We start from the raw sequence: 71,034 nt of genomic DNA on the forward strand, positions 1-71,034 counted from the left end.
ACAGAAGATTAAGATTGTTGCAATAGAGGAACCCGAATGAAAATTGGGTGTGGGTATAAAAACTAATTATATTCATAAACTCCTACCTTTTGAAATTCATCCATTTATAAATTGATTAGTTAATTAATTAATGATTTTAAAGTTACTAAAAACCTTTGAATGAAGGAATGAATGAGTTTGAATGAAACCGTATGAATTAACTTTGTCATTGATTTTGAAGGCCGAAGGAAGTTAGAGAGATAATGGAGGTGAAACATTTTCCATAAATCTTTGTAGCATCATAAAGTTTTTATTATATTTTTATATAAAAAAAAGGAATGGAGGATGCCACATGTCATAAGTGAATTTTAAAAATAAAAAGAGGAACCAATAGAGGAGATGCCAAATGTCACCAAATCATGAGTGATTTAGGTTTTTAAATACTAGGTATTGAGTGACTCAAAGTTACGGAGTATTCATTTACAACCAAGTTTTATTCATTTACGTCCAAATTTATTCATTTAAACTCAAATTTTATTAATTTTATACTCAGATATTATTCATTTACTTCAACTTTATTTTTTCTCTTTTTTATTTTTATCTTTGCTTACCCATTTATTTACGTAAATGTCATGTGATTTGTATTCATGAAGAATAATTTATAAGGGGGGGTTCTGTTCACCTTTAAAAATTAAGTTTCAGTTCCAATAAGTTCAGATAAGTTCCAATAAGATTCAATAATAATAATAATAATAATAATAATAATATATAATAATAATAATAATAATAATAATATATAATAATAATAATAATAATAATAATAATAAATAATAATAATAATAAATAAATAATAATAAAAATAATAATTAAATATTTAAATAATTATTCTTATATTATTATTCTTCTTCTTCTTAATATTCTTCTTCTTCTTATTATTATTATTCTTATTCTTATTATTATTAGTGATATATTACTATTATGATTATAAATAACCCGGCACGATATTAACCCAAACCGATAAGAACCCAAATTCGGCGAACATTGACCCATTACATTCAAACCCGATTTACCCGATCTGACATGAAGATGACCAATATGATTCTCAAATCCGTTTAAACCCAACCCCTTTTAAACTCGTTCCCGTTTAAACCCGTACCCGTTAATACCCAAAACCGTTTCAACCCGTTCCCGTTTAATCCTAAACCCGTTAAAATTCGAACTCGTTTCAACCCATACCCGTTGAATCCTAAACCCGTTAAAATCCGAACTCGTTTCAACTTGTACCCATTAAAACCCGAACACGTTAAAATCCGAACCCGTTTCAACCCATACCCGTAAAAATCAGAAAACGTTATTTATTATTATTTATTATATATATATTATTGATTAATTATTATTATTATTATTATTATTATTATTATTAATTATTAATTATTATTAATTATTAATTATTTTTTATTTTTTATTATTATTATTAATTTTTATTATTATGATTTATTTTAATAATAATTTATTATTATTATTATTAAAAGTTTCAATAAGTTCAGATAAGTTCAGATAAGTTCAGATAAATTCAGGTCAAATAAGTTGAACATAACGCACCCTGATTGATCTAAGTCATCATTCAAAAATTATGACTTCTCACAAAATATCAAAAAGCTACAGGGCCTTGACCCCCCCCAACACTCAAACACAGCTCTGACGGAGAAATTTCTTCCCAAAGTTTTTTTTTATGGGAAATCATCAATACAAACATATTCGGAATTACCACCGGTATCCATCCCACCTTGCAATAATTGAGCTACTTTACACATAATGTACATCAAACTCACATTCGATTTGGTATGACAAAATCACTTATCTTGGGCATCTATGGTGAACACAAACTCTTAGGTACATCCGTTACACAATATATATTATAAGACAAATTTAAAATTAATAAAAAAATGATAAAAAGTTACCTTGATACTAACACATAGTATAATGTAAAAAGTTATTTATTTTTAGTAAATAATTTTCTTTAATATTATTCTTTCAAAATCACTCATAATGTATAAAGTCATATCACCCTTTACCATGTTTATCCATAAAAACTACTTCATAATATAAAAATATTAAAACATATTAAAAGTTACAAAAAAGTTGGATAAAATTACTACAATATACAATAAATTAATTGTACACCGGGAGCGTACAAGACCTATTATGAACACGAATCGTCGAGACTATAACTCTACGAGATTATGAGGCGGAGAAAGTTAAAATTACGCAAAAAAAAAGAAGTTACTTGTTTATCCAACAAAATTAAGTAGGTTCTCACCCGTACCCCTATATTATTGGGTATTGTTTTTAAAAGCTACACATTGTACCCCTTAATTACATCAATTGAACCAATGATACCCTATGATTCAATAATAACGGATCTATTTCTTTGAAGTTCATCCTAGCACCGGTATGACGGCTTGGAAATACGCCACCATGACACTCCATTATCATTGTGTGACAATAAAGAGAAGATGATGATGTAACAAACACAATTACTACCAATTGAGGTTGACATGAGTGATTAAGGGCCTCTTGCTCCTTAACCAAGGTCTCGGGTTTGAGCCTTGGGTATGGAAAAAATCTCAACTGGGAGGGATGTTGCCCATCGAGGTACCCATGCAAACTCCCTCGGGAAATTAGTCCACTTGCCAAAGGCGGTAAGAACTCCTCGTAGTAGAACCAAAAAAACAAACACAATTACTAAAAGTTAAGTTGACGAAAAGGTTATAGTGCAAAAAATAATTGCACCCAAGGGATACCACGAGTAACTTTTCATAACAATGTACTATTTATTTTAACGTATATTATTGAACTTATTTAAGCTTATTTTATTTGAAAAAAAACTTATTTTATTTGAACATAAACGTGTATATATATATATATATATATATATATATATATATATTATATATATATATATATATATATATATATATATATTTTATTTTTTTGGTACAAATCTGTATATGTAAACATATGGAACACTTATTTTTCTAAACTATCCAAATTTACTTTATCTGAAATTAGTCAAACAAATGGAATAAAACAGAGCCAAAAAAAACTCAAAAACACAGGACACACTGTAGAAAAACCCAAATTAAATTAACAAATCAAACTTACGCTCTAAATACGAAAAAATGAGAAGGGAAAAGAGGAATTGTGGTGGTGTTAACAGTTGAGATCAGCCATTAAGTGGTGGCAGGAGGTGGCGAATCGTCAAGCGATGGCAATCGGAGAACCTTCGCGGTGGTTCGCAATAGAGGATTGACATCAAGACGGTGGACCGGTGGTTGTTGTGGTGGCTAGCGTTTTGGCAGTCGGAGAAAGGCGGACATCTTCCTGCCCCCTGGTAAGATCACAATTTGTTATTTTGTGATCTTAAACACTTCAATGTACTATTTATATAGTTGTTGTGTCCATTTCAACAGAGTATATGTTAATTTTGTTTAATTAATAGAGCATTTGATTTATGGATGCTTAAATTTCCCAATTTTATTCCAAAATTGATTTATGAAATCAATAAAAGCACTCCCAAGTCCCAATTGATGGTTTAGGAAAGTAGCCAATGTTCTAGCAAGAAGAAATCTTCAAGAAACAGTTAATTTCATACATTATAAACAAGTTTATCCTTGATCTGAGCTTAGCTTCTCTGCCTGTGTTGTTGACTTGTTGCCCGCTTCTTCTCCTTCTTCTCTGCGTTATATTATCTTCCTTACGCAGGGTTTTCATGACAACCCTATGAAGATGATTGCAGTACCATTCTCTATATCTCTTGATGTAAATAATAGGCCTTACAAAGATGGTGATCCCTACCTGAAACCCGACTCCAGCACCCTTGAACATCCCTTCTATCTCGCTCTTTGAACTCCAATCTGATCCCTGTGAAGAGGTTGTTGGATTTGCTCCTGGATTATGTTCTGTCAACGGTGGGCCGTATAGTCTTTGGTTGCCTTTGTATGAAGATGCGTCGAATAATTTAAGTTGAGAGCCTATTGGGACCTTTCCTGACAGCTTGTTGAAGTATAGGTTCAAGTAGCTAAGGAAATCCAAGTTTGCAAGCTGTGTAGGTATCTTCCCACTGAAGGCGTTACAGGAGAGATCCAACGATTCAATCTGGTTCAGATTCCCGAATGATGATGGGATATGGCTGGAGAAGGAATTGTAGCTCTCCATTAAGATTTCCCAACTCTCTTGGTAGCTCTCCATTAAAAGCATTGTTGGAGAAGTCAATGCTAGTGAAGACTGTTAGGATGTATTGCAGCTCATATGTATTACCTTTGTAGGTGAGTGAAACAGAATTTTGATAGTAAACTCCAGAAAGTTCTATAACAGTTTGCACATAGCTTGGTTTTGATAGCACCTTTGTTGTTCCAACCATCATCGATAGACGTCCACTTGACAAGTATTTGTGCTTTTAGTTCACCATTGAAGCAATTGGAAGCTAGGTCTACTATTTGAAGCCGTGGCCAATTTGAGTGGCTATCTGGGCAGACCATGGTTCCATGGAACTTGTTGGATCTAAGGATGAGAACTTGCAAGTTGGACAAGTTTTTCAAGTGACAACGAAAGGTGTCATTCAACTGATTATTCTCAAGATCTAATACCTTTAATTCTTTGTAGTTGGCAAGTGATTGTGGAACCCTTCCTTGCAGAAAATTCTTATTTAAGTCAAGAGTTTGTAAGCTGCAAGCTATTGTGAACTTAGCAGGGATACCACCAAATATATTTCCTTTCAAATTCAATACACGGGGTCGAGGCATGGAAGCAAAACAATCAGGGATTTTGCCACCCAAATGATTGTGGTTTAGTTCAAGAAGCTTTAGATATGTGGCGTTGCATAGTATTGTAGGGATGCTCCCAAATAAGTTATTTCTTGAAAACGACATATAGCGAGCCTCTGAGAGATAGTTTCCAATGTCAGGGTCGATGGAAGTGACATTATTGGAATGGAGGTCTATTTACTGGGGTAAGTTTGAGATTGTCAAAGGTAGTTCTAGTTCCATTAGGTGGTTGGACGAAAGGTTGAATGACTCTGGTGATGCCGCTCAAATCCAGGCCAATGACTCGGCCGTTGGAGTTCTCGCATGTGACACCGCTCCAGTGACAACAGTCTATGCTTTGATTCCACCCTTGAAGGTTGTCTGATGCCTCATATTCAAACGTAAGATTGTTTTTCAATTCGAGGAGTAAAAACATCTGATCATCAAGACATTGGCTAGAAACAAAATGTGTACAGAGGCAGCTGTATTGCCAAACAAAAAATATGAGAGAAGGCCACGATGAACAAACGAGTGGGATTTTCTTCATTTCAAGGAGGGGCCGAAGATGGGTTTGGAAAAATTTATTGTATATTTGTATTTCCTTAGTGTGGAACAGGAAGTTTGCTGAGAATTAGCCATGAATTACCGCCCATTACAATTGAAGGGGACATGAATATTTGGAGGAATTCTATAAGTATTGACCAACTTCTGATATTTGTTAGTGTTGTCTTAGAATTTTGTGGCATAATCAACTATATACGACATAGCGGACCCTTCTTTGGGGTTTTTTCTTCTTCTTTAAGTGTAGAAGAAAAATAGGGAGTAATTGGTACTTCTAGCAGACAATGAATGAGTCACCAGTTGCAAGCACGTAGTTGTATGAAAGATCAAGAGTGTGGAGCAACTTCAGGCCGTGTTTGAAAACAAATCTAAAGTCTTAAGTTCTCTTAATCAGTTTCAGACTTTAACACTGTGCCACTCCTTGCAGGTTATTGCAGCTTAACTGCTAAAGTCAAAGCTGTACTGATCTTAAGTTTCTTCTTGTATATATGTGATGATGGGATACACCACAAATATATGCAATTGTAGTTTTGGTGGGTCTTATGATTGATTGATTGGTACTTTGAAATCTATATTAAGCCCAAATTTTTTAGCAAAATCAACTAATCATCTCCAAGTTGACTTTGAAATTTGTGGGATGAATTTGAAGCTGATCTCTTTGGAAAAATTATGGTTCTCATGGAATGATATAACTTAGACATCTTAAAACTAAAAGTAAAATTTGGAGCATCCCATCATTACGAGTTTATGACTGTAAATATCATACTATGTATGTTCTTACGCAATTTTGTGGATGACAATCATGACATGGTTTTGTTCATAACTTTTCTGAATATCCTTGTACCTGGAAAGCATAATAATTTTGGTCCTAGCCCTTCTTTTGTATAAGAACGAATGATTATCTTGCGAGTGTAAATCTAGTATTCCCTTGTCAAAATAAGATCACAAGTGAATGAAGAACTTCAGTACCTCATACCGGTAAATCTGTCACCCCAAGTAGTAGCTGCTCCTATTTCACTGGCATTCTTTAACTGTAGTGTTTCAGGTTCGGTTTAGTTGGATATGATTTCATATGAAATTATCGACCTTTGACCTTTGTAGTGATTAAACATTTATATATTGGTTTCTATAGGAGTTTGGACTCATAGCGACTTGTCTAGAGAATCAGTTTATTGCTTTTCCATGTTTGTGATCCTTCACAAGTTTACAGTACTGACATATCAAATTTCCATTTGGTTTTCTATATTCAGGTGGAACAAGACTTTGATTCCAGCTGAGATAAGTCGTGGAAGTGGAGTGATGAAGATAAGTGCTTAAGAGTTACTAGGACATAAAATCTGGCATAGAATTGCCCAGTTTTGTCCCTAGAAGAACCCTTGACATTGTACAGAAAGGTGAAACTTTGGATCTTTATTTAATTACTCGTATGATTAAATTAGTTTGACTAATTTCTAAATGCCTTTTCCTTAGCAGATGGGTTTCCGTTCTTGATCCATCGTTGAACCTGGGTGAATAGACTGAAGAAGATGATTTGAAGTTAAAAGCAGCCATAGCTGAACATGGATACTGCTGCTCCAAAGTTGCTACTTGTGTGTTCTTTTCATACTTGTGAAAACCATTTCATAATCTCTGTTTCTGAGTTTTCACTTTTCTCACTGGTCATCACCATCTATACCTTGTCATTTGATATCATTTGCATTTAAGTCCTTAGGGGAGTAGTTCTCTGAGTTTCCTGAGATGAAAACTAGGAACAAAATACTTGCTGATGCAAAACTATCTTAATTGGGAAATTGGAAGCAGTTTAGGGAATTGAATTTATGAGAGGGTGAGTCATTCATAAATGGTGGGAAGTCGTTGGTGATGGAGCCCATTACGGAATGTTGGATGGTAAATGTAACGAAACATAAAGGGGTAGTGCTATTATTATTTGTTCACAGATGGTCTCATGGCTCGTACTCACTAAAAGATTGAATGCGATGCTTCATTTTGCCTATGTATGTCTTCAATTCTGTGAATTATATTCCTGAATTTTATAAACGATGTTGTTGCTTGAAGGTCACATGATATAAGAGGATTCTCAAGTTTGGAAGCATCACCAATCTGGCCGATGTATCTTGTCCTAACTTGGACAAAGACCAGTAGTAAGTACTGTGAGGCCTGGAAGTTGCTTGAGGTAGATGATTAGACCACTTGATCAATGGCCTCATCTTCGATATTTCGAGGCAATAGAAGTTAAAGATCCACTGTATTTAGTCTTTTAATTAATGCCTTCTGTTGCAATGCTGTCATTTATATGTCACTGCCAGTTTTCTGGGGTTCTGTCACAATTTTAAGATCTTATATTTCCTCTCTTTTTTATTCCATTCTGTTGGCCGTTGTCTGCCATAAAAGGGTGATTTGATTATTTATTCATGTAGTCATGACTGCCAATGAAATGTACCTAGTAAATGAAAGAATTCCTCTGAAATTTATGTCTGTTTGATTTCCAGGACATTCAACCTCTTGCATAAACTTAAATTGTGGAACATGAACGATTTTACAAAAGGAAACTACAGCAGTTACTTCAATGCACGAAGTTGGTGGTTCTCCTTGACAATGGTGATCGAAATTAGTATAATCATCTATTCTTTAGACAGCCAAGATGCGTCCTTGACTCGCTATTTGGATTAAGGAAGGCCAATCCTTTCGTGTACCACTCAATCACTTTCTCCTGCAATCAGGTATCAGCATATTCATCAGTAATTACAGTACTATAACTTTGATAGTGCAATATAGTGAGTTCATTGACTAGAGGCGTTAGTGGTAGAAACAACGAAAAATAGTTGATTGGACGTGTTTTAGATTCGTGTACCTCTTGGCAAGTTACGCTTATGTTTGGGACTGAGAAGGATGTTTCTAGCTTTTTGCAGCTCACTTATTGCTTCACTTATCTTCATCCGATCACGTGGTAAATGACTTGAGCAAGCAACTCCAATCTTTATCACCGACACCATGCACTCCTCTGTTTTTCGAAGCATTTCATGGGGTTTTGGTCCCCTTTTGTCAGGTTCGTCACTTTCATCCTCCATTAGTGTAGAGTCAACAATATGTAGCACTTGGTGAGGCAATGCTGCCTTTGCAAACATATGGAGGTTGAAATCTTCCTTGAACATATTATCGGTTGGTCTCCTTTTTGTCATTAGCTCAAGCAGTAAGATTCCGTAACTGTATAGATCAGCTTCAGGGGATGCTTCACCTCCCAAGCCGTACTCTAGGACAAATAAAATTATATCCAAAGTTAAAACTCAAATACCTATACTTGCTTATAATTTGTTAGTTTCTGTATCCTCAGTCCTTGATTAGTTTATCAATTTTCTTTTGATATTTGATTTCACAAAGCAAGGAGTTAATTATGATTAAATAAATTTCTTTGATGACAAAAAAGCTTCATGTTATATCCTAGAATTAGGGGAAAAAAAAAGTTTAGGTACAAAAAGAGGATAATATATGCTTTTGGTTATCTAATGAGCCAATTAAGATAAAGTTATTAAGATGTCATGAACTGAAGAAAAAATATACCCTTTAAGCAAAATAATTACCTGGAGCGGCATAGCCAACAGTCCCCCTGACTCCAATTGAACTGCTTTGGTTTGGGTGGAGGGGTTGACCAAGAACCTTTGCTAACCCGAAATCTCCGACATGGGCAACCATGTCATTATCAAGCAATATGTTGTTTGGTTTAAGGTCGCAGTGCACTATCGGGGTTTCACACTCACATTGGAGATAGTTGAGTGCATGAGCCACGTCAATGGCTATATTCACCCTTTGGAGAAGGCTCAGGTAACCACTTTTATATAACCATTTATCAAGACTTCCATTGGGCATGAACTCATAGACAAGAGCTTTGAAATCATTTCTTTTGAAGTCTATACTTGAGCAAGCTGTTAGTATCCCAACCAGATTACGGTGACGAATATACCTTAATGCCTCACACTCTGCCATGAAACTCTTAGACCCACCTCGTTGTTGCAAGTTGAGTACTTTTACTGCCACTGTCTTTCCATCAAGAATCCCTTTGAAAACAGATCCAAAAGTACCCGAACCGAGTAGATTTTCTTGAGAAAATCCATCTGTTGCTTTGAGTAGCATGTCATATGATACTTTCAAGAACCTCTCCTTTACTAGTGCGTCTGATGAAGAAGTAGATTTTCTTTTTTTGCTCTGACCTTTCAAGTATAGCCATATGCATATCGCCATGACCAACACCCCAACAAATGCACTAGCCGTTATAATTGTCAGCTTGAGAGCACGAGACATTCTCCTTTTCTTCCTTTCATTCTCCACACATCTTGGTAGGTGTAGCTTAGAACTTCCTCCACAAAGGTTTTTGTTACCAACAAAAGATGTTGCACTTGAATTTGCAAAAACTCCTTTTGTTGGAACTCTTCCCTCGAAATTGTTGTGAGATAAGTTTAAGACTATCAACGGAAAAGTAGCAAAATATTCTGGAACGGGTCCAGAAAGATTGTTCTGAGAAAGATCAAGTTTCAAAAGGCTTTTTAAAGAGGCAAATGATGGAGGAATAAGACCATGGAAGAAATTATCTTCCATGTATAATTCTTGTAGAGCAGGTAAACTGCTAAAGACATCCGGAATACTCCCAAAAAATTTATTATTTGACATTGAAAACACTTCTAAATTTATTTGCTTGCTAATCTCCATAGTTAGAGGCCCTTGAAAATGATTTTGATCTAACCATAATTGAATGAAGTTTGTAGTTTTTGCAAACAGCTCAATGGGTAAGGAACCATTGAATTGATTATATGATAAATACAAGTATAACAAGTTTGCACAATTACCAAGGCTTGAAGGTACTCTGCCTTGCAACTTATTTTCATAAAAATTGAGATTGCTCAAATGCGATAAATTTCCGAATGAACTGGGAATTTCACCTGTTAGTCTATTGAAACTTAGATCTAGAATCTCTAGATTTTGAAGCTCCCCAAGATCTCGAGGAACGGTTCCTGTTAGGCCACTTGATTTCATGGATAAAATCCTAAGATTGTTTAGATTACCAAGACCTACAGGGATTCCTCCAGTGACTTGATTTCCTTCAATCCAAATCTCAATTAAATTGGTTGAAAGATTAGCCAGAACTTTTGGAACTAATCCTGTGAATTGGTTGTTCCCCACATCCAGGCTTTCCAATTTGCTACAGTTAACTAGTTTAGTAATAAAGTTGATGTCTCCTGATAAATTATTATTACTAATGACTAGCCTTTGCAGGTTATAGAGGTGGCCAAAATGTAGATTGGAAATGGTGCCTTTGAAGTAGTTGTTTGATAACTCAATGGATCGAAGACTTGTGAGGTTATGTATGGAGATTGGTAATGGCCCCGAAAAATAGTTATAAGCAAGTTGTAGATATTGTAATTGAGGAAGTGTTAAGGCTATATGTGGCGGAATACTTCCTCGCAATTGGTTGTAAGCCAAGTACAATATCTGAAGAGAGGAGAGATTGAAGATGGACGGGGGAATTATACCTGACAGTTGATTCATAGACAAGTCTAATATTTGAAGCGAGGAGAGGTTAGAGATGGACGGGGGAATTATACCTGAGAGTTGATTTGTTGAGAGCTCCAAACTAGTTAAGTTGGTCAACTTAGGAATGTTGTCCGGAATAGGACCTGTAAATGCATTTGTGTGGCCCTTAATACGTACCAAAGATGTAAGATTCAGTATCAGTTTAAAGATAGGCCCAGAGAGTTTATTTTTGTGAAGCCAAAGCCATTTGAGGTTGGACAACGCTCCTAATTCCATCGGAAGTTCACCTTCTAGATTGTTGATAGCAAGAGAAAGATTTTGTAAGTTGATGCAACTTGATAAACTGGCTGGAATTCCTCCACTGAGGGTGTTGTTAGGAAGATATAGTGATTGTAGCCTCAAAAGACGGCCGATTTCAGGGGGAATTGAGCCATGTAGGCTATTACTGTCAAGCCAAATGATATTTAGAAAACTAAGGTTCCCTATGAAGGGTGATATGGTTCCTGACAAACCTCTACCAAACAGCTTTAGGCCAGTTACTCTTTTATGTTTGCGGCCGCAAATGACACCCTCCCATAAACAATGGTGAAGAGAGTGATTCCATGAGCTTAAAACTCCGTTGGGATGAAGATCGATTAATTGACTCTTGATTGCTAGCAATGCCATATAGTCTGTTTCGTTACTAATGGCATTAGCTACTCTAAGTGGATGTGGCTGCATTGCAATTACAACAACCAAGAGGATAACAGCTGCTTGTGTGTATAACAGAGGTTGTGGCTTCATTTTCTCTTCTTTTGTATTATTTGGTGATTTTTAGCTTCCTTTCTTACTCTATATATAGATATTTAAGCAATATAGTACTCCATTAAATTTGTCGTCAACTTCTTTCTGTTGTTTAACATCAAGAGTATACAAATAATGCAGTCGTCGTTTACTTTCGAATTTGAAAATGATATTCCATTTGTGTGGTTGTTTACTTGTATGGAAAAACATCTTAATGTGAAATACTCTTTCTGAGTTTGAAATAAGTTCTCATTTCTCTAACATACAAATTTTAGGAGAGAGTATATAGTACAATTTCATTGACTTTGGCGAGTAAAGGAGGTTAGGCTCTACAATTTCATTGACTTTGGTGAGTAAAGGACGTTAGGCTTTCTTTGTAACATAAAGAGATCGAAAAAGAGACGAAACTGATAAGTTAGTTGAAATTGAAAAGATAGTACTCCCTCCGTATTTTTTCAAGAGATACACTTGTCTTTTTCGGCCGTATTTATTTAAGAGATACACTTGCCATTTTTAGTAACTTATCAACCCCACCATCTAATTAAATAATACATCTAATATACCCTATCACCCACCATCCTATGAAACAAATATTTTCATAAACCCACCCCACCCTCCACCTACCAAAATGACATGGTCCCACATATTTAATTATTAAAATATCTATCCAACCCCACTTGCTTTATTATTTTATTTCATTCAATTATTCTTCTTAATACCCGTACCCGACCAAGTGTATCTCTTAAAAAAAATACGGAGGGAGTAGTTGAACTGATAAGGTGTTCACCTGACAATGAATTTGAAGGTTGTACGAAGTATGAAACAAGTAAAAATATACATGAATTAAACGCTTGTAGATTGATAGAATTTTGTTTCGTAATTTAATTCAATAAGTATACGTTATATTTAGATTTCTTTACGTCATCTGATTTTTTACCAGCTTTTTTTTTTTTTTTTGAGGGAGATTTTTACCAGTCAGTCATGATAGAAAAAGTACTATAACACGTTAGCATACTCAAAATTCTATTATTTCTCATATTAAAAAATAAAATAGTTTAAATGAAAAAGGCAAAAGAATTTGAAGTTACAAGTGTTGCGAACTTGCAACCATTTATTGAGATGAAATTAAGTGAGTTTGAATTATGATGCAGTGTCTTAGGAGTATTATTGAAGTCTAATATGGCGGCGTTGGCGAGCCTTGTTTTGGGCCCGGATACAGGAACAATGAAGGAGACGTTATTTAACTTTTCCGGATAAAGTTGACTACTGTACTTAATAAATACTTCCTCCGTCTTTTAATACTCGCAACGTTTGTTAGTTTTACGCATGTCAATGCACAACTTTGATTATTTATATCTTAAATTTTTTTATGCAAAAATTATAAAAAGTTGATATTTTGAAAATACATATCGAGACGAATCTAACAAGATCCCACATGACTATGTTTTATCTTATATAAAAAATACTACGAATAGTCAAAGTAGATTATATGAATAGTGGTAAAAGTCCAAACGTTGCGAGTATTAAAAGACGGAGGAAGTACGAAGTATCTTAATAAATTAAGTCAATGTATTTAGTCTTCAAATCTTCACCTCTCATTATGCGAAACATCTATCATGCACAGATTAAGTACACACAAATGAACTTTTTTGGTAACGGGTTGCTAGTTTGGAAGATTGGATAGGTGGTCTTTAGTACATTTTTTCCCTCTGTCCTTAAAAGAAGATTATCCCAAATAATATTTTTCATTTTATTAAAAGAAAAAAAAAGGCGAAAGGAAAGCAAGTGGGTTGGTAGTTTTATTATTTTGCTAATTTAAATAATTAAATGTGAGAGGAAACATGTGAGGATTACATACTATAAATGACATGGGACAAACTCAAAAAGACATACTAAAAAGAAAATTAGGAGAATTTTTTATAGGGATGGAGGAAGTATCTTTATTTGTATTTGTAAAATTTTAATGTGTATTTTTAGACTTTCAATCAAGCTTCTATTTCTCCTACGTTTTTAAGTATTAGCAATTCAGTGTCTCTAGTCCTTTAAGTCACTGCAGTGCATTCTTTTTATCTCATTAATCTAAATCTTTCATATTAGTCGTCAACAAATCAACAATGATAGTTCCCAATACATTATCAACATGAAAACTATACTAGTCTTTCTTAAATAATTTTACTAGGGGGGGGAGTAAAAGTCTTGATATAGTAACCAGTCAAAGGAGAAATCACATTACGATGGTACGTAAAATAGTTAGCATTTAGTCAGTTTAATTTATACTCGCACGTAGGATGTTGAGTGTGGAGTTATACCCGTTCTTCCAAGAGGTTAACTTGGAGCATATACCAAGACAATGGAACAAGACGACGGATTGTATGGCTAAGAAGGCAAGGACCCTTGAAGACGAAGTCAATATAACTATACATTTTCCCATTCCTCCTAGTTATTGTATTCAACTTTATTTGTATAACTGTAATAGGCTAAAGGCCATGACTTGATTTAATCTATTCAAGGTTTCCGTTTTCAACCAAAATGAAAAACTAAATAGCATCACATCATTGAATTAATTAATTTCTTCAGTGAATTAAATCGTAGACATCCATTTCATGATTTCAGTTCCATATTGTTATAAATTAAGGACCTTTTAGGCTTGAATGTTGATTTGTATGACAATTTGATGTTTGAATAATGAGAAAAAATAATTAAAGAAATTAAAACACACACAAAGATTTAAGGTGGTTCACTCTTCAATGAGCTACATCCACCATGGGGGAGAGTTTGGAGCTTGTATTACTCTTCAATGGAGAAAGGATTACAAAGAGGAATTCTCAAAGGTGAAGAAGATAGAATTCTATGTATGCTTAGATCTAGGGTTTCAACCTCACTTGTGTTTCTCTCTCTTAATTCTGAAAAACTCATTACATTTGGTATTTATAGTGTTAGACATCAAACCAATCTAAGGGACAAGAAAAGGCCACGTCGATTGAAACTTGCGGAGAAGAAAACAGTTTACCCGCAGAGTTCGGTCGAACCTTTAAAGGGTTCGGCTAAACCAAGGTCAGGTTCGACCGAACTTACCCAAAAAGTTCGGGCGAACCTCCAAAATCATAGCTACTGATCTCTTCAGGTTCGGCCGAACATTCTAAGAGTTCGGCCGAACTTCCAGTAGGTTCGGCCGTACCTCCAGCAGGTTCGGCCGAACTTCCCTTGTTGCGTGACAGCTTCTCGTAAAATGGTCATAACTCCCTCATTTCTCATCTAAAATGAGCTTATGACCAGGCGTTGGAAAGCTATTGAGCCAAGCTTTCACCTCCAACTTGAATCAACTCAATCTAATGAGTAGATCATGAGATATGTCCATTTGAAGTCAGACCTTCCACTATAACACCTTAACATCCTTCAAGGAAGATTCGAGGCACACATAACACATACTTCATAACTTACTACATTTGGGAATTGATATTGATTACAAACAACCTCATAACTCATAAGCATTATAGCGGATCTCACTATTGGCAATTACCATTGATCAGATGCTTTAGATGCTTACATCTTGGAGAATTCGCTCACTCTTATCTGATTTGAGTATAAATAATGTTACATTGCATATGCATGCAGAAGAACTACAGTAGTACACACATTGACAGGATTCGATCCCTCTCATAGTCTCATTTAGCCATGTCAAATATGTGTATATAGTGGCGGATGTTCTACATGGCTCGGGTGGACCCGGTCCCCCGTCTTCAAAATTTTGTTGCATATTTTTAGTTACGGCCCCCCTAAAATTTATGTATACTCCGTAATAGTATAAATTACATACTATATTGCTCGATTTTTCTATTGCCTCCACCTTGTAAAAGTGTCCAAGATCCGTCGATGTGTATATTGATCTAGTTGTAACTTGTAAGACATTGCGTCAAACATTTATTATCAGTAATAGGTCACTTTTGACATATTTCAATTTTCATGATGTTGTGTTGCTATGAAATTTACGACATTTCTAACATCTTTTGTTAATGAATTTATATTACGTAATTTAGTGTGTTGTTCGATTATTTTGAGTAACACTTGTGAATTGTGATTTACTCTGTAAATTGATCGAAATAAAATTAATTACTGTTCCGGCGGCGGACTCGGAACAGGAAAAGGATGACTGACTCCCGACTGAGGTTGCTGACTGGATCCTGCACAGTGAAGCCGTTAACTAGCCTCGGGGGTGATCCGAGAATTACCCCTCCGATGCTTAAGTCAGATTATGCTGGTAGCTCTGTAATAAATGCTCATAAGAATGATTGGATTGGAATTGCGTACCTTTGGCATTGATGGGGGTCCGTATATATAGACGGGTTATTTGTACGGAGGACCCGGGTTATTACCCGTTGGTTCCGGATCCTCCCTTTCGGCTCTGATAGGCAGATGATGTCAGAGAACTGCCGACTGGGTTTGTAAACCCTGGATGCCGACTGCACCTTTGGTGCTTCTTGTGAGTATATGTCTATGTTACAGCTGTTATGGGTTGTCCTACCGGCATACCGGTAGGGCTACCCGTACAACTAGCCCCCTCAGAGTGACTACAGCTGGTTTTTACGGTCTGTAGTTGCTCTGATAAAAAGAAAAAAGCGAAAGCTGGGGTAAGCCCCCTATACAACTAGCCCCCTCGGGGACGATCAACACCCCACGGGTGTGATTGTTCTGTAGATGGTTGTTTTACAGTGCGGTTTTTAGCTCAATACTTGTTCTGATGTCACGACTAGCCCCCATTAGGACAAGGATTGATTGCTTTAAGTGGAAGGTTTTTTGTATGCCGGCTGCCCATGTTTGTGTTTGATTCTCTTGGCTGACTGTTATCCTTGATTTCTTTGAATGACTAGTCCCCTTGAGTTTCTAGGCTGACTAGCCCCCTTGACTTTTTAGGCTGACTAGCCCTCTTGACTTTATTAGGCTGACTAGCCCCCTTGACTTTTTAGGCTGACTAGCCCCCTTGACTTTTTAGGCTGACTAGCCCCCTTGACTTTATTAGGCTGACTAGCCCCCTTGACTTTATTAGGCTGACTAGCCCCCTTGACTTTATTAGGCTGACTAGCCCCCTTGACTGACACGTGGTGACGGTTCATTTTTCTTTATGCGCGTGGCGGGAGATTTTGAAAAGTGTTTTGGACACGTGTCGGCCATCCGACAAGTGTGGGGAGTTGTGATATTTTCAACCGCCCATATCTGCTTCTTGTCGTTTCAACTTCCTTTCGTTCTTTTAAATAACCGTTTCTTCTTTTTTTTTTCTTCATTTCCGCTCTTTCTTATTTTCCTTTGCCAATTTTCGCGCTGCCAATTTGCTCTCTTTCTCTCTCTTGTTTTTCCTCTTAATTTTTGTCCGTTTCTTCCTGCCGTACTTTTCCGTTGGGGTTTGGTTGTCTCTCTTGGTAAGTTTTGAACTTAGTCTGGTTTTTTTTTTTAGGTTGTCTGCTGTTTTGTTAAGGTTTGGCTGTCTGATTTTCTCGTGTTGCTCTTTCAGTTGGGTTGTTTGAGGGACTTTGCAGCTGTTTGAGAGTGAATTTCCAGAATTAGGTACGGTTTCTGGTCTTACTTTCTCTTTTTGTCGGGTGTTTATGTTCTTTGCTTGCATGCGTTTTGAGTGGGGGTAGCCAAAACATGACTGGTAGGGTTGGGGTTAGTAACGTGATAGATCTGTCAGACACAAGTAGCGATTCTGGTATAGAACTAAATATGGACGGGAATACGGCCGGTAGTAATGCTAAGAATGCTGGGTGGGGGGTAAAATCGAACACGCCACCTCCTTTTGCGGAGTTTATGGGTGGGAATCCTGTTACCGGCCCTTTTATACCCATGACTGCGGCTCAGTTTACTCGCTCACAACAGCTACATGGCCTGCGGGCACGAATGGAGAGAGAGCTTAGGCCGAATGAGCATAACGTGCCGGCTGGGGAGCCGATATTAGACGTAGATCCGATTTCGGTTAGGTACCATTTGCGGGATTATCGGGAATTTACTCAGCCTGGCGGCTCTGGTCTTGGGGAGTACGGTACTAACATCGGCAATATATATGTTTCTAGGGTCATGCCGTCAGACGCCGAACCGTCTACAAGTAATCGACGGGCCGGGAAGGATCCTGCCGTCCATGATGCGGGTGAGGTTGATGCCGCCGTTAGTGGTGATGTGCCTTCCACCCCTGGCGACTCCATACTGGAGTCTTCTGAGTCTGGGTCTCCCGGGCTAAGGGCGCCGCCCATTGCCGACTCTGATGAAGATGAGGAGGATGCTGCGATTTTGCAGCAAGTGTTTGAAGAAGAGGCCTTGGACGCCGATGTGAATTTCAAAGGTGAGGCTGCCGCGTTCTTGGTTCCGGCCCCTCCTCCTAATGATTCTGCTGCCCTCACCACTGAGATAGATAGTGACTTTGTAAAAGAGGCCGCTGCCAACCGGCATTCTGAGGTTGGTGGTCGCTTTTTGGGTTTACCTGAGGGCTACAAGTTGACTGTGCCGAAAGAAGAGCAAACGGTGGCCGACTGTCCCGTAGGTCATGTTGTTGTATACACGAAGATGTTCGACTATGGGTTGCGCTTTCCCTTGCACCCGTTCATTGAGAAGGTTCTGCGGGCCTGGAATGTCGGCCTCGTTCAATTATCGCCCATAGTTATTCGCAATCTGGTTGCGTACACTTGGTTATTTTCATTCAAACAGTGGCCCTTGACCCTCAACCTTTTCAAAAAACTGCACTGGCTGAAGCGTGATGGGAAAGATACCGGCTGGTGGACGATCTTTACCAAGAGTCAGCGTCAGACTGTGAGCCCCCGGCTCTCCAGCTGCAAGGACTGGAAGGACCACTTCTATTTCATGGCTGTTCCCGAAGATTACCCCCTTCGGCGTACATTCTACCAGCCTAAACCTAGGATGGAACAATTTGACCAAGCCGACCTTGGGCCCCGAGAGCAACGTGCGTACGACAGGCTGCTGGTTGACTATGTTGACGTTGGGCTGTCTAAGCCTAAAACCTTGCCGGCTTTTTGGCTTCCTCCTGCCGGTTATATTCTTAGTCCTGCCGCTTTGGGCGCAGTCGGTCTTGCACCTACACATCCCCTTGGTAAATGCAGTTGTTTGCCTGCACTCGTTATCTGCTGTATTTGTTTATATTTCTTGGATCTCTGTTGTGTCGTGTTGCGTTTGTTAAAAAAAAAATTCTGACTTCCTCGTTCATTTATTTATTTATTTATATTATTTTTCTTAGGGCACCATCTTTTAAACAAGGCTTCACTCGGCCTTGACAAGAATTGGAGGGTTGCTGAACAGTGTCCGGCGGGTCCTGCTGAGAAATATTACACTGTTTCTACTTTCTGCGCGAAAGCTTGTCGTGGTCGGTCAGCCAGCTTTGTGACTCCTTCTGCCGTTGTGGACCGAGGTGTTGTTCCTCGCGTTGTTCGAACAAAGGTTCCGGCAGCTGACCAGGCTACATCCTCAGCCCAAGACGAAATGACTACTGGCAGGTTTGCTTCTCTTCCTACCGGTCGGGGGGGACATGCTACTCGGAAGAGGTCTTCCAGCCAGGCGAAGGCCAGTTCTCCCAAACGGTCAAAAAATGACGCTGCGAAGACAGCGCAAGAGAAGGTGAAAGACGTCTACGCCAGCGTCGACAAGCCCTTGCAGACATCTGGCGCTGGAAAGAAGATTGCTGAACAGCCTGCTCAGTCGGTTGAGATTTTGGATGCTGACCTTTTGTCCAAATTGAACCGGAAGCAGGTGTTGAGCGATTTGATTAGCGACCCGATCCATCCTGCGCCTGTGTCGAGGCATAGCCCTTCCATGAACCGGTCTGCCAGCTCGGCCTCTAAGTATGGGGTTATAGTTCGTTCTGGGGGGGTTCATCGAGGACAAAACTGTTGTGCTATCTCCGGATATTCTTGCCGGTCTAGCCGCTGCTCCCGGTCATGCTGAAGAGCACTGGCAGCCGCAGAATGATGTTCTGAGGGGTGAGTCTATCCTTTTTGACCGTCCTAAAGACGGAGGTACACTGGGCTACCGGTCTCTGCGCCAAGTTGTTACACCCGCCGACGGTACGCCCCAGGAGATTGAGACGCCGGCTGCACAGTTGATGCATGACCTGTACTCGGTATTTTACTTCCCTCTTTGACTTGCTTGTTTTTTATACTTGCTTTTATTTTCGGCTCTGAGCGATTTTACTTTCCTCAGGTGACGCAATCTGCTACCGAGCTTGTGGCGTGCTATCGGAGCTATCAGCGTCGTTTAAAACGATCGCAAGCTGAGAAAGAGAAGCTTCAGACGGACCTTGCTGAATCGGTCAGGACTGAAGGTGACTGCCGGAAGGAGATTGCGAGACTTGAGCTGGATGTTATTGCCGCAGGCAATAGGAAGGCTGAACTAGAGCTTCTTCCAGCCAAGTTGACGGCCGAAGAGCAGAAGACGGCTGAGCTGCAGATCAAGCTGGATGCGGCGCTGCAGGCGGCCCAAGATGCTGAGAAAGCTGCTAAGGATGATCGCAAGGCTGTGGCGCTGAAGGCTGTGCAGAAATTCATGAAGTCTGACTTCTACTGCGAGGAGATGAAGGGGCGCTACAATGGTGGGTGGACTGCAGCTCATCGTTGTGCCGTCAAAGCCTTGACGCTGACTGAGGATGCCTGGGGTAAGGTGGAGGGATCCTATGAAGAGGGTGGCCATATTGATCCGACTGGCATGGAGACCCAGACCTTCCCAGACATCGTCATTCAGAATGCTGACCCTCGCCTTCTGCCCGACAGGGAGATTCCCGAGTCTGCTTACTGGAGTGATGCAGACTACTCAGCTTGACGGTCTTGGCAGTCATCACCAGGCTCTTCTTGTGGTTCTTCCAACAGTTTTTTCCGGCCTCATACTTGTTAATGTCTGTTGGTAGCTTTTGAATATCATTTAGCGGATGTAACTTATAAACAATTTCCTTTTTTGGTACCTTTTAGCTGTTTGTGGCACTTTGTCTTTTGCCGTGTGTTAACTGTTTCAAGAACGTTATTGTCGTCTTGGCTGCGCCGTCTGAGGCGTATGTTTGTGCCTTTTAGCAGCTACTCACTCCGCATTTAGTTATTTTTGGGTGGTGGCTGTCGTCCCTGTATTTGTTTAAAACCTATGTGATGCACTTGATGGATTATCCGTTTGTTTTTATTCAATTTGTCACGTAATGGCGTCGTTTTGCCTTTGATTTTATTATATATTGCATCTTGCCTCTTGTCGACTGGGCCAATGTGTTCAACCCTTGCATATGCTTATGTCGTATTTTGCCTCGTTGCTGACTGAGCCAATGTGCTCAACCTTTTATTTCGTTTTGTCGTATCTTGCAACATTGCTGACTGAGCCAATGTGCTCAACCTTTTATTTCGCTTTGTCGTATCTTGCAACATTGCTGACTGAGCCAATGTGCTCAACCTTTTATTTCGTTTTGTCGTATCTTGCAACATTGCTGACTGAGCCAATGTGCTCAACCTTTTATTTCGTTTTGTCGTATCTTGCAACATTGCTGACTGAGCCAATGTGCTCAACCTTTTACTTCGTTTTGTTTATGCCGTATAGTTTCCCTGGAATATAGTTGTAGCTCATATATTAGATTTCAAAATATGGCACTGTCGGCCCTACTACATCATGTTTTCATACAACTTCACACATGGAATTTTCTTAAAGTATCTGCGTTCCATGAGTTCTTCAGCGGTGTTCCATTCATCTCCATTAGTCTGTATGATCCAGCTACCACTTCTTCCCATATCTGGTAGGGCCCTTCCCAATTTGCAGTCAGTTTTCCTTGTTTTTGAGCTTTGCCGGTTGCTGCCGTCCGGCGGAGTACAAGGTCGCCTACCTCCAGCTTCCTATGTTTTACTCGCTTGTTGTAGGCCCTGCTCATTCTGTTTTTGTATGCGGCCGACCTAATTTCCGCCTGCAGTCTGACCTCTGGTAGGAAATCAAGCTGGTGTCTGAGTAAGCTGTCGTTTCCCTGTTCTTCATAATGCTGGATGCGAAAGGTGGGTAGTGCTACTTCAGCCGGTATGACTGCTTCTGATCCGAAACACAGTTTGAAAGGACTCTCTCCTGTTGCTTCTTTAACCGTCGTTCTGTTACCCCATAGAACCTCTGGGACTGTGTCTGCCCACTTGCCCTTGAACTCATCCAACTTTTTCTTAAGGGCTACGAGTATTTGTTTGTTTGCAGCCTCGGCTTGCCCGTTGCTCTGCGGGTGGCAGACTGAGGCATATGCGAATTTGATCCGGTAGTCTGCCAAGAATGCTCGTATAGGTTCGCAGTCGAACTGGCATCCGTGGTCGAATACTATTGCTGTCGGTATTCCAAATCTTGTTATGATGTTTTTCCAGATGAACTTCCGTACCTGGTTGGCTGTTATTTTTGCTACCGGCTCGGCCTCAATCCATTTTGTGAAGTAATCGACGGCAACAATCAAGAACTTCCTGCCTCCTGAGGCTGTTGTGAAGGGTCCCACGATATCCATTCCCCACTGGGCGAATGGGATTGGATTCAAAATGGGCATCAAGTCGTTTGCTGGCATACGTATTACTGGGGCAAATAGCTGGCATTTTTCGCATTTCTTGACGTAGCTCTGTGCGTCCTCCAGCATGGTTGGCCAGTAGTAACCTTGTCTTTGGCAGATCAAAGCAAGTGTTTTTCCTCCTACATGGTTTCCGCATATTCCTTCATGCATTTCTTCGATTAACCTTGCGGATTCGTATGCCGTCAAACACCGCAGCAGGGGGAGGCTGAAGGCTCTTTTATAGATTTGCCCCTGATATATGACGTACCAGCAGATGTCTTTTTTGATTTTCTTTGCCTCCCTGATATCGGCCGGGAGAACTCCAGTCGTCTTGTACGCCCAGATATCATCGTACCACTCTTTGTTTGCCGTGATGGCCATTATTTCCTTTCCTTTTTCCTCCGTACTCCTTCTGTGCATGATTTCTATCATTACTGATCGACTGAGCTCGATTGTTTTCGAACTGGCCAGTTTTGCTAGGCTGTCTGCGGCAGTGTTCAACGCTCTGGGGACCAATTCGATGTCAAAAGCTTCTAACTTCGCTGTCAGCGTCTTCAGTTTTTCTTGATACCGCCGCATTGACGGCTCTTTTGTTTCATACTCTCCCGAAAACTGATTTGCCACCAACTGAGAATCCGTTGTCATTACTATCCTCTTGGCATCTGCCAACAAGCATAGCTGTACCCCTGCAATGGCTGCTTCATATTCTGCTTCGTTGTTCGAAGCTGCGAAAGTGAATCTGATTGCGTATTCGAACTTATCTCCTGTCGGAGAGATCATGACAACGCCGGCTCCCGCTCCCGACTGAGCGGCTGAACCGTCTACTGATACTTTCCAGGATTCTGCTTTGGTTTCCTCTTCTTGATAGGATGCTTCAACTACGAAGTCAGCCAAAGCTTGTGCTTTTATTGCATTGCGCGGGTGAAACTCAAGATCGTACTCCGACAGCTCTATTGCCCATCGCAACAGTCTGCCGGCTGTATCCATTTTTTGCAAAGCCTTCTCTAGTGGAAAGTTCGTCAGAATTTGTATGGTATGTGCGTCAAAATATGGTCTGAGCTTTCTGGCGGCTATCAGGACTGCATAGGCCACTTTCTCTATCAGCGAGTATCTTGCTTCTGCCGGATTCAAAATGTGGCTGACAAAGTATATCGGCTGCTGGACTTTGTCTTTTTCACTGATTAGTACGGCAGCAACGGTTTGGGCTGAAGCGGACACATATAATTGTAGCTTGTCGCCCTCTTCCGGCCTGGCTATCGTCGGTAAAGCACGAAGATGTTCTTTTACCTTCTCGAAGGCCCTTTCCTCGGTTTCCCCCCACCGGAGTTTTCCATTCTGCTTAAGAGTGTTAAAAAATGGAATCGACCTGTCGGCTGATTTGCTAACAAATCTTGTCAGAGCCGCCATTCTTCCTGCAGCCTTTGTACATCTTTGATGCTTTTTGGTTGAGGCAGACTGAGTATCGCTTCTACCTTATCTGGGTTTGCGTCTATGCCTCTCTCGCTGACAAGGAAACCCAAGAATTTCCCCGATTTCACTCCGAACACACATTTCTTGGGGTTTAGTTTCATTTGGTAACGGCGCAGAGTTTCAAACGTTTCCCTGAGGTCATCTAAATGATCGGTCTCCAATTTGCTTTTCACTATGGAGTCGTCGACGTATACTTCAATGTTGCGGCCTTTTTGGTTTGCGAACACTCTGTCGACCAGTTTTTGGTACGTTGCCCCAGCGTTCTTTAACCCAAACGGCATAGCCTTGTAACAGAATACTCCCCCCTCAGTGATGAATGCTGCTTTTTTCCTGTCGGCCTTTGCGAGGCTGACTTGGTGGTACCCGGAGAATGCGTCAAGGAAACTGAGCAGCGCGTGGCCAGATGTGGAGTCGACTAGCCTGTCGATTCTTGGTAGTGGGTAGCAGTCTTTTGGGCATGCTCTATTAAGGTTTGTGAAATCTACGCACATTCTCCACGAGCCGTTTGACTTCTTAACCATTACGACGTTGGCCAACCACTCTGGGTAGTCGCATGGTTCAATAAATCCTGCTGCCAACAACTTTTCTACCTCTTCCTGTATTGCTTGATTTTTTTCTGTTGAGAAGTTTCTTTTCTTTTGCTTTACCGGCCTGACTGCTCTGTCGACATTCAGTCGGTGCTCGATTACCTCCGAGCTTATACCGGGAATTTCGTCTGCGGAAAATGCGAACACATCCGCATGTTCTCTCAACAGACCGATCATGTTTACCCGCAACTGGGGGTCAATGTCGGTTCCTAATTTTACTGTTCTGCCAGTTTCTCCTTCTACCAGCTCGACTTCTTCTGACCTTCCTCCGGCCTCTACCCTAGGTAGAGAAGTCCCCTTTTCGATGCTTTCGATTGTGGGTGACTCCCTTTTCTGCCTTTTCTCCTTCTTGGGCAAAAGAGATGACTCGCCCCCCAATCTTGGGGCTTGACCCTTTGCCGGTCTTTTCATTGCTGCCTCTCTCGCTATATTCCTAGATGGGGTCAGTCGGCCTGGTGTTTTTAATGCCGTCAAGTAGCATGATCTTGCTGAATCTTGACTGCCTCGGATTCTTTCAGCCTTCTCAAAGTTAGACATGTATATCATAGTTAGATGGTATGTTGATACCACTGCTTGTGCATCGTGGATGAATGGCCGGCCCACTATTATGTTGTATGCAGCAGGCACTTTGATTACTAAGAAGTCTACCATTAGGTCCCTTGCGGCTCTACCTTCTCCAATCTGCACTGGTAGCCTGATGCTACCTTCCGGGAAGACTGTGGCTCCGGAGAATCCTATCACAGGATAGTTGACTCGTGTGAGTTCTGTCTCGTCTATTTTCAGCTGAACGAAGGCTTCCCAAAAGATAATGTTCGCTGAACTCCCTCCATCCACCAGTATTCGTTTCACTGGGAAGTTTGCTATTTCGAGGCCCAAAACCAGTGGATCGTCGTGAGGGTATATAATTCCGCGACAGTCGTCTGGGGTGAATGAAATATTTGGCATGACTTGGGTTGCCGGCCATTTTATGGTGCTGTGGTAGTTTACCAGGTGGCGGTGTTCGCCCAGACTTCTGCCGGCTCCACTGATTGTTCCTCCATGGCACGGTCCTCCAGATATGACCCATACTGTCGGCCCCTTCTGGCCACTGTTTCTAGCCTCCCCATTCCGACTGGTTTCTGGTGCTTTCTGCTCTATTCGGAGCGGTGTTTGGGTGGATGGTAATCTGTTGTTTGTGTTATTGCTTTGCCAATTGCTATTCTCTTGGTTGTTGTTGTTCTGTCGGGCTTTATATTGTGTCAGATAGCCTCTCCTGATCATATCCTCGATGTTATCCTTCAAATCTCTGCAGTTTTCCGTATAGTGTCCACAGTCATCATGGAATGCGCAGTACTTCGACTGTGGTCGGGGTTTGTCGCTCATTGGTGGAGGCCTCTTCCAGTTTTCGTTCTTGTTGACATTGTAAATCGCGGCTCTTGGGGCGTTCAATGGAGTGTATTCGTGGAATGTGGGGTATATGCTGGTTGATTGTTTCTGGTAATCCCTCCCTCTTGGGTCTTTCCTCTGTTCGTCCTTTCTGAACCCCCTGTTCTGATTCTGCTGCGCCGGCTGAACCGGCCTTGGTGCGGCATTTCTGGTCTGTGCCGACTGATAGTGATTTGGGATTGTCATCAGCTCGTCGCTTTTGATGTATTCGTGGGCCTTTATCAGTGCGCTTCCCAAATCGGTGAAGGATTTTCTTCCCAAGTATTTTTTGAACTCGCAGTGGTTCATTCCTCTCATCAGGGCCACCACAGCTATCTCTTGCTGCAAGTTTGGTATGCTGGTGGACTCGTTGTTGAATCTGGTGAGGTAATCTCTTAAGGATTCTCCGCTTCTCTGGGTGACTGCCATCAGCTCTCCCGACGTTTTCTTTCTCTGCTGCCGGCTGATGAACCGTAGCATGAACTCTGTTTCTAACTGTCGGTAATTATATACCGACCCCTTTGGTAGTCCCTTATACCAGCCGGATGCCACTCCCAGCAGTGTTGAGGGAAATATCTTGCACCACATGGCGTCGGAATCTGTATACAACATCATATGTTGCTCAAATGTGTTGCAGTGGACCTCCGGATCTGTGGATCCGTCGTACTTGCAGAGTGGGAACTTCAATTTCTCCATTGGTTCCTCCAGAATGTCCGCGCACAGGGGGGAGTTTGCAGGTTGGATGGTGTAACGGCGCGACGCGTATCTCTGGGGTGCTTCTCTTGTCTCTTCGATGACCATGGGTTCCGGCCGACTGCGCAGAGCAATCGCCTGGTTTGTATTTGGGTGTTGTTCTTGTTGCACTAGGATCTGTTCTCCGAATAGGTTTCTTATCGGCAATCTCTTCCGTTTTTCGCCGACTGGTGTTTCTGCAGTCTGGTGTATGACTGTCCTGGGTACAGGTTCTGTGTTTGCCTTTCTTGCTGGCTTCAAGGCCGACAACGCGGCCATCACCGCTCTTGCTGTAGCCAACTGTTCCTCCGAGAACTGACCGGCGAGTTCAGACGGCATTTGCGTATCGTCCTGGGCTGGGCTTTTGGGCTCTTCTTCTGAGTCGTCGTCCTCGACTGAGTATCCCAGAACATGCAAGGGTGTTGCTGCAGTCGTAGTTTTGCTGACGACCGACTGGCTCCCTAGCTGGGGGGTGGGTTGGTCATTGACGGGTGTTATTATTGGTTCTGCCGAGAATAGCGTGGGTTTCAATGGGGTTGTTGTTTTTGTCGTCTGCGTACTCTGTGGGGTTGCTTTCGAGGCCTGCTTTTTGCTTCTCTTATACGAATCTGACTGCGTACTCTCCATTTTCAAGGGTGATGATTATGATTGATTTCTTTTTTCTTTTTTTCTTTTTTTTTTTTTTTTTTTTTTTTGCCTGGCTGTGGGTTCTGCTTACAAGTGGGGGTCCCCTCCTTCTAGCACCAATTGTTCCGGCGGCGGACTCGGAACAGGAAAAGGATGACTGACTCCCGACTGAGGTTGCTGACTGGATCCTGCACAGTGAAGCCGTTAACTAGCCTCGGGGGTGATCCGAGAATTACCCCTCCGATGCTTAAGTCAGATTATGCTGGTAGCTCTGTAATAAATGCTCATAAGAATGATTGGATTGGAATTGCGTACCTTTGGCATTGATGGGGGTCCGTATATATAGACGGGTTATTTGTACGGAGGACCCGGGTTATTACCCGTTGGTTCCGGATCCTCCCTTTCGGCTCTGATAGGCAGATGATGTCAGAGAACTGCCGACTGGGTTTGTAAACCCTGGATGCCGACTGCACCTTTGGTGCTTCTTGTGAGTATATGTCTATGTTACAGCTGTTATGGGTTGTCCTACCGGCATACCGGTAGGGCTACCCGTACAACTAGCCCCCTCAGAGTGACTACAGCTGATTTTTACGGTCTGTAGTTGCTCTGATAAAAAGAAAAAAGCGAAAGCTGGGGTAAGCCCCCTATACAATTACATTAAATTTATAATAAGTTGTTCTAAGTGTTTTATTACTCCGTATATGTTTCCACTAAAGTACGAATACAAGAGTTCCTTGGTGTGCTTCAAGATCGATTTCACCGGGAAAGGTCGTGGCTCACTTGAGTTTAGTTTAGTTATTCCTCTCTGCGTTTCCTTGCGAAGCTTGTATTTTTGTTTTGTTTTGTTTTTTCTTTCTAATTTCTTCTATGCGTTTAGTCATTCCTCTCTGCATTTTCTTGTCAAGGGCCTGAATCAATGTGAATCCTTTTTATTAAGTTCTTTATGCTTTAAAAAATATGTCCAATAATTAAAACTTTGACCATAAATTCTCACTATTATATCTATAAAAAATTCTATCATTTTCACCGGTGCTTCACCGGGCTTTTTAAATGTGTCTTGTACACTCGCGTGTTAAATCCTTTTCTTGTAAACAAAGAAAAATGACCGAAATCAATGGAAAGGAAGAACGAATATAGGGACTCTGTCGAATTTCAGAAATCCGGTAAAAAAAAACCGTAAACGTAAAACAAATAAATAAATAAAGAGATTGAATGAGCTTAAGAAATACTGAAATAGGTACCCCACTTGAGTATACAAGGCAACAAATAAGCAATCATTCCATAAATTGTAGCACAAAAAGCACCCAAAACTTGGGTTGTGCTTGAGCTTTTTTATGAAACAGAGAGAAAAACAAAGCATGAGGAACTATGAAAACAAAACACAAACAAATGAAAATTCTAATTATACAATGATGGATGATGAGTTTTGGAGTCATGGAACTTATTTTTGGCAGAAGTGTCCATCAGAAAATATACTCCGGCTTCACAAGAGGAAAGCGTGCCACTCCAACCTCAAATTCTTCACCTTTTGGCGCAGCCAATCTAGCAAGAAAATCAGAGTAAATTCAGCTTTCCGCTAACCATGTAAAAAACAGCAAAACCATAGGTCATCCAACAATAAGATGGAAGTGACCGGTGAGTCTAATTTTACTGAACACAAACATTTATATGAGACAGTCTAGCAATGACTTGATATGAAACTAAAAGTATCCTTTTGGGAGAACTTTTTAGTTTTTCACAATAACTTAGCATGAGAATGTCTCCCACTAAAACTTGCTCTTCACTAAAAAGGACACAATCCGAAACTTGTTAATACCTTCCAGGGACATATGTAAAAGAACCTTCAATGGAGCCAGGTGTACATTGCTGTTTTGAGCAGCTCTCGTACACAAATTCTTTCTCACCGGCAAACAGCAAAGGGTACTGAAAAGGTAAACAGGAAAAATTAGTCAAACTCTTTTCAGATTAAAAGAGTGAAGTGAGCGGTTCAAATTCAAGTTCGGTTATCTTTCTTAATCAACTTGACTGGAAGTAGTTTGAAGCACTCGTTAAATGTTTAGAACTCTTTGTTATCTAAATCTCAAGGACAGGGCCTTGACCTATTCCCGAACATTCAGCAGAGCATATTTTATGTTCCTCAGACAAAGAATATACAAAAAACAGTTGTGAGTAGCAACTAAATCAACAGGAAAATTGATATGAGAAAAAGGAATATGAACCCGATGAAATATAGGAATAAGAATGCTTCACTTCCTTCAATTGGTGCACTTATGCTATCTCTTTTGATCGTTAAATTCAATGGGGAAATCCCAGCACTTAAAAAGTGCACACCTTTCTCTGATTCATTATTTAGATAAGAAGGGTAAGCTCGCAATCTATTTGCTCTACTGCTAGGAGCACTATTTCCTTTGACCATTAGTTAATATTGATGGTATACCTGGAAGTTGTTTACCCATTTTGAGGATCGCCCAGCTTTAACTGACACGAGGGCACCAAAAACCCTAACTGAAGGTTTCTTCCACAATTACACATCAGAATTTACTTTTTACTTTCGGAAGTTTTAAAGTGCCCTTTTTGTTTCGACAACACATAAGTTTGACATGTTCCCCCACGTACAAAGTAAATACAAAATGGCTACAGATCTCAAGATCCTGCAAGTAATAGAAGTCCATCCACAAACGAAAATTCGGTGCCAATGTCCACTATAGACTTGGAAAGTACCTACTCATTACTCAGTTAAGAGTTTCGTGCAACTTGAGGTGAAGACTCTCTAAATCCTACTTCTCTCAGCAGCTGAACGAACTATGGTACACTTCCTCAAGTTCTGTTCAAGCAAGTGCTTCTCTAGCACAACCATGAATTTGAGAATGCAAAAGAAAAATCAAGACTTGCTTCCTACTATATTCATAAGCTAACAATTCGATCTGACAAAAGAAGGAATTGACTGGCCGATATTGGCAAACCAGGAGCAGGCATGGTAGTCTCTCTTATAAATAACTGAATAAGATTGTCCTGTGTGTAATGAAGATCTTAAGGATATTTACTTGAGTCACAACTTAAGACACACAATATAGCTGAGGATGGAAACATTCATTGTGGAAACAGACTTCAGACTGAAAACAAATTAAGTTCTTCACGTATATTCATGATTACATCATAAATAATGATATAAACCAGCACTGATCCCAAGAAGGTGAAATGTAAGAGTGATGGAAGCTAGATCATAAATTACATTTAAAAGCAGGAATGCAGGATAAAGGGGACTGGAATCGATTAACCCTCATCTTCTTCGCCATCAAAAAATACTCAACATGTTAATCATCTAAGACTGTTATCAGGTCACACCAATGACTACAATTAGCTGTTCTGTTTCCGGCTATAGATATACCTTTTTTACAATATACGAAGCATTAGAAATTAATGATGAGGAATCAAGAGTAAAGACAGATTTATTTCAGAAATGGGCTAAAAGATGAATATGTGGCCTCGTAGCAAGCTCTCATGGAGTTGGATCATGCAAAACATGTTATTAGATGTGCTGTGGCCCAAAAGGCAAAACTGTACTAATATAAACACAGGGGCTAATCAATTTCAATCACATTTATAGAAACAAGATAGGTGTGCAACTCATAGATAAAAGCTACCTTTCCTATAACAGCTTCTCCGTCAACATCATGCTTTACAACCTCGTTTTCTCGGATGATCCAACGTCTCCGGTACAGCTGACAAGAGTCATATGTCATTCCATGTGATTTACACCCCTCAGGTAAAAGGGACATCCGGATTGAGTAAGCAAACAAGAATTCTGGACTTCCAAGGTCACTCTTTTCAGGAACAAGAACAGCAGATGCGCGTACCTGACATGAAATTCCACGCATTGGCCATCAAATCCAGCAATAAAAAATGAACATGTAGTAGCGGTATGTTACAGTGTTCAGTTACAAGATCAAGAACGTGTTAAGAGACAAGTGAAAAATAAAAAATTTACAGTATATCTTAAAGGAAGTTAAAACCAAGCAATAGCAAGCACGAAAATAGGAGTATTTCAAAGTACAAGTGCACCAAGAACATAAAACATTTGGGTCAAAAGGGTTCGACATTACAAATGCTTTTAATAAAATTTGTAATGAGTCTAGTATCAGGTGCAGGAACCATATAGCATGAATTGATCAAACTAACAGGATAATAGATAAATAAAACAATATTGACAACATGCTACGAGCAAAGACAGCAACAATAATTTCGTGCAAGTATACTGCATCCTCATAGATCTTATGCCACAAATGAAAGCTAGCATAGTTTGGAAACTCAACATCCATGACAAGAGAAAATTTATTATTGGGTGACTATCAGTAAAACATACTTCCTCCTTTTTTCAGATGCAACAATTTCATTTTTGGGCTTGCCAAAGCATAACTTAAACCGTCAATATTTTTAATTATCAAGTTATCAACAAGTAAAATTATAAAAAAATATTTTAAAAATATACATTGAGACGAATATAGCAAGATCCCTCATGACAATGTTTTTCCTAAAGTATAAATCACCAAAAACTGAGAAAGTAGAGTGTATGAATCCTGTAAAAATCAAAGTGTAGCGTCTAAAAGAAGCTGGAGGAAATATATGACTTACACAGCTTAGGAAACAAGCAAGTTACGTATATTTACCAGCCGACTCTTCTATATCATATACCCTACTGAAATGAAAAATATCCATGCTCAATTGAAGATAAACTAGCATGTAAGTTCACTTGAACTCTACTAAACATAATATTATCTTAGTGCCGGAGTGCCGGAACTAGAGTAAAATGAGGTGCATAAAGTCATGACGCAAGTTGAATGTAACTCGTGATATTTCATCACACAAAGTGTGGAGCATTTGCACATAGTCGCTAGATTATTATGACAATAATTTGTAAAAAACCAAGCCATTTTTCTTTATGCAATAGTAGATGACTTATTTGATATACATTTTTCCCAGCTACAGTACCTGTACACCATTTGTCACAGCAGTGGAGCAGAGAGGTGGTTTATCTGGAAACTGACTAATGATCTTCTGATTACCTTTCTCAACAACCGTTATCATACCACTGTGCAAACGACGACTATGCTCCTCCAACCACAATAATAATCCATCACATTGTTGATTACTACTAGAATTCAATAATGTATCAGGAACACAAGGCATCATTTCCCCGTCTTCTCTAAGCAAAGTGGTGCCAACATAAAGTTGATTATTGGCACAATTGAGGCAGAAGATCTTTTCATTTGCTGTAATAGAGGACGCTACAGCAATAAACTTGGATGCATGTGAAAAATTTAAGTCTTGTGTTATACGCTGCGACTCCAAAGCAGCATGCCTTAGCGGTAGTAAATTCACATTCACCAGGTGCCTATACACAGAGTACCCTCCAATAAGACCCAACAGGTTCTCTGAAAATTCCTGACCATCATGGAAGCGATAAAGTAATCTTGTAGGAAGTGGCAACTTCACTTTTAAGCGTATTTCCACTTCATTCAACTCCTCCTCAGAAGCACCCTTTCTCAAAGTTGCTAGCACCTCTGGAAAATTGCTTCCCAACCAACTTTTAAGACTATCCCAACACCTTTTGACACGTTTGACAAGAGGCCAAGAATACATACTGAAAGCTTCCCTCCATAGTTGATAAGCTACCTGGAGACCACCACAATCCGAATTGAGATTAGCAAGAAAAAACTGAGTTAAATGATTAATAATATGTAATGATGTAACAAGGATTCGGCCAGCAAGTAATTTACAGACACACACACGCGCGCACGCGCATAAAGACACTGGAAATCACATCTTACTAAATTTACATCATACAAGTTTAAGGGACTGGACAAAAGCCATCCAATAATACATGGAGACAGAAGGAAAAAAAGAAATCCGCATTTCGCTAGGAAAACCTCGGTATAAGTGGATCAGTTGATGCAACCTTTTGTAGTTAACAAGACAGCAGAGTAAATGATGTTGACCAAGAGTCCAAGACACTAGAACAAATAATGATATGAGAAGATATTTCTGCCAAACTAATCAATTTTTGACTCCTCCAATTGAACAAGGGGTTGAGGTTCAACCAAGAATTCATATTCTACCTTGAAAAACTGTGAAATTTTTTTACTTGTAAAGGGTTCCATTGGTTCCACTATTCAACCAATATACAAGAATTCAGTACAATTAACCAACAAATCCCGTGATTTCTTAATGTGTTCAATTTTCTACAAAACAATTTCCCACTGAAATCATAGCTAAAACCTATCAAAAAACTCACAGCCGTTTCTGTTAATAATCACAAATTCTGAAACTTTGATCAAAATTAGATTATCTGACAAAAATCACCATCAATAGCCAATAAAAACTTGATACTTCCAATACATTTCAACTCCCTGTAATTAAATCCATGATACACATAAAGCTAAACCCTTTCTTAAAAAAATATTCATCAATTCCTATCCAACCGAAACCAATACACAAAACCCATTACCCAAATCATTGATACTTCATAAAGCAAGAAATATACAAAGATCCACAATTTAACTCTTATAAAGTATCAAAAACAAATCAGAGAAAATGAAATCAATCATGCAGAAACTCCCAACATCTGGTGTCACATAAATAACCAATATTTGGGACCTCAAAAATTTAGTAAAAAAAATGTGAATTTACCTTGAAGGAGGGAGCTGGGGATCCAAAAGGGTCAATGGGGGAAGAGAGATTAAGGTCATTGGAAGAATAAAGAGACCAAAAGTAATCATCAGAAGTCCAATCCCTGAATCTCTTGCTAACACAAGAAACAATAGCAGTTTCATTTGGGTCTAATTTTGAGAGGATTACATGAATTGCTAAATCCCCTAAACCCTCAAATCCTCCTCCTATCCCTTCTTCCATTTCCTTTCCTTTTCTCTCTCCTCTTTCTTGTCTTTGAATTAGATTTTCAACAACAAACAAGTACGTGTTGCCTATATTGGTATAGTGTTGTTGATTAGTGGCGTGTCCTACGGCCTGGGGAACAAATTAAATGTTATAGGTGGAGGCTGGAGTCTGGAGAGTGGAGGTTTATTTGTGCGGAAATCGCCCGTTTGATCTTGGTGATTGTCTGCTTGACAACAAGTTGGTCAAGTGACACATTTTTTGTAAAGAAAAAAAAATAAAATAAAAATTGATATTCAAAACAAAATGGAAAAAATATACAGTACTCTCGGAAAAATTGAACTTTTTTTTTTGGACGGATATACTGTTGTACCCGAAAAAATTGATCCATTCATCTATTCTTCCCCATTTCTCATCCAATTTTTCAATTTTTTTTAAATCTCAACTTAATTTCATCCTTTAATCTTATCAAATCTCGTTTTTGATGGCTAAGTCGTCAAAGTTATCATAGAATTGATCATTAAAGCGTTGTTTCTCTCCCTAATTTCCCTATACTTCAAGTTACAAGTTTTTTTTTTATTTTCCTAAATAAAAAGACAAGCTTTATTGTTTTTTAAATTATAAACACGTGCAAGAAAAAAAAACATTGCGCTCAATTAATGTTGAGACATCAATACCCCCATCAAACCATTATCATTTATCAATAAACCTTTAAACCTTTACTTCCTTTGTTAGTGGTTATCAACCAATTTCAATACAATTTATATTATTACTAGTTATAAAAACCTACTTAGTATGTAACAAGTTCTTTTATACTTCATATTTGAATTATTCTGTTGAGTATTTACCAAAAACAACATCCTATTTAGATTATACTGGAAAAAAAAATACCCTTAGCATAGACGTACAATGGATAATAAAATAAGGAGTAAGTGTGTGTTCTGTTCATTTGATTTTCACTTATTTTATCTGAATTTAGTAGAACTTATTTTAGTTATAAGTTGTACTTGGTCAACTCTTATTTTTCTTGAACTTATCATAACATGTTCTTGAAATAAGTGAAAAGAAAGTGAACACAACAACGCCTAAGTTAATACCTCGAAATATATTATGATTATATGAGTCTATCTTTGAACTCTTTTACTAATTGGAAAATTTGGTAATATTAAACCAACCTTTGGCCGATTTTCTTTTATTAATCCCACCTACGACATATTTTTTAATAATCTCACATTTACTACCTAACGACTTTCATTGGGCTTAAGTGATCGATAACCGGTGAAAAAGTCAACGAGCTGGTGATGAATTGATGATAATGACTAAATATATTGAAAGATAGTATTGCCACATAGGGACATATTATCGCCTACAACAGGTTTATGACCTGTTAGACACAATAAAAGTCGTTGGGTAGTAAAGGTGGGATTATTAAAAATTATGTTGTGGTGGGATTAATAAAAGAAAATCGGCCAAAGGTTGGATTAATATTACCAAATTTTCCTTACTAATTTAATGTTATCATGTTATTCGTGTATTTGTAAAAGATGACTTTCTCGCTTTCTCTGTATTTAATATTGGAATATACAGTATTATGTACGAACTACGGAAACTATCGTTAATTCTATTTGTATTAAAATAAAAAGAGTTGATACAATTGAATGATTTTATGCCTTTTCCAACTTGCTATTAACCAATACAAAAAAATTCTTACAAAGGGGGAAAAAAATAACACAACTAACAAAAAATTACTTCTTGTCAAAAAAAAAAAAAAAAAGAACTAACAGAAAATAAATAAAAATAAACTATTTAAAAAAGAAAAGCCATGAACGGGATGAGAGTTTGCTGAACGTGATGAGAGTTTGCTAGTTTGCTGAACGTGATGAGAGTTTGCTGCATCAGCAAATGTCCCTCGTAATTATGCAGACAGAAAATCTCAGCTTCTACAACCTAAAATTCAGGGGGAAATTATTTGTTAATCATTTACATCAAGACATAATTAAAGGTTATTTTTCGACATTTAAATTCGCAAAAAATTACAGAATATAGTATAGTAAAGTAAATCTACTTCTAAGTTATCGTGGCGTCGTCTCAAAATACTTTTGCGTATTTGTAGGCTTTGACGTAAACATTTATGGTATGCTTTCGCAGTTAGGGGCGGAGCTGGTTCTTTGGACGTGGGGTCATTTGTATAAAATACGGAGTAGTTTTTTTTATATAAAACTAGCTTTCTATGCACGTGCTTATGATTTCAAAATGCACACACAATAATACGAAGCAATTAATTGGTGAATTACTTTTTTCCCCTTTTCATTCATACTTTTTCCTAGTTTTGATATCTTGTGATTTGGGTAAACATATTTTAAAATGATTCCTCCTTTTATGGTAAATATAAAATATTTTGGGTTAAATTTGCTTATAATTTTCTGATTAAAATGAAGAGTAAAATAGACAATGTTGACATCACCTCATGTGTTTCCTTGTATAATATAATAAAGATTTGACCATTTGCACCACTAAAATAAAGAAATAACATTAAACACCCCCTAATTATTTTTCTTTCTTTCACATTATTTCATGCATTCCCTTATATAATAGGATGATAGAATGGTTTATTTTTTAGTTCTTTTCCGGGTTTTCTTTATTTTTCTTCTCCTTGCTCAATTGAAGCGGAGATATGAAAGCTAATGTTGATCGATTTTTGGCAAAAATCCAAGAAGATGTCAAAATTTTTGAAATACGCCAAATTTTCATATAATTCTCAATCTACTGTCCACGTAAGCATAACTTAGTTTTTTTTTCATGTTCGGCAATTAACCAGCAATTTAAATGGCGGTTACATAAAGAACCAAACCGTAAAAATTAACGTCTGAATTCACTAACTTAAACCTTACTGTCGCACAATCACGTGGATCAAGATCCAATAACTTAAACATTTCGTTCACCGTTTAAAAACCTCAAAAAGGAAATCACCACCCTCAGGCACTACTTACTCTCTTCTAAATCTCTCTGTTCCTCTCAAATTTCAACCCTCCATTTCCCTCCATCCCCTCAAATCCAACGTGGTGGCGGGCTTCCGACAAAGATATGCTTTGTATTCTTTTGTTCTGGTTATGTTTGTAGAAGAGAATGATAATGTAATGTCACCCAAGGAGAAAAACCTCCAATTCAATTGGCCAATTATTTAATACAAAACCACAAGTTCAATTATGGTTTACTATATTTATAACTAATTGACTTGGTAATTTAGCATTGAATCGTTTTAAAAAAATAAGTCAGTGTAATTACCAATAAATAATTACATAATTAAATTTAGAGATTAGTTATAATGTAATAAAGAGTTGGAGTGAACGGGAAAGATGAGAAACGTCCACCGTCACTTTAGTCTTAAAACACATAGTAACCAAACTTGTAAACATCTAGTTGCGAAACTTGTGAACGAAATTTGAACCGAGGAAAGTAATGTCTAAGGCAATATATTGTACTTCCGAGTTCATATATATATATATATATCAATTAATTTTGGGTGAGGATGAAAAATGTAAAGAATATTGGAAAAATTGAGAAAAATATGAAATAGCGGTGCAAGGTGAGGTTAAATAAATTGAATACGCACATAACACACACCTGAGGATGCTTAAATTTGAATCTAACACACGAGGATAGGCTTTCGTGATGAAAATGATTAAACGTACGCAGTAATTTTGTCGAATCCCTTAACCTGTTTATTCATATATTTTTCTGGATATAGGGGGAGTCGTAATTTACTTACACGCATAGTCGCAGATGGGAATGCCTTGTTGGCTTTTGGGTTGAGAAGGCTCGATATTGAATCTAATCTGCATTATGTCATATCATTCGTTGAGGAAAGGCATAAAGAAGATATTATTTTATAACACGCCAAATGTATTCGCAACATAGACGGCATTCGGTTTAAATAGCAGAGCATTGATTAGTACCAAGTATTACCGTTGAACTAGTTTTGACTTTTGACTTTTGACTGCCTAAACAAAACATGCATCTAAACCTGCTAAAATCGCGATAAATTGTTATTTTTTGACTGGATATTGCCCAGAAAACAGTACATAACCTAGTCCCTCTCTCCGGCCACTAGTGTTGAATACGGAGTAATTTAGTTGTTATCGACTTTTCATACAGCACAGTGCAATCAAACATTGTCGCTCAATCATCCCAAAACTGGTGTACTTTGGAGTTAATAGACTTTTTAAGTTTATGTAAATTTAAAAAGAACGTAAGCAGTCCTTAGTTCCGCGTCCTATCGCCACACTATTCGTAACAGGGGGCAGTTGAAGGACGAAATACAGATTCTCATATTTACGTTTCGCCAGTAATTGCAGCAGGCTAGCTTAGGCAGGTTGAAAATAGCATCACGATAATGAAGCAAGGCTTAAAGCTAAATGGGCCCAGATGAGGGGAGGGGTAAATCGGAATTTACAAAACTCAGTAGGTTCTTCCAATATACAAATTACATGTCCTAAATAACATCACAAGTTGAGAATTTTATATAGGTTCAAGTGTTCACCAGAAGCACAATTGACTTCCAGTTTTTTTTTTCCAATTACACATTCATTATCAATGCTTTAGTTAACATTAATGTATCCGCACAGATCTTAGCTCATTCAACCCCAAAGTTAACCCCTGTTTTTTTAGTTTGTACATAATGGTTCACTGTACTGGCAGTTACAAACACGGTTTTTCCCAATCCTACTCCGCGTATTTCCTCCATCCCAAACCACAACTTATGACATGCAACTTCGCGCGTCCCAAATTCCAAAATATGGCAAACAATTTGTCAAGTCCTACAAAATCCTCATTTAGTCTGCCCTAGTCATTACAGTACATGAATTCAAAATTTACAATTCACTAGTACGTAGTAATTAGGATACTCTGCAACCCCAACCCCCCACACGTCTTATCTCATTTTATGTTCGTTTGGTTCGTAAGGTGGATGAACAAGCAGTAGGTAATCCACTGAAATTTGTCCATCCGGAAAGGAAATAATAAAGAAGGCATCCTCAATATATAAAAAATATTAAAAAAAACACTTGGAATAAAAAAAACATTAAGTCAATAGTTACAACAAATAGACTAAGTTTACTAGTTAGGAGGGCCAAACAAATAAGAAGTACTCCGCATAGAACGAAGCTATACAAATAAAACACAAGCAAATCATACAGAAATAATATCAACTTGTTTACACATGCAAGCACCAAATGCACAAAAGGCATCTTATGACATGATTTAATAGAAGATATCGAAGATCACAGCATCAGTCATACTAAGCACAGAAGGGATGCACGCCAGAGGGGGTTAAGTAAATATTCAAACATAAAAGGCAGCAACACAAAGATACACAAAATCCCAACCCATCTACACCAGTAAAAGAGGGAGGAAACAGCTCAACCATGGTATTGGGGTTATTTTTACCGTTGCATAAATAAATGGCTAGCAGGGTAAGCACATCGAACCTGATCTAAGGAAAATATAGTATCAGTTTGACAACCACTAAGGGAAATGTCAAGAAGACTGCCGGAAACACTCTACCTGGCCTGTAGACTACTCCGAATTTCTCTAGTAGTTAAATTTCTCAAAACCCAAAATTTTCACTTTCGAACCACTTTTAGCAGGCAAAACAGCTGCCTCGTCTCACAACACCTGCTACGCCTATCTCTCACTTTTACAGCAAAATATATTCAACAATTCTTCCTACAAGTAATCTACCACACTTCACAACCCAAAGAAATTAGAACAAGCTCTCAACGCCAAGACTATGATCTTGCATCTTGTCCACCCACCCACCACACCCTTAAGATATACCTTCTGAAGGTCTCTCCCAATGACATGCTGAATACCCTATTTTGCCACTCCCTCGGAAAAAAGAATCTACCAACACACAATGTCTCCATCTCCTAAACTGATTCTACAGCATACAGTCTGTAATTTCTCTTCTAAATCAAGAAGTGCTAAATAATAGATACGATGGTTTTACTGTGGCTGGCTGACTGGGTGGCTGTTATGGCTTTTGTATTCGAAATCTTGGCCTGATATTCTAGTATGGAGAATGGGGGAAAAGAGAACAACACACAAAAAAAAGGTATGTTCATTTGGCCAGAAGAGACAACTCTGATTTCTAAACAATAGCAAAAGGCTAGACCTTGCAGGATCTCGTCCTCAGCCTATCAAGTCTAAATCAGAAACCTTAAATCAACAAAATAAGGCCAGTGTAAACATATAAATCCATCTAGAAGAAGTATGTTAATTAGAAGATTAAAGAATATCCTAAAACCAAACACAAGAATGCAAATACAGAGACAATTTTGACGATCTTCACAACCAAAAGTGACACCCCTCCCCGCCTGAACCAAATGGAAAAAGGACTCAACGACCAGACAACCCATAATAGTATAATACTCAATGTGTGCACGACAAAAAGAACAGCCCAGTAATGGCTATGAAAGCTGCAACATACCCGGATCCCAAACATAGCATAACAGGAGACATAAATCAGAAGACGGATCTAGTGTTGCTGGACTCAAAACACCCCATCCACCCCAACCCCCTCCCCGGCCCCGGCCAGAACAAAAACAAAAAAGACAAAGACAAAGGAAATACACTGCATATCGTGTGCACATGAAGAAGTAAACAAACCACCAATCAGCTACCAAGCTCATCATACAAAAAAGCAGTAATCAAGAAATGCCAAAACAAACAAAAAATTGGTTGAATGAGATGTACCTACCTACCAAAATCTCACTGCTGGTTTCCCATATGAGGACTTGCCTGCTGCTGCTGTTGTTGCTGCTGTATTTGAAGGAGAAGACTGGCAGCAAATTGTAATGTAGACTGATAGCGTTGGTTTTTGTCAACCTCGACCTCTGATGATCCTTGACCAACTCCAGATGGCAGTGTTTGCGTTCTTTCAGGTGGATTTTGAGACTCTGAATTCATATTCCCAGTTGAGGTAATCTGTGGACGGGAAAGATTAGAACCACCAACTTGATTGGAGTAGGAACCTGGATCAGTATGCTGCTGACTATCTGCTGTTCCATAAGGGCCAGCAGGTGCTCCATGCACCATCCCGTAACCTTTCTGTATATTATGAGGAGCCTCTGGGTGATAATGATGCATATTCTGCATTGCTGGCACAAACTGTTGGCTCTGTGCTGTAACTGGGTGATTACCAGGAGGCCTGGAAGAAACAGAACCCTGCTCTTGGAAGTTGTATACAGGATTTTGCATTTGCATATTTGCTGAAGGAACTGGGATAGGGTGGCTGCCCATGCTTAAGTTGGACGCATATGACTGGAAATTAGAAGAAAGGGGCGCGTTTGAATACCCTTGTCCCCCGAACTGTTGAGATTGTCCAGTTGCATCAGTAACTTGAGGCTGTTGGCTCCAACCCTGCGAGAAAACTCCTTTCTCATTTGTCGAATGAGGATGTGAGTGTGCTGTTGTGGAAGTACTTAATTGTGGCTGAGCACTCTGAGCCACCGAAGATTGGGAATTGGGTGGCAGAAATGCGTGAAGTGTAGCAATAAGTTCAGGTGTTAATGTGACTGCAGGTCGTGGTGTAGAGGGAACACCTTCATTAGAATGATCTTGTGAAACAGATGCATTTGAGAAGGATGCTCTTGAATGCAGTGCTGCGTCATCGTGTACAGCTCTGCCATAATCCATATGCGCAACAAATTCTTTCTCAGGAGCAATATATTCATGTGAAGGAGGCCCCAGCTGGTTCTCTGTTTGCTGAATAGGAGGGAGGGGCGGATGTCCCGGCTGAGGAAGAGAAGGACCACCCGAGAGTTGCTGAGGTAACTTAAGCACTACTCCATATAATCTCTCAGGCCCAGTCACTTTCAGAACATCTGTTAGGAAATCCGATGGCGGGACCAAGAATAATGTGGTCCCATCATCTAATTTAGCAACACCAGCACGGTTCTTTGAACCAAGATACCTTAGAAACTCAGTATAATTAGCAAAATCATCCTCGCTATCAGGCAAGAAAAAGACAATGTCAAACCCAATAGCACCAGCATAATGCTTCGCCAACATGTCAAGCCCTGTTCTTGCAGAGCAATTGACAACTTCTGGTCTGCGAAAAAACAACATCTACCATTAGCAGAGATGACAACTAGATATTTATAAATACAGCTACTCTTCGATTGTGTCAGCACACAAACCAATAGTACTTGACACATGCTATTCATTTAAAAACAATTATAAAAAAAAGGAGATATGAAGTATACTCAAAGAGCAGAGTATCTTAGAATTGAAGGGCACAGCTGCACAATACCAGCATCGCCTGTTTTAAGTCGTTCCCCAAACTCACCAACAGACAAACAGCAAAAAAAGGTATTGTTTATCGTCCAGACCACAATCACAAAAAATAAATCATGCAAACAGATAACAAAGAAGTATCAAGATGACAATGTCCACAACCCAAAGTATATGTTCTAAGATCGTATCAAGGTCGGCACTCGTGTATGAAACTCTCTCACCAGGTATTAAAAAAGGCAGAAGAAAAAAAGTACATTAATAACTAGATATGTAGATAACTAGTTAGTGGCAATTCAGCCAAATGAAACCATGTTTTAGAAAAACAATTACTAAATGGATACCTCTCTACACAAGATTAAAAAAAAGTAAGACAAACACAGATAGGTCATTTAAGGGCCAATAATATAGAAGATAACTGTTTAATTCTTGGACGAAAGCTTCACCCCCTTCATGATCAATTACTTTATCCTTTGACAACTCAGTCATCAGATTTGACATAGGTTTACCTTCACCTTCTACACTTTAGAAAAAAACACTAACAAGCCAATTACATATTGCATCCATAGAGACTCCCCAATTCTATCGCCTACATCTCAAAATTACACTATAATCCACAATCACCAACTAGAACCTCAGTCTAACCTCTCAACACATCAACCGCAGATGGACCTGAATACACATGCCAAAACCTTACTCCTATACCGCCTCTATACCTCAAAGCATTATCCACTCAATAATCATCCTACACACTTTCAAACTGTGTTGAATAAGTTAGATAAATACCACAAAGCTTCTTTACAATTAATAACCCTTCTTTTAGTTTCAAAATGCTTACCTCTTGACTCAGAGATGTGAAACAGAAACTAGACACTGTAATGTAAATTTTCATAAAAGAAAATGACTGTAACCGAAGGAGGAACTTGAATAGTATTAGAGCAATTGGTGATGATAGGAGTAATTAGGGAAGAACAAATTGCAACAATAAAAAGAATTGAATGCAAGAAGACACAAAATTTGAGAGGTGGGAAGATCCTTCAAGCAATGTGCTTGAAGACTATAAAACTTACCCTAGACCTATGAGACTAATGACTGTGTTGTATTGATTTTAGAACTAGAGTTTACAAGAGTATTGAGCAAATCCTCTCTCTAATTCTCACTCACAAGCATAAGGGTGAACAACGAAGAACTTCTTCAGAACCCTAACTTTCTCTCTAATGCCCCAAAAGGTATTAGTACTAGTTCATTATATAAACCACAAACCCAGTTCAAAACATCGGGCAAATCTGACAAACCCTCGGGCGACACTTCCATGTTGCGGCACGAGACGTAGCTTCTTTTGTGACACTTCCATGTTCCACCACTCAAACCCGTGCGGCCGCACCACCCCTACTCCTGAACAGCTTGCCGTACACTGACATAACTCTCTCATTTCTTATCCAAAACGAGCTTATGAGGCGTTGGAAAACTATAGAAACAAGCTTTCACTTCCAACTGGAATCACCTCAAACTAATGAGTAGATCATGAGATGTCCATTTTAACTCTACCTTTTTCTTTAAACCTCTCTTCAATTAATCGAGTAACCAATTCCAACAAATAGCTTGGGTAAAATATATCTTTAAAGGTTTCTCAAGATGTCTTTTTTATGCTAGTTCAAAGCTCTATAACCCGAGAAGTCCCTGCAAGAGTGTTAGTTGGATTCATATGATTTTTGAAAGCATCACATGTGAAGAAAATCATATATCGGCCTAATGTCTTACTGAAAGAATGGGATTATAGGATTATGATTATATTAATGGTGTATTGGTATTTGGTTAAAACTTTCATAGCCATCAATAACACTATCGGAATGAGTTTGGTGTGGATGATATTTGTTTCAACAAACTTTATTTTATTCCCAATGCTGACTGGAATGGAATCAAAATCCAGAGAGCTACGGATAGAGAGACTAGAGCGAGGTGAAGAGATCAAAGACGACGACCAAAAGGAGACAGAGGTAGAAGAGAACTCAGAAAGAATGAGGGTAGGTTAAAAAAATCTGCACCAAAAAATGATTTGATTTCACACCTGCCACTAATTTCAATCCAATTCCTGTTTTTAGGACAGTGGACCAAACATGCTTTGTTATTCTTTAGACCTACGGGCTACGGCTAACCAGAAAATTATACTCAGCTGCATCAGCACATTATATCACATTATGAAAGTTTTAAGCTTTCCACCACACTAATATTAAGCCAATATAGCCACATACGTTCTGCATCACCTGCAAGATGGGCTGCAAAACCAAATCATACTCTAATAATTATTACTGTGGGGACCAAACAGGCTTTCTTATTCTTTAGACCTACAGGACCAAAGATATAAATAGAAAATTATACTCAGCTGAATCAGCACTTTATATCACATTATGAAAGTTTCAAGCTTTCCACCACAGTAATATTAAGCCAATATAGCCACATACCTTGCTGCATCACCTGCAAGATAGGTTCCAAAACCAAATAGATCTAATACTCTAGTAATTATAACTGCCCAGCATGAATAGACAACCTTAAACAGCTAACTCGAGCATGAGACTGGTGACCAAAACATAGCTTGCAGAATTATAGAACTTTTAAGCAACCATATCAAATGAGTCAACTCCACATGAAAGAAGAAATTCTTACACTTCACATTCTAGTCCTTTTCCCATCGGTATGCATCGAGCATGGCAGACAGGATTACCGCCTTTGGCAATGACACCACGCCAAATATAATCCTCACTAGCACGTCCCATAGCATTCCCTTTGGCAGCTCCCATGTCAGGAGGACCAGAACTGTACGATTGGTCACTTGCAATATATTCATCACCTATTCTAGACCTCTTTGATTCCCTACGTGGCTGATTTGGATCAAGAACATCCCACCCAGTAGTCTTATAAGATGCCCTGCCTGGATAAGCAGGAGGTGGAAGCAATCCAGCAGCAGAAGGAGACAACTGTCTTTGGTTAACGGGAGCGTTTGCCGTCATTTCAGACATGGTAGAGAGCATATTGGGATCATGAAAATCTGGGTTGGGCAAAAGTGGATCCATACTCCCTCTAGGCCCAAATGGTCTTGGCATACCTGGCCCAAGCATACCATTAGGGGCATGAGGTCCATGGAAACTGTTTGGCGGCATAGCACGGTTTGAAGGAAACCCATCCATAAAGGGCGGTCCAAAAGGAAATTCATTATTTCCAAACATATCTGGCCTCTGCCCTCTAAATCCTGGAAATGGTGGTCCAAAATCTTTGCCAGGAGCCGTGTCACTGTTGGAGAACATTATTGAAATTCGAGGGTCATTAAACAGTCTTCCTTGCAGCGCATCCTTAGCTCGCCTTGCTTCCTCCACACTCCTAAATTCTACAAAAGAGTAATGTCGTCCAGCAAAACATTTTATTCTCTCAATCTCTCCATGTAGGATCATGGCATTATTCAGCATCTCCTCATCTATCACAACAGAAGGTGGATATCCAACCCACAAAACCTTACTGGGGTGACCTCCTTTACGTCCTCCAATTGGTTGAGATGGCTGTACAAAAAAAAAATTGCTAAGACTTTTGCAAGGCCAGTTCCTCATAAGATGAAACAATCAAAACAGAAATACACTACTAGATAAATCAAGCATCTCCCTTCAAAACACACCCACGGATCTAATGATTTAGCTTGACGTTTTTAAGAGTCAGGGAAAACTCGAATATAAAATTTTAGAGACACAAGGCAGCACACCTGCATTCTCTTTTGTCCTGGGTATGTGGGCTCATTATAGTTCCTCGTATTGTCCGGATTCCATGATGGATCAAAACCACCCATTCCTTTGAATTGTGCACTCCCCGTATCATGAAAATCAGAATGATCCTGTTATTTAGGAAGGAAAAAGGGCAAAAATACCAAACAAATGGTTAGGTAATCAAAACACCACATGTAGAAAGAAGAGGGCACTCTGAGAAAATATTTTGTTGATGGCCAAACACGCAATTATGCCAGCTAATGCAGTTCTTGTAAGTGATACCAAAATACTGCTGCAAATTCATGCTACAAGTTCTGTGAATCAATTAATATAGGGAAGAACACAAGACAGCCAAAAGAAATTTTATAGAGAGAGAAGCAAGCAGCTGCAGGCCTGCAGTGCTAGAAGGTACTGCAGCACCCTTGGTTCATCCAACAAAATTGAAAAAATGAGGCGGAATTGAAAAAAGTAGGCAGTGCTACAACGTGACAACTCTACATGTTCCTAATGCAGCACCTAATTTAAAATGACAAACTTAATTCTGACAGATTTTTTACAAAATAAGTAATCTACTTACCCTCTTAGCAGGATGAGATCTAAGAAAATCAACACGAATGCGATCATCACCAATTTGTAACCCATTCATATTCTTCACTGCTGCTGAAGCATCTTCCAACCTAGCAAAGTCAACAAGCGCAGTGTTGCGGTCTCTAATGAACTTAAGGTCCTCAATTAAACCAAATTTACTCAACTCTTCCTCTAGCATTTCCTTAGTGACTGACGAACCAAATCCACCAACCCATACATGCTTGGAGGGCTTAGCCTGAAATCCAAGGTCTTATATAAATTTATATGTATATGAAAAAGCTTAAAAGATAAATAAATTCTACAATAATTTCTAGCCCATAAAATTTAAACTAATAACAGAACTTTTTAATTGAAGATCATGCTCCAATAAACAAGCAGAACAGTAGTACACTACTACACCCCAGAACTGGAGAGAGCCATCAATATTGTTAATAGGATGTAGAGCTAGCTAAATGCTATCGCGATAATTAGCGGAAAATATGCTTTCAAATTCATACTTTTGATATATAATCCTATCTGTGATGACAATGATGACCAAGTGATTCACAAACAAACCAGACATTTTCACTCTCCCCTAACTAGAGACGAGTCTCATGACCCACTTCCCAACCCCTCAATCTGCGAGTCTTCGCATGGTTTTATCTCTGATATTAGAAGCCAACACAATCCTTTTTTTTGGAAAGAATGCTCGAAAAAAATTAGATTCATCTTAAACTGACAAAATAGGCTTCACATGCTTGCCATTATTCTAACAAAAATGCAACTCCTACTACGAACAAGTTATCAGAAGGAAGAGGAACTCAGATTTGCAACACAAAACCCCAAAATTTGGGACTTAATTATGTCCTACACTCTTTTGCGATTGGGGGTAGAGTCTGTTTCTATCTATGACCATAATGCTTGGGATTTTCCATTACATAACACTGGAAAAGGCAGCCCCCAGCCGAAATATGCAATACCTGTGGGCAGTGAGGGAAAATGTACAGGTCAACAGCAGGTGGTAGTAGACTAAGCAGCAAGAGCCTCATCTCGCGGAGACACCTATTTCTCATGTTCGCAACAAAGAAGGTGATGCGCTTTGATACTTGCATCAAAAGATTATAGAATATGGAACAACTTCAGGCTTTCAATACCCCGTCAGTCCCTCCATCCTATAGTATTTGCATGTTATTCTATTCGTGAGAGATTCAGAAGGCATCACTAACTACGAAATTACAGTCAACTCAGTCAAGCTGATGCATTGAGAATTAGTTTGCCAATTTGGCACATAAATTTATGCAGCTTGACGAGTAAGTAATCAAGCTGGGCGCTTCAAGGTAAAAAGAAACAATGGCATCAATGTGCTGTAGATATTATCTGGTAGATACGGATTCGATTTCATAAAGATCAGCAATAGTGCAAAATTGGCCAATGTATTTAGTTGGAAGAGTTAATTGTTGTAGTTTGCATACGATATTCCCAATGTTGGTACAATGTATTTAGTTGGAAGATGTAATTATTGTAGGTTGTATACAATGTTCCCTATGTTGGTAGGGATGTCCCTATAAGAAACCGTAACAGAAGGTGTAACGCAATAATAGTTGGTGCGAATTAACGTATGGTATGAATAGATTTATTCTCGATTGTGCTATGAATTGTAATAGTTGGTAGTATGAATTGTAATAGTTGGTAGTAAACTTATGGTATAAATAAAATTTATAACTTAACAACATAAAACACTAGATATTGAATTGAATATCATTGAATCCTATTCCTAGTCGATCCCAGACCTAGAGCATTAAAAGATGAGTAAATCATCGCGAGTGAACCAATTAACAGGAAGGAATTGATGCTGATAGACGCAGTTTTTTTGGTGTTCAACACAGCTAAAATTTTTAAAGGCTTTTTAGCCAAAATCCTTGATTCTAAACTACAAAACCAATTATCACATAATCCTCTTTTCCGGTTAAAATGGCAAGTAAAATCGCGTTAACAAAAAATGAACAATTGTGTTTAATTTGATCGAGATTCAAGCTTGAATACTTAATTGTTTAAAGCGTGGCATCCCAAATATCATTGCAATCCCTAATCCATCCCCTTATAACCAAACGCATTGTCTAAACTCGAAACGAATTTCACGAAAACAAAACCCGGTAACAACAATAACTAATCGAATTAACATACCAAAAACCGTAGAAGTAATTCGATTACAAATTAACATAATAACAAGAATCCGAAGAAAAGAACAAACCGGTTTGGCAAACTCAATTTTGATTGAATTCCCATTAATTAAAAACCCTTGAAGGGCTTCTTTAGCAGAAGCTGCATCTTCCGCACGCTTGTAGTAAACAAACGCATAACTCCTCGTAGCGTAGCAAGTGATTCCATCGAGCAACCCGTGTTTATCGAAGAGCTCGGTTAACTCGGATTCGGTAACATCAGGGGGTAAATTGCCCACCCAAAGATGGCTCGAAGATGAATCGGTATCCGTTGCGTACTTCTTCGGCTTCATAGGCGTTGCAGTTACTGGATTTGAGGTTTGTAAATTGGGGATTTCCAAGAGCAAACCCTAGAAAATGGGGGAGAAATTGCAGGGTGTATAAAAAATTAAATTAGGGTTTGTGATTAGCTTGCAAAATTTGAAAGTAGGAGAGAGAGATAGAGAGAGAAAGATGTGAGGAAGGGAGGATTGTGGTGTTTATATAAAACGAAACGACGGTGAGTGTGAGTTGGTGGCCGCACAATTTTATCAGCAAACCGTTTTGTTATGTTGTGGACTTGTGGACTTGTGGTGGTCTGACTGGTCAGTGGTCACTCGCTCAACGACCGGTCATAAATGGTGTCAATGTGAATGAATTTGTATGTAAATTTGTAAGAAAAATTAATATACATTCCAAATTAATGCTAATTCACTCAAAATTATCTTTTTTTTCTTTATATGTTTCCATTATCATCCATTACCATTTGGGGAGTGGTATTAGGTGAAAATGCAAATTTATAAAGAAAAACACCAAGTTTGAGACAACATTTCATTAACATGGACATCATGATATTAATTTCTTGCCAAATAACACTATGATTTATTCTCTTTCTCACCGTTTATTACCGGCTACCAAACGGACCGTTAAACACACAAAAGGTGCAGGAATTACGGAGTAATATTAGTGTAGATTCAAAATTAATACGAAGTAATTTTTTCTAGCACCCATCTATACTAATATATTAAAAGGCGTTTAGGAAAACGTATATGTATCACGTATACCCCTTCCTTATACGCCACGTCACCACTAATAAGCATCACGGCATGTTATTGACAACCAAAAAAACTTGTAGCAAGGATCGAACATCAAACCTCATGGATTAAAGTTTCATTTCCTACCCTCTCAACTAGCTACAATATTTGTTATATTTTCCAATATAAATGTAAAATACAGTTTTTTAACAATGGGCACATTTTTACAAAAAGTAAATCCCGGAGCAAAGCCCGGGCTACACACTAGTTATACGTTTATATTGTGACTATTATAAATTAAACATTAAATTTCTTAGATACACTAATTATATCGTAACTCATAGTAACCCTATGTTTTTAAAAGTGAATTGTTACTTTAAATCACATTATTCAAACACGATATGTATCAACGACACCAATTTTATATTTTTTTCATAATAATCCTAATAACATGCCAAAATAAATTAGGAATAAGTTGTTTACCTTTTTTTTTACGTATGGCTCACAATAAATTTAGTGTGGATCAGGTCCATTTAATAAGTAGTGAAGGTGTAGATGTACTCTCGTTAGTTTTGCTCTCAAATAAATTCACAACTATATTTCACTTAAAATTATACATGGATTTTTCTTGAACAAAATAAAAAAGAAAATTAATTAAAAATTAATTTTGTCCTAATACGTGTATTTAGTTTATCGAGATTCGTTAACATGACTAGTGTTTGGTTTGGGCGATGCCTCGAGTTACTATTTTGAACACCATAATATGGTGTGCATTAAGTAAAAAGTGTTACTCCTTCCGTCCCTTTTTATTCTTTACGTATTCCGTTTTAAGTGTCTCATTTTAATCTTTACTTTTAGAATATTTTCTTTTATATTACAACATAAACACCCCTTATATTCTATTAAAAATTGTGCCATATAATTACTTAACTCAATTAATTTATTGGGGCATTAAATCACTCTCATTTTTCCCTATTTCTCACACTTTCTAATTTCAGATTTTTGATAAAAGTGAAAATATTACTCTCTCCGTCTCTTTTTGTTCTTTACATTTGGTATTTTGCACGCGTTTTAACGACTAATTAATGCGCATTGAAATTCCTTTATTTTTTTATTTAAACAAGGAAAAATATGTTTATTTATAATGTTTCACTTTTATCAAAATTCTGATATTGTGAAAATGAGAAAAATTAAATGTCCCAATGAAAAAGTGTGAAACCCCCGAGTTTTAAGGAAATTCACCAAATGTCTATGGCAGTCGCCTCACAAGCAGTAGTCCGCCATTGTTAGTCGATTGAAGCAAAAGTTGGAGAGAGAAAAATAGGAGAGAGAAAGAGTTTGTTTGTTGGAATTGGGGAAAAGGGTTCCAGGAAAATAGAATCAAATTGGAGGGTTGATGGAAGTATGCTCTAATTCGGCAAAACTGGATGATTAGTTAGTATCTAGTGGTTATAGTAGTAGTACTGATGGGAGTAATAAATGTTGGAGGAGCTTATGACGTTAATCATGTAATATGATAATTAGAGTGTTTGTACATTGTGAAAGTGTGTCATTATCAAGAATGAAGAAAGTAGGGTGGTTGATCACGCAAAGGCTTTGGTTACCCTGAAGGTAAGTGGTCCCTTGATACCCTGTCCTTTCATTGGACAGATCCACGTCAGCTTGCACACGTCATCCCAAAATTTCAAAACCAAATTTCAATTCCTTTTGAATTTGAAATTCAAACTTAAATAAATTTTTTTTATTATTTATTTCTGTCGATGATACCAATGTCAGATTTGATCTTCTCCTTAATTTGTTTCAATGAAACTGAACAGATGATTCAGGTTGGTCTGCATAATGATTGTTTTCGACATTTAATAACTTAATTCTTAAACAAATGAAACAGGATACATGGTGTCTTCTAAGTTAATTCAATGAAAGTCGAAAAATTGTTGGTCGTTTTAACAACAGTTGACACCTGAATATGTACCTATAAATAATATCGATTTTTTTTTTTGTGATATACAATAGTAAAAAATTGGTTGCAGAAGACGGCGGTTGTTGAAGAAGAAGTCGGAGAAGAAGAACGCGGAGATTCCAATGTTGAGATATTTGGGTAGAAAATGGGGAAAAAAAAAAAAAAAGCTTTTGCGTAGGGTCGAACCTGGGACCTCAAAGGAAGTAAGTCTTAGAGCATTGAGTGAGGGTATTGACCATTGTGACAGTGAGGGAAAACGGTTGGCTGTTATCATTGACAAATGTACTTATAATGTAATCCAGTATGTAAAAAGGAATTACGAGTTACTTTTATGTTGTTTCTCAATATTTTTTTAGAACAATTATGTTGTATAGAGGTGTGGTTACTAAAAAAATCAAAATTAAGATGTAGACGATATATATATATATATATATATATATATATATATATATATATATATATATATATATATATATATATATATATATATATAAAGGGGAGTTTTTTCAAGAGCATTTAGAGCGCCCACGTAGGATTTCCATGTCATCACATATAATTAAGTTATCTATCTATAAATTATATTAAAAGGCGTATATGAGAAAGTATACGTGACACGTGGCGCTTTGCTTATGGGTACGTAGTTCGCTCCATGTAATCTTCGTATACATTAAAAATAAAATCAAATATAGTTTGCTAAGGTTTGAACCCTTGACCTAGAGTTTAAACAACAAAGCTTTTACCACTAAGCTAGTACATGTTTCATGTTATTATTAAAAAAAAACACATATAACTAAAAGTGAATGTTATTAATGTAGTAACCCGGGGCATCGCCCGGGCCCAAAAACTAGTTAATTAATTAAATAAATAATATTAAAGTCTTGCCATGATTGACCATTTAATATGATAAAAAAAAAGATTTCAATTAAAATTTATTCTACTTCTCTTCTACTTTTTGTATACATATATATACATATAAACTTCTGTTGGGAATTCAAAAAAACTCACGACTCACGTATAAAATCCGCAAAAAAAATCTACAATAGAAAAAAAAAGTGTACACAACATAATTGTTTATGCTCCATGCTCCATGCTCCATCGGCTTACGAACTTGCAATTCGGTTTTGTGTGGTCATTTAATACTACTCAGTATGTCATGCATGGAAAATTATAAACATAATAATATGAGGACTGCACATCCGATCTCTGAAAACGTTGATAAATCCTTTGATTTTAATCAACCCAAAAGCTATTGTCTTGACATCAAAATAGCAGGGAAGAATTTATATATCTACATTTATATCTTAACTTTAGAGTATGATTCTACCCGTTGATGGATTTACATATGTTGTGAATTATTTGTCCGATAAACTTCCATTCAACAAGTTCTATAGATATAATTAAAATCAACCGAAGTATTCGTGATGTAAGCATACTTCAGCCAGCTTGAAACTGAATTATATTGGATTCGTGTTTGTATTTAAGTTTTTGTTGTGTTTGATTTCATCTTACTTAAGTAACTCACGTACATTAATTCTTTACTTTGTTTTAACGCAAAAGTCGATGGTGGAGTATTACACGTATAGGTTGCACACAAAAAAAGTGAAGCACAAACTTTAATTCTAGGGGGGCGATTGATGCAACAAATTATAGTAGACTGCTACTGTGCAATTGAAGACAAAATGTTGTCTTTTATCCGGCACAACGAACTACAATTTAGGTCTGAAACTTACACCAACATAGAATATACAATGATAAACGTTGACACAACCGGGGTTGCAACTTGCAAGCCCACATGTGTCCATAACATTCACCGCAAACCCGAGATGCACAGAAGTAAAAGGGCAACAGACGGAAGATCGTCCCAATATCAAAAGTGCATCAAGATTTTTAAAAAGAATTTTACTTGGATAGTTAGATATCATTAGATGTTTTTTTTAAGCAAGGCTATTGTAGTTATTGATAATAAATGGTGATTGTAATTTTAATTACCTTAATAATACGGTTTTTTCATGAAATGCCCCTGAGGTTTGGAATAATGCACCAAATACCCCTGCGCGTTTCAAAATTCATAGAATACCCCTATTTTTTCCAAACTGTTAACCAAATACCCCTATTATGACTTTCCGTTAGTACTCCGTTAAGTCATGTTTATAATTCATAAAATACACCTACATATAAAGTTATTGCATAATATACACCTATTTATAAAGTTCTTTGCATCAAATACCCAAAATTCCTTTAAAACTGCAGAATTTGAATCCAACGTCTAGTTTGAATTTCTAATTTTCCTAGCAATGAAGTAGAGCAGTTTGTAACAAATTTCCAGCAATAAATAGGAATTATATTCCATAAAAAGCCGATTAATTTGCAGAGTAGCTTTACAAAAACTCTGATTATATTGCCATTGCCATATACATTTGAAAGTCTATAAAAGCTCTTGAAAATTCAAAGTAAGCCGGTAATAATACCCTTGCAATGAACATGTACAATCAGTCTTGTACTACAATGCATCACATTCTTGGTTACCTTGCTTGAGCCATTTCCATCCTTAAGAAAGAACTACACCAATAGAACGCAAATTAGTTTTGCAGTCCCAATTCCAACAGCAAACCAAAGTAATAACTTCAAATATTCCGCCTTTAACCTTCATTTGATAATCTCTTTGCAGCTGAATCATGTTTATGTCACCAGCTTTACAATAGAGTTTTAACTGATGACTGATCTTCAGAGTGTTGTTCAGAGACATAATATAATGATGTTCAGGAATTTGAGATGCAATGTGCCATAAAAGTAAGGTTCTTGGTAGCATAATTGGGTCAGAAACAAAGTCAACAATTCCTGCCCTGTATTGTTGTTTTCACACTTTCCCAGTCCATTTGTGGAACCCCCGCTAATTCTGACTATTCACCTAAACCCTTGCCTTCAGATCTCGTACTTCACAGTCTTAGATCTCTAATGTTCAAAACTTGATAGTTCCATACTTGATACTTAATTTGTTGTTTTAGAATTTAGATAACTATCAACTCTTCCCATTATTTCAATACCTTTCAACCCAAATGTAGTTACTCCATCATCACACAGTACCTCACAAAAATTGAGCGGCTTTCAAGCATATTTCTCTCTTCTCCCACCTCCCATGGCTTCCGATTCTCTCCCCTCCCCTGGAAATGGCGCCCATACCCCCAAGAAACCCAAGCTCAATCTGTCAATCACCTCCCCCTCCACCAACAACAACCACAAGAAGATCGAACAAGATCAAACCGCTCTCAAAACCCTAATTTCTCCCACCGAAATCGCCGCCGAATTCACCCACCATGACCACGCCAACAACAGACGTTTCTGGTGTTGTCCCTCCTCCGTCATCTCCGCCCAACGATGGTGGCAGCTCCTCTTCCTCCGCCAACCCGATTTTTTGTAATTCTCTCTCCTCCGCTCTGGGATCAACTCCTCCCGCCGTCTTCTCCTCCCGTTAATCAATGCCTCTCACCTTGATGAAATCTCACTCGTCGACAACGCCAATGGAGGAGATAGAGAGTTGACCGGGTCACCGATGCCATCGACGGTGCAACAGAGAAAGTCAAACCCTGGCCGAGGTTGGCGACGGTAGCGGGGGCGAAGATGGTGACGGGGTGAGGAGTGGTGTTGGTTCAGTGGGAGGAGAGAGAAAGTTTGGGTGGGTTGAGTGGGAGAGAGAAAGTATGCAGATGAATGGGATTTAAGTCACATAAGGGTAAAAACGTAAATTCCTACTAACGGAGGACTAACGGACGTTAAGTCCAAGTGTATTTTATGAACAGTTGGAAAAAATAGGGGTATTCTATGAATTTTGAAATGCGCAGGGGTATTTGGTGCATTATTGCAAACCTCAGGGGCATTTCATGAAAAAACCGTTAATAATAAGGATTCTATTCACTCTTTATTCTCCTCTGTTATTTTTTGTACATTGGAACTTAATCCCTTTTCGGGTGTTTGTTTATCTATTTTTATTTGATTTTTTCTTTATTAATATCTTTAAATATAAGTCTATTTAATATCAGACTCAATGATCGATGACGATTAACCAATTTCTTCGGTTCCCCTGCTAAATGTAATACTTCTTTCAAATCGATCAAATGTGAGAGTTGTTTAGAAATATAGTTGAGTCCAAAGTGTAGCCTAAATAATGTTGTTAATCGTCATCAATTAGTGTTGTTAATTGTTAATGTTGGACTCAACTATTAAAAATAATGATGGACTCAACCACTAAAAATGTCATCAATTAATGTTGTAAATCGTTAATGTTTGACTCGAGTATTAAAAATAAACCGCTTTAACTTTTTAATAGCCTTAAAACCGCATAGGCCCACATTAGTAGTTCCTTTTATATTGAAGGAAACTGAAAGCAAAATAAAAGGGGACATTGGGGTAAATAAAATACGATATACGAAAATGAAACAATCTCTAAGGATGGACTAAATAGAATATGGGGCGAGAAAATGAGGACAAAGGAAGTCTATAAGGATGGATTTGTTGAGATCACATGAATAACTAACTTGAGTTTTACCATTATTGAACTAACCATTTTAAAACTCAGTTTTTCTATCAGTGCCTTATGCATAAACATTTAAATCGTTAAAAACACATTTATACTCCAACTTGAAAAGGGACATATTTCAACTTTCTATTACGGCTATAATTTATAAAACACCTATCTGTATACGATGATATAATAAGAAAAATATGTATTTTTCATTACAAACCCGTGCATAGCACAGGCTTCAATACTAGTTGTATACATTTCTAGGTTGTTTTATTTGTTTTCGTCAAATAATCGCGTTCAAATTATATAATTTTTTTCAAAAAAAAAATAGTCAAAACAATTATAGTCGTACATGGAGAGAATAATTTAAAATGTAATAAAGAAATCAAGAAGTAATTATAATGCCTTAGAGCATCTCCAATGGTAAGCAAATTGGTAAGTTGCTTTCATATGCCACATCAGATTTTCAAGCTACTATTTTTTCATGTGTATTTTGCTCCAATGGTTAGCAAGTTGCTTGAAATTTTTTAACAATTTTTTAAAATTTATTTTTATTATTCAATTCACATGTTTATCAAATAAATAAATTTTTCCGTTCTTTTTTTTCCCAAGCTAATTAGCTTTGTAGAGCTAATTTGCTTAAATTGGCTAATTGTTCATATGTACTCCAATGGTTAGCTAGTAGCTAGAAATTTTATGAAAATTGCAAGCTAGTCCTTATATGTAACCATTGGAGATGCTCTTAGTCATATTTTGTTTTAATATCATAATAATACCGTACATAAATCCAAAAAGTTCTTTAGCTTTGCCCAATCTAATTGATTCAAGAGGGTCGAAGTAAGAAACTCGAATATCACTGTAATGTTAATACGAACACCGTTTAGGGTTTTATTCAATTTTGCCATATATTGAAATATAATACACAACATTTATATTATACAACATACGAAACAAATATATACAGAACTTTAAACTAAAATAGTAGTGCAGTGTTTAAAAATATAGGAAGAGCATACAACTAATATAATGACTTAATACTACATAACTATAACAAATCATATTAGCTATAATAAGCATAGGTTCGTCCGCCTATCAGATCTCCATTGTCGACAAACAGAAAAAGATTAAACAGTGTCATGTAATTTAATGCATTCGATAATAAAAAAAAAACATATGAAATTAGCATTAGTAATAAATTAATGATGTTCTCATTACCACCGTTCTCAAACATTCGTAACAATTTGCATTAGTGACAAACATTTCTCAAATTTGCATTATTAACAAACATTTTTCAGCTTGATTACAAGATTATATACAGTGGGAAAGGTAATGTTACTGCTGGTTTTTTGAATGCCCCAATTTTATCTCTCTCTTTTTCTTTTTTTTTTATAATAATTTCACTGTGTTTGGGCGGGATATAATTTTAGGGAAGAATGACGGTTTTCCTCCCGCTCACCTAACCCTAAACGACGCAAATGCTGAAATAATTTCCCCCCATTTTTCCTGCTTTCCCCCCAATTCTGATTTTTTTTTTTGCTTATGTGGACCACTAATGGACCAAGGTACTAGGGTCCCAGTTACCCTCAGTATTTTTTTTCACGGTTCCTTTACTGCTTTATTTTTTTGTTTTCTGGGATTATATATGGTGGTTACTTTCATACTTTGTATGGTATGGTCAGGCCCAGCCCGACCCGTTCTTAGATAAATTAATTGGAAGTTCATACAGGCCCAAACAAATCCCAGCCCGATATTGCCGGTTAAAGTCCAGCCCAGCCCAGCCTGTAAAAAATTGTGTTGAGCATGGCCCGACCCGTTTACTTTTGGACCAACCCGGCCCTAACCCGGCCCGTTGAACAGGTATAGTCGTGACACCCAAAGCGGTCGTGAAAGTCGAAGACCACCGCCGATGTCATCGTTAGAGGTGAGAATTGAAGAGCCTTGATTGAATCGCCGTCGACGGTCATGGCCGCCCTTTTTTGCTCGAGTCTCATCCTACTGAAGGACGGTAACTCCTCTTTAATTTTTTATATTTATTTTGTTGTTTTTGTTGATTTTGCTGCTGAAACCCTAAACATTGGCATGCCAAGAGCCAGTTAGAGAGCATATGATTCTATTTTTATGGAAACTTTACTTGAAATCTGTTATGATTAATTGATCTTCTATCACCAACGATCCTATCTCTCGCCTGGTCTGCCCTGAGATTGATTTTGGTTCAATTGATTGGAAATATTGGAAATTGAATGGGAATTCTGGAAATTGATTGGAAATTGTGGTTGATTTTGCAATTTTAACTTTAGGGTTATACCAACTTAAGAAAAGGGAGTGAAAGTTGACATGTTCAAATTGCTTAATCCTGAAATTAAGCAATTTATGATAATAGTTACTTACTTCAGAATCCTTTTGAAGCAGATTATGCTTAAATTTCTAGCTTTTCGGCGTTGCATTTGTTCTGGTAATTAAATGGAAGAAACTAATACCTGCTAGAGATGTTGAACTATGCGTTAAATGTCAGTGATTGAAGATTGGTTCCCCTGCTACCTCGTCTGTGTTTAAGTGAGCATCTTGGAATTATATCCACCTATATATGTGTCTCTCTCCATCATCATTGTAATTCCATTGTCGTGGTAGCAAAGAAATATATTCCATTGCTGTGTTGATATTCTCTCAACTAAGTAATGGTTTTAATAATTATTAATGCAAACAAGTATTCTGATTTCTTGCTCAAGTATATCTTCTTTATAGTTTCGTTGCAAAATATATTTACACCATGTCAATCTGTCATTGCAAAATTTACAACCCGTTTTCTACTGTTTGTCTTTCTTTATAGATTGTCCTTTCATGCTGTGAGTTTCTAAGATTTGTTTTACAATTAATTGAGTGGGGTTGTTATATATAATGCTTCTTGCAACCGTTTAACTGCTTGCCTGCTTGTATTCTGCAAGCAGATTAATCGTTTCTTAGATATACCTTATGCCACTATGAATTAGGAATTCTGGACTACATAAATTTGTCCTAATCGATTCCGATCTAAAACCGAACACTCACTTATTTAGCTCCTGAATGCTGGGCTGAAGAACACGGTGTTGTAGGTGAATTTTTCACTATGGCAACATCCTAGAGAAAAGGCCTAGTTGTCATGAAGTGACAGGGGTTTTACTTCTGTTCTGCTCGCAGTTAGCTTGTTGCTGTTGTTGAGTGACAGATGCAGGGTTCCAGTTTGAAGAGTTGTTAGATGTTCAGTCAGATGGGAAGCTGTTGTTGCAACGGCTTGAAGTTGAGTGCCTGCCTGCCTTTTCTTGCTGTTAATCCTGGTCAACAATACTAGAGTTGACTTGCTGTGTTTGTGCCTTGTTCTTTTTATTGTTTGTTTGCTCATTAAGGTGAAAGAGTGTCATTTCATTATGGGCTTATTGATTGGTCCTTTGTACTTGGTATGATCTATCTTAGTCTTTCATGTTTGCCTCTTCATCTAATTTTGTGTAATCAATAGATCCCAGGCAATTAAGAATCTAAAGGTAGAACTCGATGGTATCTTTGTTACTCATTCTTCTCATAGCTTGATGTTTTCTTTGGTCCTTCCAGCAGCTTGTTTAATGTTCAAGGCCACTGATCCCACCAACTTCTGCATCATCTTTTGATGATTTGCCATCTAATTTTTATCATGTATTTGCTCATTAAGTCATATCTTTCCCTCTTAATTTGTCAAATTTGTTTATCAAATTTGTCATCTTTTCTTTTAGTTTGGTGAGATGAATAAGAAATTGAAGGAGGTGGGGGGATAAGTGCTACTCTTGGTTGTGTTTTTTCCCCAAATTAATTTCAGAATTGAAGAATGTTTCATCCAAATTCCGGTCATGATTTCAGTATCATAGATGTGGTCTATGCAGGACAAATATTAACCAAATTGGGAAAAAAAATAAGATCAGGAGAAATCAAACAGAAAAGTTCGACTTTAGTTGTCCTGTGCTTCTTTTTCTCTCACTTGATCATTCTTTTAGTTTATTGCATTTAAGTTGCAGCTGATAGTATTAGTATGAACTTTTACCTCTTATGGTACTTATAATTCTCACTTAATCTTTCTTTTAGTTTATTGCACTGAAGTTGCTGACAATCAATTGTTTTTGATTTGTGGGCTTCATTATGAAACTCATAAACACCTGGTAGGTGAGTTTTTGTATCCAGAGAACTGGTTGGGTATGAAGAATTAAATTACTTCCTTCCTCAGATGTTGATCTCGAGTTAGTGCAGAATTCCTCATTTCAGGGAAGAATTAAGTTGTTGCTTCTGCTATTAGTCAACCATATGCTTGGATGTAAATTACCTTGAAAAAACGAACTTGAACATCAGTAATCGGGTTGCTTTCTCTTTGTTTTTGAATTGCATCTTTCTATATGGTCTCAACTTTGACGTGACTTCTAAGTTCTAACGTTTGTTTGTTTTATGAATCAGGAAAGGGTTTCCATTGGGACTGAAGTAGTCTGTCATTCAAAAGAACACACTATAGGAAATATGTTTGGAGAAGCAAGCGTCACAAATGAAACTTCCAACAATTTGGTGCTAAGCAGGTAGTTTAATCATTGATGTTTTCTGTATCTGTTTTTTACTTTTGTAAAAAATTGAAACAAACTGATGTGTTTTACCATTATCTGGGGTAACGATAATGAACGATCTGTCAGTAACAGTCAAATAGAATCTGATAGCCAACAAAAATCATTTGTCATTCATTCTAGAGACCGCAGAAGGTTGATGTTTTGTTCAAAGAGATGATTTTGTTAAAGGAACAAACCAATTCCATGGAAATAGAACTAAATGAAATGCAAGAGAGGCATAAGGTGAAAGACAGCAACTTATCATGTGAGTTCACAACCTTAAGAATGCATAGAGAGCTGATAATCCTATTCCCTCGATTTTTGCAGAGCTTTTTGAGTAATAACCGAAGGATAAAGCTTAATAGAAGTTTCCCACAGCGAAAAAATAAATAAATTGTATCTTGTTCTTGTGAATAATATCATATGTGCTTACCATACATGGGAAGCTCGGAATAATATCTCCTGGAATCAGGCTGTCCTACATCCGGATCTCCAAGGTATGTTGGAGAATTCAAGGCATGCAGAATGAGAAATGGACACTAAAGATAGGAACTGTTTCTGCAATATTAGTTTTAATAGATGTTGACTATTGGCAACTGAGTTTTTGACAATAGTTGACTTTTCTGTTGTTGTATTTTGTTGCTGGTTTCTGCTTGTTACAGTTTGCAGGTCTAAGTTTACTTATGTCGACCTGTGCAGGCTGACAGTTTGACACTAGCTTTGCGAATCTGATGTTTGTTTGTTTTTTTTGTAAAAAAATCTTCAAGGCAAGTCAATGGTGTTAATCAACTGGATCCACCAACGCCAATGTGAAATTCACTACACCAACGCCAAAATTCAATCGGCCATTTTATCGCCAGCCACGGTATTTTGTAATTTTCATTGAATTTGTTTCACCCAACCTCTCTAAATCCTCTTAAAAGTACCATTACCCTTTTCTAATAAAAAGAGCCTATTAGCTCAATTGGTAGAGCTTTTTGCAATTGCACAATGATGTAGGTTCGAATCCTACATAGGCTACTATTAGTTTATGATATTATTCTCCTATTGGTTTACTTTATTTTATGATATAAGAATAAACCTCATAATCCAAGAAAAAAAATATCAGAAACATAATTCATGTCAAATAAGTCGGAAAAATGAACAGAAGAAAATAAAAAACACAGTTATGAGAACAAAATATGGATATAAATAAAAGAACAATAAAAATCAAAGACCTGATCAATAAATTCGAAGAACAACAACAAAGTTTGTGAATTTCAACAAAAAACTTTGATAAATTTTTTAATTCAAAATCGAATTGATCGAGACAAAACCACAACAATAAACGAAAACAAAATAACTTGGCAGAAATTTGCGAGAACGAGAAGTCTAAGATGCGAAGCGAAAAGGTGTGAAGACTCGAAATTGAGGTGTGAGAAATCACAATAGAAGAGAGAAAGGGTAGGAAGAGAGAGAAAATGAAATGAGGAAGACATTCAAAGTGAAATTACAAGAATACCCTTACTGAAGCGTGTAAGTTGATATCCGTTCGATTTGACCGAGATCAACAATCTAGATGAGTTTTCAGTTCTCATTATAGGAATAGATTCTCACAAGATCTAAATTCTTTTACAATTGCTAAAATAACTTTTGGGGTAATTTAAATTTCACTAATGATTAAAAAGGCTTTTAGAGGTTCCCTAAGGCTTTATTTGGTTGGGAGGAATTGGAAGGAAAAGAAAAGAAAAGAAAGGAAAGGTAAAATACGGTTTTCTGTATTTGGTACAAATAATTATTTGGGAAGTGAAAGGAAATGAAGGGAATTGGAAGGAAAACTTCTTTATAAAATTTTCCCTTTCCTTTCCTCCCAAAATTGGAGGAATTTAGAAGGAAAGAGAAAATTAAAAGCTGTAATTTATATTTCCTTTCTCTTCCCTTCCTTTCTTTCCTTTAAACCAAAAACAGGAAAATAAAATGTCTTTCTCTTCCGTTCTTTTCCTTTCTTTTCCCTTCCTTTCTTTTCTCTTCCTTTTCTTTACTAATAATGAACCAAATAGGGCCTAAGCTTCACTAATGGGAAAAAGAACATTTAGGACCAATTTAAATTTCAGGCAACATTTAGGGGCAACTCAAATTTCATTGATGCTAAAAAAAAAAGGTTTTTGAGGCAACCATTATTTCATTAAAGCTAAAAAGTACCTTTTTGGGGCAACTAAAATTTAACTGATGCTGAAAAAAAGGTTTTAGAGTCAACCATTATTTCATTAATGCTAAAAAAAATACTTCTAAGGGCAACATAATTCGCTGATGCTAAAAAAGGTTTTTGACACTACCATTATTCATTGATGATGAAAAGTACAATTTAGATGCAACGTAAATTTCATTGACGCTAAAAAGAAAGTTTTAGAGGCAACCATTAGTTCACTAATGCTAAAAGGTACTTTTTAGGGACAACATAAATTTTGTTGATGCTAAAGAAACGTTTTAGAGGCAACCATTATTTTACTAATGCTAAAAAGTACTTTTAGGGGCAGCCTAAATTTCTCTGACGCTAAAAGTAATTTTCATAGGCTACCATAATGAACTAATGCTAAAAAGCACTTTTAGAGGACATCAATAATTAGTTGCCTCAAGCCCTCAAGGTGTTGCGTCTATATGTAAATTTTCTTGTAGTGTAAATCAGATAATACTTGGAAAAAAGAAAAGAAGGAAAGATGTTTGTGTAAGTGGACAGTTTCTTGAATTTATTTTGTTAGAGTGCCAACTTTCGAACGGCTCTTCGTGGAACACTCTACGGTACTTGTAGTTGTGACTTGTGAGGTTGAAGGTTGCATCTTACAATTTGAAACAATTAAAGATACACTTGATAATCAGCAATTCCGCACAACATATGTTGGACAACCATAAACACTAAGTTATGTACAGTTTCCCCACTGGCTACATCCAGTTTTAAGTTGGGTTTACTACGAAATGGTTAAGAATCCTTAAAGAACTTCATTCCCCACCTCACTGTCTCTTGATTTCGAGCTCACTTCACCAAGAATTTGGTATTCTACACTTGAATGCTCGTCCACATCTATTGCTGCTGGTGCAGTGTTTGTGTCACTATGAGAAACAGCAAAAAGTTAACATCGTATCAGCATTACAACAATAGTTCAAGGGAAGAATGTTAAACTTATGAAGCAAGAAAGAGATCAGGTTATACTTTTTGCAATAGATGACAAGTCCCACAACCACAATTGCGAAAGAAACGTAGTATAGCCAATCAACCTGTCCATAAGAAATACTCTTAATTATCAGATCCAGCAGTACAATAATGCAAAAACAACAGGTCTTGTCCATAAAAAAGTAGCGAGGTTAAGAAACTATTCGACAAAGAATCAATTGTGTATAACCTTGTACAGAGGATAAATAACGTTTACAACAGTACCTCCTCATGATAAAATAGTATGCGGATGACAACAGCCCACATATCAGATGTGAGAACAGATAGATTGAACAATGTTGCTCCACTTAACTACACAGAAAAGGTATGCATCAGAACTAAAAAACACAATTCATAAACACCAATTTAATTACTCCCCGGAGTGGTATCCTAAACACCAGCAATTTACTTGGTCCATAGAAGCAATCATAGTTGTACAACCATATAATAATCAGAGAGTTAAATCCCCTACCTTAAAAAGTAAAGGAACAAGGCTGTAGAATAAACAAGATCCCACCGTATATGCAGCAAATACTAGTATCTGAAAGAAATAAAAAAAAAACCAAGTAAATCTACCATTTCAGAGGAGCCAATTCCAATGCTGAGAGTAGAACAATCATAGGAAAAAAACAAGTAAATCTACCATTTCAGACTAAGTATGCTACTATGTTGATATGATATCACATGATCACCCTTTTTCAAGATTCAAAAGTAAGCAAAGTTTTAACAACATGCAGAACTAACCAGATATCTTAGGCTACTATTAACTGCTCTACTAGCCAACTATCTTCACAGAAACTAACATCAATTTTGTTGTATTTTCTTGATCAACCATCCCATTTAAAAGTTAGAAAGGTCCTACAATGAACTAAATCAAGCTGCATTACTATCAGTCTGTGATCAGCACATGCAAATTGAAACAATTAGCACTATTGAAATGGTGTGATAAGTATACTCACAATATCTGTAGACCACTCAATTGCCTCCAAATTGCGTCTCTCCATCAGTGTGCTGATAGAAGGTTATGGATTGGAACAATATCAATTAAGGTATTGGTGTATAAGTTGAAGCTGAGTTGAAATGAGCAGAAAAGGATACATCTGACACACGCTCACCAGCAATCCAAAAACACCAAGCATTGATATAACTTCAACAAGGTCTTTCTGTTTGACACAGAATTCCTGCATAAAATTTTAGATGCTCCTATGTTACAGAAAAGGAATATGGACGGAGAGGTAGAGCTGAAAAGGAAGATGAGTAAACATTGTGCAAGGAGTTGCAGAATAGATGTTGGTCAAGAAAATCAAAGTTTGTCCATAATTCAAATAATTGATTTTCAATGTTGTATTGTCAGCAATATCTATTTTTGGACTTTTATAAAAGTTCAGATGCAATAGCATGAGAGTGCAGGAGTGCATGCAGGACAAAAGGAAGCAATATTCAACGGAAGAGAAAAATAATCAACTTACCTCACCAACATTACTCAATGCATAAAATAGAGTAGCAACAGTTACAAGAAAATCACCAAGAAGAGGACTAGACCCACCTGAAAAACATAACACTGTGTCAGTTGAAAACTAAATTGTGATTATCCAGTCAAATTATTAATAGCTTGGATGAGGAGTACACCATAAGGAAAGATTAAACCATTAAACTACCTGAAACCAATAAAGGGTAAATATCCATCACGTGTTCTAAACTGCACCAACTTGGGCATCCTCTATAGTGCCTTCAACAGTTCATCATAGAACAATACCAACTTAGACTTAACAGTGCACTATTTTAGCCTTCGACAGTTCATCAAAGATTACATGCAACATACAAGCTTAGAAACTGGTGGCTAACTTACAAGTAGACCATTCATTTGGCTTCATAGAAACTAAGATACACAAATAGGTAGCTATAGTACAGATTGTGATAAGCAATACAACCGAATAGCTGGTTAAAGTACATGCATGCATGTTCTTGACATATGTATTTTCTAAGTAAAGGGACTAAATGATGCATAACAAGTCCATTACAGGCATTGGCAAATTACAATTTACAATTGGATTCGAGTGGATGAGTTAACATGGAAACTGAGAGGTAATGACCTCATATATTGCAATCTTTCCTACAACAATGAACTCATCAGGATTGAAATCAACATGAAAGTCATTTGACAAGAAATATTGACGATTGATAAAATAGGTCATCAGATAAAGAAACACTAACCTCCACCACCAATCCTAGCATCAGAGAGGAGCGCGAAGCCAAGGCCAACTACACATGTTGCAGCCCCACTGTACTGCCACATAGTGTATCTTGTGCCTATGAATATCCATGTCAAAATCATCACCCAAATTATAGTCCAGCAGTCAAATAGAGTCACACTAGTGATGGATGTAAACTGGAATGCCTTATTACCTGCATAGAGGGTTTTATAATCAGAAGAATCATCAACAACATAACTAACATCACATGAGCACACATCCACGCTTAACGCTTTCAAAATGAGTGAACAACAAATGGTAGCTAAAATATCATTTAAGATTATTCATATCTAATCACCCATTATAAACCGTTGACAAATTAACCATTACACGCAGCACATGTATATCTAAGCATCATATGCATATGTGTGCAAAACATCGCGAAACAAAAATGAGATAATAGTCGGTTCAGAATCACTCAACATTTAAAATAATGTTTCACAATGAATCTAGGAAATCAAGGTATTCAATGACCCTAACCTTGATATGCCCACAAAAACTAAACAGATTGCTGAAAATGGCAATGTGAGATAGAAATGTATGGAAAAATTGAACCAGCAAGGTAGCAACTTTTGCAGCACATCAAAATCTATGCTGATAAACCAACAACACGAAATATCCATACACATATTAAAAAGAAGTAGAATGTCATTGTTCATCTACTTAATTGAGTGTACATGTGTAATCAATAGCATTTGGCATACAATTCTAGCCATTTCACTGCATCTCTTATCCTTGATAAACAAGTATACGGCTTGAACACGCCACACCGAAAACCCAAAACCCGAAACTGATTACTAGACAGTAGTATAATACAGAGATCAGAAAGGTGGTAAGTTTAGCAGAAACCCGAAAAGTGACTACTAGACAGTAGTATAATTCTGACACACCAAGAAGAAACTAGTGAATAACCCATGTACCCAAGATTAAGGATAGGATAAGTAAAGTATAATTAAGTTTAGCAGTCTGAAGCAGTTTATGTATTGTACTCAACTTACAAAAGAAATTCCCTTGAACATCAACAAAGGCTAAGAGAGCATAATAATACCAAGGAACCTGCATGTCCAAATTCTAACACAATAATGTCAATAACCATTAACTTTGCAATTTTTTTGGTTTCAAGTGTATAGAGAGGAACAAAGACTAAAACATACCACCAATTTCTTACGCCTAAAGAGCATGATACTCCCATAAATCAAAGTCAAACCAAAATAAGTGAAGAATGAAAGTGTGACTGGAGCATCAACACCTGCCAAAAATTAACAGAGAATATAACAACGTAAAATAATAAATAAAATAAAAAGAACCCCAATTTAACCCAGATTTAATAGAACATGATTAGGTATTTAGTTTCTACTTTGAAGTAACTTGATTTACATTGATAAAAATGACGCTGAATCTTTCCCTAGAACAAAAAATGAAAATAACTTACCACGAGTCGCTAAATAAGATGCGGCGAAGCTGGTAGTTGCCATAATAAAGGAGAGAAGTTGACCCAGAAATAGAATGAAGATTACTCCACATACTGATTCATGCTTCTTCACCCAATTACAGTAACTAGATCCTTTCATTTTAAGTTGGTTGTTGTTCTGAAGATGGAAATTGTTGTTATGGAGTTCAGATGCTACAAATTGACAGTATTTCTGCCAATTATTACAAGTACTAGTAATTAATTAAAATAGCAACAAAATTAGGTGTAAGCGTCTGATCCATGGATTAAATATAATCGTTTTGATACGGTGCTCGGTGTATATTGATGTCGTGTTGTTTATTAGAGGTTGATTTAAGGGGTGTTTGGTAAACATAAGGTACTTGACCTGTTGTTGCTTGAGTGCGTTTCCTTAAAGAAATCCATTATCCATTGAAGCACTATTCACGAGTAGGCCTGGTTATTGGGCGGATCGGGATGGGTCAGTGCGGGTCACTAGTGGGTCGGGTCAATTGTGGGTCATAGAAAAATACATGTGGGATAGGGTCGGATAAGGGTAGTACGGGTCAGGATCATAGCCGAAAGCTAATAGGGCCAGGGTCATAGCAAAAAAAAAATTCCAAGTAGCAACAGACCAACAGTACTCCTCCTGTAACAATTCTTTTTCAGTTTGCCTTGTTTTTATACACGAAACATTTAAATTCAGAATAATAAAAGCAATGATCAGAAGCAACAAAGGTATATGGATGAGATTGAATTTCATTCTTGATTTAGTTTAGAATATACAGTTTTCATAAACCACGGCAAGCCAAGCCACGTTCTTAATTACATTACTCACTAGCTAAAGCATGTTCGATATTAGTAATTCCCTAGCAACATACAAAATCAGCAGAAGTCCACACTTTTAAGTACTTCCAAAATACTTAGTAATACCAGCAACTGCATCAAGTCAGCAAAGAACAAAATTAAAATGAAGGAGATTTTCTATTAGCTGATTCGATGGTCCAAAACAACAGTTTGAACATTTCTTAAACCAATAGTTTAGCAACCTTCGAATAATCAAGCCTAGAAAATCAATGAAAGTATAATCTAAGAAGAGAGAGAAAATTTACCGAAAACCCCAAAAAAAAATATTTTTTCCGAAAATGGAAACGAGAATTGAGTTTTACAATGAAACAAGTTAAGGAATTACAAGAATAAGTGGGTAAAACTGCAGAAAGTTGAAGAATTGAAAATTACCAACAAGCAATTACCCCTCTGTTTAAACATCTAAGAAGAGAGAGAAAATTTATCGAAAGTCGGCAGTAGAAGAAGAACAACGGGATGGATCGATGAGTAGTGAGGAGAGAGAAACTAAGATTACGTATGAGGGAGGAGAGAGAAAGTAAAAGGGGATTTTGAGATCGATTTTGAAACAGCAATATGAAATCATCCCACTTTTGAAGTTAAAGATGGCTGTTAAAAATGCAGAGAAGTACATCCAAACTGAAATACGATTAAAATATTGTATTTTGACCAGATTTTGACCCTTTATTTATGTTTTGAAGTTACTGAGCTTTTTTAAGAAATACTGTATAAGAGCCCTATAAGCAAATACCCTATAAAAGCCCTGTCCAATAAGAAGGTAAAGGGTACCCTTTTAAAATTGGTTCTACCCTTATACCCATTGGACTACCCTGTCCAATAACCAGGCATATTCACGAGTCTCAATCTAATCCTTTTATTCTTACCAAACTAATTTCAACCATTGAAATTATTTGTATTTTCTTTATTTCATATAATTTCATTAATCAACATTTCCTAAATCATTTAAATTGTTTTCTATATTTTTTGAAATTACTTTTTCTAAAATCGAAAATAGAAAATAGGTTGGGTAATTTTTTTTGTTTTTACTGTTCATTCTCCCTCCTCCCTCCCTTCTTCTTCTTCTTCTTCTTCTTCTTCTTCTTTTTCTTCCTCCTCCTCCTCTCGTTCTTCATTCAGGGTACTCTTCTTCTTTTCTTCTTCATTTGTTCTTCCTCCGCTTCTCCCTCCTCCCTTCTTCTTCCTCTCCTGTGCTTCGTTCTTCATTAAGGGTTCTCTTCTTCTTTTCTTTTTCATTCATTTTTTTATGTTCTTCTTCATTGTCTTCTTCCTCCGTTATTCATTCATTATTTATGTTCTTCTTACTCCTCTCATGTTCATTCAATGGGTCGTTCTTCATTCTCTCCATTAACTATCCGTTATTTCTCCTTCCTAAACCTTGCTTCTTCTTCCTCTATACTGCCACTGTGATAACAATTAAGGCTATGTGCCAGAATAACACATCGAAACTATTAACTAAACTTTTAAAATCAAATTCAATATTTAATGGTCTCCTTATAATTCAGAACTGTTAAGGCCCTAATAAAAATCCAACTTTAAATAGAGCCATTAACTACAAAACATTATATAGACTTTATAAAACTATGCAAGTATAAAATACACTGCAAGCTGCAAGCTACCTCTACTAATCATGCGTTAAAAACCTACTCACCAACATAGCAAGTGCAAGAGTTAGTAGGCTCTGACCACACATATATATGACATAATATGGGCCGTCACAGCCGAAACCAATCTTGTTAGCTAGGTAATGCCATGAGGTTAAGGAAATTACAACTTACACTAAATCGAAAGACACAATCAATTTTGAATATATCCAGGGTAAAGGAATACATTGATACATATTCAGGGTCACATGTAAGAATTTGAAATTTCATTGCGTTATTAGAGAAGGGAAATTGGAAACAACAGATATTAGGTAATGACCGCAAATAGTTTTGGTCACACCCAAACCGTTTTGTCGGCTTCTGGGAATGCTCTGCCTCTCTGGGTTACAAAGGGTCTCCTTATAAAAGAACTACCAGAAAAATGTTTAGCTCATTCCAACACACGGGTTTGGTCGTCATAAACACAAAACAGTTTATTCCACTCTTGTCGTGGTCATTCCCTAACAAATTAGGATGTTTCCCACATACAACCAATAGAAATCCTCAAGTAAAGGAATACATTAATACATAGTCTGGGCCATGCAACTATGCAAGTTTGGACATACCTGAACCCTTTTTTGTTTTATGTGATGCTTAAGGTAATCCAATATATATTGATATGTAGTTCGGCTCACGTCTACGATTTTGAAATTTCTTCAGGTTGGAGAAGGGAAACTTGAAAAACAACTTTTACTTGTTGACCGCATGTAGTTTTGGTCATACTCAATATGTTTTGTTAACTTCTGGGAATGCTGCGACAACTAGCTAATAGTTAGTAAGCTATGGACTGAGGGACTTTCATTATAAAATAGCTATCAATGTGGAAAGAAAAGAAAAAAAGGAAATAGATAATGCTAACGC

General features: G+C 37.6%; 5 protein-coding genes and 2 long non-coding RNA genes across 16 annotated transcripts; 2 read left to right on the top strand and 5 right to left on the bottom strand.

Moving 5' to 3' along the window:
• The first annotated feature begins 3,024 nt into the window (after positions 1–3,024).
• Positions 3,025–11,818, top strand: LOC130469754 (uncharacterized). Of its 5 annotated transcripts, none has more exons than XR_008930072.1 (6): positions 3,025–3,373; positions 6,596–6,739; positions 6,819–7,486; positions 7,835–8,065; positions 8,245–8,391; positions 10,611–11,818. It is a non-coding gene; the product is annotated as an uncharacterized lncRNA (long non-coding RNA). The 5 variants fall into 5 exon arrangements; XR_008930075.1 differs by having other exon boundaries at positions 3,027–3,373; positions 6,819–6,934; positions 7,401–8,065; XR_008930074.1 differs by having other exon boundaries at positions 3,030–3,373; positions 8,255–8,391.
• LOC110802295 (probable LRR receptor-like serine/threonine-protein kinase At3g47570) lies at positions 7,783–11,666 on the bottom strand. Its single transcript, XM_022007745.2, has 3 exons — positions 8,924–11,666; positions 8,197–8,595; positions 7,783–8,055 (listed from the first exon to the last, which is right to left on the bottom strand). Exons 1-3 carry the CDS (start codon positions 11,649–11,651, stop codon positions 8,042–8,044), a joined length of 3,141 nt encoding a protein of 1,046 aa, XP_021863437.2. The 5' UTR covers positions 11,652–11,666; the 3' UTR covers positions 7,783–8,041.
• Positions 11,819–21,300: 9,482 nt separating the features above from the next.
• LOC130469525 (uncharacterized) lies at positions 21,301–26,711 on the bottom strand. Its single transcript, XM_056838870.1, has 2 exons — positions 23,652–26,711; positions 21,301–23,598 (listed from the first exon to the last, which is right to left on the bottom strand). Exons 1-2 carry the CDS (start codon positions 26,709–26,711, stop codon positions 21,301–21,303), a joined length of 5,358 nt encoding a protein of 1,785 aa, XP_056694848.1.
• A 1,501-nt stretch (positions 26,712–28,212) lies between these two features.
• LOC110802270 (F-box protein SKIP16) lies at positions 28,213–34,142 on the bottom strand. Its single transcript, XM_022007718.2, has 5 exons — positions 33,687–34,142; positions 31,989–32,672; positions 30,644–30,856; positions 28,816–28,922; positions 28,213–28,541 (listed from the first exon to the last, which is right to left on the bottom strand). Exons 1-5 carry the CDS (start codon positions 33,906–33,908, stop codon positions 28,463–28,465), a joined length of 1,305 nt encoding a protein of 434 aa, XP_021863410.2. The 5' UTR covers positions 33,909–34,142; the 3' UTR covers positions 28,213–28,462.
• Positions 34,143–35,491: 1,349 nt separating this feature from the next.
• Positions 35,492–49,224, bottom strand: LOC110802266 (flowering time control protein FPA). 5 transcript variants are annotated; one of them, XR_002537108.2, is made up of 7 exons: positions 48,750–49,224; positions 46,509–46,754; positions 45,931–46,059; positions 44,847–45,733; positions 40,652–42,000; positions 37,660–37,726; positions 35,492–35,837 (listed from the first exon to the last, which is right to left on the bottom strand). XR_002537108.2 is itself a non-coding variant. In XM_022007715.2 (6 exons), exons 1-5 carry the CDS (start codon positions 49,008–49,010, stop codon positions 40,659–40,661), a joined length of 2,865 nt encoding a protein of 954 aa, XP_021863407.1. In that variant the 5' UTR covers positions 49,011–49,224; the 3' UTR covers positions 35,492–35,837; positions 40,652–40,658. The 5 variants fall into 5 exon arrangements, 3 of the variants coding, with proteins under 3 accessions (XP_021863407.1, XP_021863405.1, XP_021863406.1); XR_002537107.2 differs by having other exon boundaries at positions 40,648–42,000; XM_022007715.2 differs by lacking the exon at positions 37,660–37,726.
• Positions 49,225–58,113: 8,889 nt separating this feature from the next.
• LOC110802281 (uncharacterized) lies at positions 58,114–61,744 on the top strand. The gene is made up of 3 exons (XR_008930077.1): positions 58,114–60,774; positions 60,886–61,041; positions 61,126–61,744. It is a non-coding gene; the product is annotated as an uncharacterized lncRNA (long non-coding RNA).
• A 1,753-nt stretch (positions 61,745–63,497) lies between these two features.
• LOC110802287 (uncharacterized) lies at positions 63,498–68,034 on the bottom strand. Of its 2 annotated transcripts, none has more exons than XM_022007738.2 (11): positions 67,670–68,034; positions 67,392–67,486; positions 67,236–67,293; positions 66,200–66,391; positions 65,455–65,531; positions 65,084–65,166; positions 64,945–64,996; positions 64,458–64,526; positions 64,211–64,297; positions 63,986–64,050; positions 63,498–63,885 (listed from the first exon to the last, which is right to left on the bottom strand). In XM_022007738.2, the coding sequence occupies exons 1-11, from the start codon at positions 67,806–67,808 to the stop codon at positions 63,765–63,767; spliced, it is 1,038 nt and encodes a 345-aa protein (XP_021863430.1). In that variant the 5' UTR covers positions 67,809–68,034; the 3' UTR covers positions 63,498–63,764. The 2 variants fall into 2 exon arrangements, with proteins under 2 accessions (XP_021863430.1, XP_021863429.1); XM_022007737.2 differs by having other exon boundaries at positions 67,236–67,308; positions 67,670–68,033.
• Positions 68,035–71,034: the final 3,000 nt, after the last annotated feature.

This window comes from Spinacia oleracea, chromosome 3 (assembly GCF_020520425.1).
Source record: "Spinacia oleracea cultivar Varoflay chromosome 3, BTI_SOV_V1, whole genome shotgun sequence".
NCBI classification, from domain to species: Eukaryota; Viridiplantae; Streptophyta; class Magnoliopsida; order Caryophyllales; family Amaranthaceae; genus Spinacia; species Spinacia oleracea.

Bases quoted from the DNA above. Each gene is read 5' to 3' on its own strand.
- LOC110802295 (XM_022007745.2), bottom strand. From the start codon at position 11,651: ATGAAGCCACAACCTCTGTTATACACACAAGCAGCTGTTATCCTCTTG. The intron at 8,596-8,923 runs GTAATTATTTTG...TATTTGTCCTAG, and splicing joins TGTTGGCTATGCCGCTCCAG to AGTACGGCTTGGGAGGTGAA.
- LOC130469525 (XM_056838870.1), bottom strand. From the start codon at position 26,711: ATGCCGTCTGAACTCGCCGGTCAGTTCTCGGAGGAACAGTTGGCTACA. The intron at 23,599-23,651 runs GTAGAAGCGATA...AGATGTACAAAG, and splicing joins TAGACGCAAACCCAGATAAG to GCTGCAGGAAGAATGGCGGC.
- LOC110802270 (XM_022007718.2), bottom strand. From the start codon at position 33,908: ATGGAAGAAGGGATAGGAGGAGGATTTGAGGGTTTAGGGGATTTAGCA. The intron at 30,857-31,988 runs GTACTGTAGCTG...ATTTCATGTCAG, and splicing joins CTGTGACAAATGGTGTACAG to GTACGCGCATCTGCTGTTCT. The intron at 28,542-28,815 runs GTATTAACAAGT...TTTTCTTGCTAG, and splicing joins TTTACATATGTCCCTGGAAG to ATTGGCTGCGCCAAAAGGTG.
- LOC110802266 (XM_022007715.2), bottom strand. From the start codon at position 49,010: ATGAAGCCGAAGAAGTACGCAACGGATACCGATTCATCTTCGAGCCAT. The intron at 46,060-46,508 runs GTAAGTAGATTA...CCTAAATAACAG, and splicing joins GATCTCATCCTGCTAAGAGG to GATCATTCTGATTTTCATGA. The intron at 45,734-45,930 runs GTGTGCTGCCTT...TTTTTTGTACAG, and splicing joins CAGGACAAAAGAGAATGCAG to CCATCTCAACCAATTGGAGG.
- LOC110802287 (XM_022007737.2), bottom strand. From the start codon at position 67,808: ATGAAAGGATCTAGTTACTGTAATTGGGTGAAGAAGCATGAATCAGTA. The intron at 65,167-65,454 runs GTAAGTTGATTA...AATTTTATGCAG, and splicing joins CATTGAGTAATGTTGGTGAG to GAATTCTGTGTCAAACAGAA. The intron at 64,527-64,944 runs GTGAGTATACTT...TATTTCTTTCAG, and splicing joins TTGAGTGGTCTACAGATATT to ATACTAGTATTTGCTGCATA.